At 34.6% G+C, this 63,617-nt stretch overlaps 4 protein-coding genes across 16 annotated transcripts; 1 reads left to right on the top strand and 3 right to left on the bottom strand.

Annotated features, from left to right (window-relative positions):
- Window positions 1-3,302: 3,302 nt before the first annotated feature.
- On the bottom strand, window positions 3,303-12,532 carry LOC111365390. Of its 7 annotated transcripts, none has more exons than XM_022985896.1 (9): window positions 12,407-12,530; window positions 10,026-10,355; window positions 9,719-9,883; window positions 9,062-9,114; window positions 8,218-8,305; window positions 7,357-8,117; window positions 5,685-6,317; window positions 5,261-5,317; window positions 3,303-3,671 (listed from the first exon to the last, which is right to left on the bottom strand). In XM_022985896.1, exons 3-9 carry the CDS (start codon window positions 9,876-9,878, stop codon window positions 3,477-3,479), a joined length of 1,947 nt encoding a protein of 648 aa, XP_022841664.1. In that variant the 5' UTR covers window positions 9,879-9,883; window positions 10,026-10,355; window positions 12,407-12,530; the 3' UTR covers window positions 3,303-3,476. The 7 variants fall into 7 exon arrangements, with proteins under 7 accessions (XP_022841664.1, XP_022841682.1, XP_022841707.1 ...); XM_022985914.1 differs by having other exon boundaries at window positions 10,026-10,114; XM_022985939.1 differs by having other exon boundaries at window positions 10,055-10,114.
- Window positions 12,533-13,743: 1,211 nt separating this feature from the next.
- LOC111365373 (translin) lies at window positions 13,744-18,520 on the bottom strand. Of its 3 annotated transcripts, none has more exons than XM_022985884.1 (8): window positions 18,186-18,520; window positions 17,169-17,470; window positions 16,507-16,603; window positions 16,281-16,396; window positions 15,284-15,328; window positions 14,795-14,820; window positions 14,307-14,442; window positions 13,744-14,128 (listed from the first exon to the last, which is right to left on the bottom strand). In XM_022985884.1, exons 2-8 carry the CDS (start codon window positions 17,371-17,373, stop codon window positions 14,016-14,018), a joined length of 738 nt encoding a protein of 245 aa, XP_022841652.1. In that variant the 5' UTR covers window positions 17,374-17,470; window positions 18,186-18,520; the 3' UTR covers window positions 13,744-14,015. The 3 variants fall into 3 exon arrangements, with proteins under 3 accessions (XP_022841652.1, XP_022841644.1, XP_022841636.1); XM_022985876.1 differs by having other exon boundaries at window positions 17,169-17,408; window positions 18,186-18,518; XM_022985868.1 differs by having other exon boundaries at window positions 17,169-17,420; window positions 18,186-18,517.
- Window positions 18,521-35,013: 16,493 nt separating this feature from the next.
- On the bottom strand, window positions 35,014-44,880 carry LOC111365354 (putative white-brown complex homolog protein 30). 3 transcript variants are annotated; one of them, XM_022985844.1, is made up of 14 exons: window positions 44,291-44,879; window positions 44,120-44,196; window positions 43,234-43,506; window positions 41,843-41,906; window positions 41,603-41,749; window positions 41,427-41,461; window positions 40,719-40,792; window positions 39,586-40,463; window positions 38,744-39,040; window positions 37,157-37,600; window positions 36,578-36,726; window positions 35,805-36,094; window positions 35,562-35,695; window positions 35,014-35,332 (listed from the first exon to the last, which is right to left on the bottom strand). In XM_022985844.1, the coding sequence occupies exons 1-14, from the start codon at window positions 44,533-44,535 to the stop codon at window positions 35,176-35,178; spliced, it is 3,264 nt and encodes a 1,087-aa protein (XP_022841612.1). In that variant the 5' UTR covers window positions 44,536-44,879; the 3' UTR covers window positions 35,014-35,175. The 3 variants fall into 3 exon arrangements, with proteins under 3 accessions (XP_022841612.1, XP_022841619.1, XP_022841624.1); XM_022985851.1 differs by having other exon boundaries at window positions 44,301-44,878; XM_022985856.1 differs by lacking the exon at window positions 37,157-37,600 and having other exon boundaries at window positions 44,291-44,880.
- A 4,322-nt stretch (window positions 44,881-49,202) lies between these two features.
- Window positions 49,203-56,991, top strand: LOC111365340 (probable serine/threonine-protein kinase PBL19). 3 transcript variants are annotated; one of them, XM_022985821.1, is made up of 5 exons: window positions 49,211-49,426; window positions 50,581-51,013; window positions 53,318-53,578; window positions 54,488-54,610; window positions 56,274-56,991. In XM_022985821.1, the coding sequence occupies exons 2-5, from the start codon at window positions 50,642-50,644 to the stop codon at window positions 56,787-56,789; spliced, it is 1,272 nt and encodes a 423-aa protein (XP_022841589.1). In that variant the 5' UTR covers window positions 49,211-49,426; window positions 50,581-50,641; the 3' UTR covers window positions 56,790-56,991. The 3 variants fall into 3 exon arrangements, with proteins under 3 accessions (XP_022841599.1, XP_022841589.1, XP_022841581.1); XM_022985813.1 differs by having other exon boundaries at window positions 49,213-49,426; window positions 50,616-51,013; XM_022985831.1 differs by lacking the exon at window positions 54,488-54,610 and having other exon boundaries at window positions 49,203-49,426; window positions 50,616-51,013.
- Window positions 56,992-63,617: the final 6,626 nt, after the last annotated feature.

The raw sequence follows: 63,617 nt of genomic DNA, 5'->3' as shown, positions 1-63,617 counted from the left end.
TTTTTTCTTTTTATCAAATTTCACAAGACTTGTGAACTTTTAGCAACTTCGAGCTACTATATTTATAACATGATGAATAGGCACCTATTAGATATATACTACTCAAATTTTAATTAACTTTAATAACAATACATGTGACAAACTACCTATTTGCAGCTTTAGGAAGAAGTTACCTTAATATTTTTTTTGGAAACTAATTTTTAAAGCACATTTTTATTTCTAAAGTGCTTTTAGAGGAAATCACATTAAATCGATTTCTTCTAACATAAACACTTTCATATGATTAGTTAAAAGGGTCCAAAAGTAACTTTTGAATCTAGAAAGTTGTCTTTTCAAAAATCATGTCAAACGGGCTTCTATCTTCATGTCAATAAGTTAAAACAAAATGTGAGTTCGGGACCACCGCATGAAGATGTCTGTCTACAAAGCTTAACGTGGATGGAGCTGGCGGGGGGCAGAAATGGCGATAAGAGCATCATCAATGTCAAGTCCAATATGAAGCAAGCCAATCCGATATATGTTCAAACACATGCACCTCTCGACTACTACTCTCAGGCACACCATCAAAACTTTGATTAAGTCTGTAATGTTTGATGAATGCGAAGAATGACTCAAACAGCTTTCCATTGCAGCTGAATAATGAATTCATATTACATGACACCGTGCAGCACAAGTTAACTATGTAGTTACTATTTTTCTAAGTTATGGGTCATACGATAGTGGACAACAGTAAAAGTTAAAATCTTGTACATTCTATCCAATCGTATCTATTACTACATATCACATACGTTGAATACTGCATGTATGGACGAAGGGTCATAGGCACTGAAGTATGGATCGATGTGGAGGGCGTGTGGAGCACTGGACAAGGTTGATGAAGATATTCTCGTCGCACGGGAGCCTGGTTTCGAATCAGTGATGAAATCATACACTTCTTGGGCTTGATCTAGCAATGCCTTGAAGAGTGGATGATCAAGTAAGGTCATTTTGATTAATACCTCTTGTGACATTCTCCTACATAGACTACTAAATGTCCCTTTGGAACATCATTTGGAATTATTTTCTCTTCATGAAACGAAGGCCATAAAAACCACTGGAAACACTTGTTACAGGCTCCAGAATCAGGAATCTGAGACCCATTTTTCACCACTTTTTGATGCATATTTTGAAACACTTCCCTTTCAAAATCTTCATCTTTTGTGCTTATATTTTTCTATGCAACATTAAAGGAACAACAAACCCGCAAAAACACATGCTATTTTTCATTCCTGCTACAAGAACACGTTCGACGGTAGAATTAAAAATAGGAGAATGCGTGCTATTTTTTCATTTGACAGTTAGGAAAAAATAACTAGACAAATGCTGCCACATATCACCTGTCAGTCTGTCACCAAACCCTTTTTTCCCTGTTTGAGTAGCTTTATCAATATTAATCTTTTGAAGTCAAAATTCGATCGGCCCCACAAATGGATATTTAAGCAGACGTTTAATTTTGATGAGCTTAATTCTTCTTTATACTCTGTTATGCTCAAGTAGATTGAAGAACATAATGGAAAGGGGTTTTGGACTTGCTAAAATTGGTGTTGAGTGTTAGATGCATGGGTGATTATGCAATTATCGTGGTTTTGTTGGTAAATTTGAATGGGTGGGCAGGCATGTATATTTCATTTTGGAATCCTGGCTGGCTTGTTGGCACTATTTATTTACATAACTAAGCCCCTGTTTTAGGTTTAATTTTGATGAGCTTAATTCTTCTTTATACTCTGTTATGCTCAAGTAGATTGAAGAACATAATGGAAAGGGGTTTTGGACTTGCTAAAATTGGTGTTGAGTGTTAGATGCATGGGTGATTATGCAATTATCGTGGTTTTGTTGGTAAATTTGAATGGGTGGGCAGGCATGTATATTTCATTTTGGAATCCTGGCTGGCTTGTTGGCACTATTTATTTACATAACTAAGCCCCTGTTTTAGAATCCATTACACCAGTTTTTGGAGATAATGTATTTTGAAATAGCGATTTCTTAAAAAAATGTTTGGTTAAAAAAGAAAGAAAAGTATTAAATTTTCGTATAATATTATTTTATTGAATAATGTGAGATCAAAATGGAGAGAGAGAGAGAGAGAATTTGTACAGTGCTACGGAATACAGTGCAAAAGAGAGTAGGGCCAGGCACGTTGGTGACACCTCAACGCCATAAAGGATTGGAATTCCCCTTTGAAATGAATAATTTTCTCGTATCATTACCAACACAATCTACAAATTTAATGTTGCAAGGATATGACAGATTTTGGAATCCTGGCTGGCTTGTTGGCACTATTTATTTACATAACTAAGCCCCTGTTTTAGAATCCATTACACCAGTTTTTGGAGATAATGTATTTTAAAATAACGATTTTTTTTGAAAATGTTTGGTTAAAAAAGAAAGAAAAGTATTAAATTTTCGTATAATATTATTTTATTGAATAATGTGATATCAAAATGGAGAGAGAGAGAGAAAGAGAGAATTTGTACAGTGCTACGGAATACAGTGCAAATGAGAGTAGGGCCAGGCACGTTGGTGACACCTCAACGCCATAAAGGATTGGAAGTCCCCTTTGAAATGAATAATTTTCTCGTATCATTGCCAACACAATCTACAAATTTAATGTTGCAAGGTTATGACATAATTGATATTTAACATGTATAAGTGTACCCATATTTATTTTCTCACCTGCAAATGGCCCCACGCACAAAATTTGTCGACTCGGACATACATTTTAAAAATTAGATTAGAATCAACATAGGGATCTCAATATATACATTCTTATCAAAGACTATGTTTGAAGTCTCATTTTTTAAGACCGTTTCCACTAGTGATTTGATAATTTATCGACTTGTATTCAAGTTGTAAAAACGAAGTCTTTCCAATGACCTGAGTTCGATTTTCGTTCGGATGAAATTCAAAGGAGAGAATAAAAATAAAATTAAACAGATAAAGCGCAACGAGTATGAGCCAAACCGAGCACAAACCACAAACCGACCTACTTTTACACCAAGATGGGGGCTATCCAGCCTATACTCGAACCATCATCGTCACTTCTGAGACCTGCTTGCCTCCCTCCAGTCCACTTCAACTGATGCCCAACTGCCTCTCCAAATTATATATCTCCTTGTGTAGCCCCCAATGGCCCAACTCAATTTATTCATAATCATATCAAATGCAAATAAAAATAAAAATCAATAAACTTGGTTTCACAAAAATTAGAGTGATGATCAAGATTTGCCAAGCTTTGGGACAAAGTGAAAGAGGTATCGAAGCCGTTAAAAGAACAGAAAAAAATTGAAAGATTAAATGCACACTCATATGTCAAGTGACAATCAGTACAAAAAATTTTAAAAACCCACACTCCTGTGCACTGTTTTTACAAAGGATAGATGCAAATATGGAACACCACAAATATGTGCTAAAGATCGCACGTCGTTCTAGCAAAAGTATCAGTTGCCATTTATGCTTCTGAGAATTCTTTTATAGTCGCTCAATGTTATATCTGTACTTCTGTCAGGGGGAACACGGTGAATAATCTTGGGTTTACGACCATTTGGATATGGATAAATGGTGGCCAATTCACAAACACGGCGTAGTATAGGTTTTGGCAAAGGGCGCCAAGCCATATTCCGTTTCTTCTCCCCCTGAATGTGGACATGCCAAAGGTCACAACTTTGGTACACAGATACTTCTCCAATATTCAAGAGTACAATATAAGATTATAGCTATGATATTCACACAGAAAATTAGACCCTTGAGGTTTCTCACAAATATAGAAACACCCACTCACATTTGATAAATTAAAATCACATCCCCTGTTTCTAGTTCTGAGTATCATACACCCTTTCATCACTCTTCAGTCAAATGTAACCTAAAAAGAGGACGTGATATCTAAAATGCCCTTATGAATAAAAGATGAAAATTTTATACTCAGTTGTGGTTAATTTATCCAAAATAAACTATAAGAATATAAATTGACGCATTACACACAAAACTTGTTTGACATAGTTTAAAAATTAAATCGTACAATTTTTTATTTTTTATTTTTTTTGCAAGTGGTATTATTTGTTTGAATATATATGTTAATAGACATAGTATTTTCTTTAACACGAGTTATTTATAAGTACAATTATCATATATATAACATTTAGTATGTTGATTTAACTTGTAATGATCATCATTTAGTAACAATTTTTAATTGTATAATATTTTAATAAACTCATACATACAATATTTTAACTAAATTTAACTTGAATTGTGAAAAAAACAAGTGTTCATATTTAACATCTTCTGTAAACTCATGAATTTATAAATACAAAATTTTATTGATAATTTTGTGTTTGTTAATATTTAGCTCATGTTTGGTACCATTAAAAAATCTTATTAAAATCTAAGTCAAAGTCAACAATTGATTTTAACCATATTTCATATGACCCATAACTTTCCAACCACACATTCCATTAACTTTTAACAAAATCTGCTAAAAATTTGATTTTAATGACCAAACAAGGGCTTGAATTATGCATAATATTATCAATTAAAGAACTTCAAATCATATATTACCAAATTCTTCAACAAATTTTAAGTTGAGATTTTACGTAGTAAGTTATGCAATCATCCAAATAACAATGCAAGTACAAAGTCTTCAAGTATTAGCTTATTATTGTCTGTGTTTGGAAAATATTATAAGTTACTTATAATTTTTAATCAAAATAAAAAATTTAATTCCAACCACACATTTACAACTACCACCACTTACTATTCACACATTTCGGGTATCCATAGATTATGATGAAACCTAAACACACTTGTTATACTAAACAAATTAAATTGCACTTAATTGTAGAAATTTCATCGTTTGTCCATAACATCATTTTAGATATCTCAGGCCCCGTTTGTTTCTCACTTTTGGAAGAATAAGAATGAAAAATATAGTTGCTACGGACCCTATACAAGAGATAAAAATTCAAATTTGATGGTTTTGTGTAATGAATAACGGTCATATTTTTCATTTTAATGAGGAAAGAATGAGAAACAAACAGAGGCTCAATATCATTTTAGATGACAAGTGAATCAAAAAATGATGAATATAGATCTCAAAATAACGGGGAGGTTGTAATTTTTCTAACGTGAGGAGTGTTCCTAATTTGTCAGAAACTTGAGGGGTGTTTCTAATATTTACTCTAATAAAAAATATTCCACATAGAAATGGAAATTATCATGTATGACAAACCTGTCTAGTTCCTTGTTCGTGAATGCCACTTGCTTTCAAAAGATTTCGCCATTTGTCCTGCATAATTTTGCTATCAACCATCAATAAGCTATAACAGGATCACCAAACACATTAAGATCTGTTCAACAATAAAATTAAATAAATAAACTAGTCACTTCTCTAACAAGTAATAGCTTATGTTTTTAGACGAAGTGATTCAACATAGTATCAAAGCACACAAACATCCTCGGTCCAAATTTCACTGCCACATTCATGAAAATTGTGCGCAATCAAAGGTGCGTGTTAAAGACTAAATTTTAATAAATAAATGTGACCCTTCTCTAACATCTTAAGCTATTAAATGAAGTCGTTCAACTAGATAACCCGAGCATCAACAAGCTCACCTCAAGATTCATTTGTGTTTAATGGAGAGAGAAATGCTTACCTTAAGATCAACAGAAGTACGATGGGGGGAAGTTGAGAACAAAAGCTTCTTTATACGACTCCATCTTCCAACCCCATATTGGGAAACCCCATCAATCAATTTCTTAACCTCCGAAATAGTCCACAATATATGATGCTTCCTCCGACTGCTAACTTCAGGTCGTCTGACTGCTGTAACACGCTCGTCCCTTTTCTTTTGACTCGTTGCTGAGTCACAGTCATCCCTCTTCTTTTCACTCACTGCTGTGTCACGGCCATCCCTTTTCTTTTGATTCACTGCTGAAACATGGCCGTCCCTTTTCCTCGAACTCACTGCTGTGACACGGTCATCCCGTTTCTTTTGACACACTGGCGTTACATGATCTTCCCTTTTCCTATGACTCAATGCTGTGACACAGTCATCCCGTTTCTTTTGACTCACTGCTGTAACATGATCATCCCTTTTCTTCTGACTCACTGCAGTGACCGAGTCATCTCCTTTCTTTTGATTCACTGCTATGACAAAGCCATCACGGCCATCACGTTTCTTTTCACAAGCTGCATTTACATAGCCACACCTTTTCTTTTGACTCACTGCAGCAACGCAGATATCTTCCAACTTGTCCACTGAATTCTCATTATCAGAACTAAGTACCTGTTCACATAAATACAGGAATATTTCATTTGACTTTTGCAATAGATAAAGCGAGAATATTTTGAACAAAGAAAACATTTAAATTTCCATTTCCCTGCCCTCCTGTCTGTGATTTTGTTCCTTTTTCCTCTTCTTCTATTTGGAGCAAATGAAGGAGAATTATGCAATTGTTCCCTTTCATTCATAGCCAAAAATCAGTAAGAAATAGGAAAGGATAACAATATAAAGTAGATGTGGCATTTCAAAAACCAGTTCGAATTGACTCCTTTCTACTTCTTAGGCAATGAACATTTGGTAAAATCAGTGAAACATCTTAAATTTTATTGTATTTATTCATGTTCCTAAATACACGTAAATCATAATAGGTTCAACCTAGAAAATCATGGTGTCCAAAAATGAGTGATTTTTTAGATATTTGAATTATTTACTAACAAAATACTTGGAATCTAACGCCATAGCATAAGAGGGGTTTGGACAAAATGCAAAAGTGCTACAAAAGAAAATTGAAAAGAAAAAGATTCTATCAAGTTAAAAAAATAAATTCTACAAATGGTTACTAGACTGGCAATGGTTTATGATATTGGACATTATGATTAAAGGCATGTCCATAGATAAATGAAATAGAAATGAAGATATTTAGACATATCGTCATACTAAAATGGAGAAAATAAATGAGAATGCACGCCAGCCAACAGGTGACACCAATTGGAGATAAATTAAGGAAATATGATTTAGTTGGTTGGGCAACGTCTTGGGTTGACGTGAAGATATTCCTATTCGAAACAGAGATAGGAAGATCAAAATTAAAATGGTCTGAAAATGTTTGATTGGATCTTTCGATAGATCAAGCAATAATTGAAAATAATTAAGCTCGTAATGAACTCATAAAACTCAAAAAAAATCACATTTTAAAGGTATTCTAGTCCTCTGATGTGTCAGACATTGAAATTGAGAAGAAAGCAGCAAAACAATAAAGTTTGCAGAAAAAATAATCATTCATGGTAAGTAACAAGGTGATCATGTTTTGCTTCAAACTTACCATATCTGATGGACGACTCTTTTGACATTCTTTATGCACTAAAGAACCAAATGGCACTTGAATAGCAATGACAGAAGACTCCTCAGGGGAAATTCTCGTTTTCGATTCGATGTAACACTTCTCGCGATTTTTAACTACCAGAGACTTAGCAATAGGGATTGAAATAGAAACTTCTTGTTTTTTCTTAGAATGTCTAGAGATAGGCTCTGCTAATTCATCAATGTACCTCCGTGTAGGCTTACGAGATCTCTTTTGCTTAGTAAGGGAATCGGTGTTGGCCAGGTTTGAGATCTTTGCCAATTCATCCTGGCCATCAGAACCGTTACTCTCAGCATTTTGACCCATCAGCCCAAATTCCTTGTTTTCCTGAATCTTTGAACTGCAGAACAACTCCCCAGATGTAAAATCAGAAGGGAAAAGGCTTCCACCATCCTCATCAGATGATATACCTCGAGGAGAATCGCTCGGTATGTTTTGCAACTCACTAATATTTTGTATAGTAGATGGCGTAGGAAATTTCAATGGCTTCTCCTCAATTGATGTTTCACACTCTTGGCGGATACAAGTATCACTTAATTCAGAATTGCGAAAGTTATCCCGGTCATCCTGGCATTCTGTCACATCGGTTATAGCTAAATCTGATTTCCAAGGTGTATTAGCATCAGAACTTGACCCCCGTATTGGACTTTCTGACAATGACATGTGCAAGCCTTCACTCAAACCATAATCCAAATTGGTAATACTTTGAGCAAATTCAATACCTGTACCCAATTGAACAAATATTTTTGGCGGGTTATCTCACTTGATAATTATAAATATTTATCAGAAAAACAGTTGATTATCAAGGAAAAGGATGTCCACCTGAAAAGTAATCTTCACCCATGCTACAGAAATCATTTGGCAATTGAAAATATCCAGCTTCAACTTCACCTGGCATTACATCAAGTACCTACATGTGAACCATCCCACTGAGAAGATGATGCCATTTAGCAACAGATGTGCACAAAATTCAACAACAACTTGTCAAAGCTATCATTAAGTCTTCTAACTACTACCCTTGAAAGTAACATGTCTTTCGACATCAACAATATTCCAATGTAAACACAGCACCTTATTGCAACACAAGGAAAATAACGGTGTTTAAGTTCCAAAAATGACATTCCGAAAGTCACCTGGCATTACATCAAGTACCTACATGTGAACCATCCCACTGAGAAGATGATGCCATTTAGCAACAGATGTGCACAAAATTTAACAACAACTTGTCAAAGCTATCATTAAGTCTTCTAACTACTACCCTTGAAAGTAACACGTCTTTCGACATCAACAATATTCCAATGTAAACACAGCACGTTATTGCAACACAAGGAAAATAACGGCGTTTAAGTTCCAAAAATGACATTCCGAAAGCAAGAATAATCGGAACGTACAACATTGATTTTGGGTATAACATTAAATAGAGCATTTGGGTACAATCTTGTCCGTAGCCATTTTTATGTATGTGTGTCTCTGTGTGTGGAGAAAGATAAGTGTTTCAGCAAGATTTCCGACAACGGACAACAAGTATTAACAAAAGACACTTACAGACTATCCATCAATGAAAAACACAATTTGCAGTATAACATAAAATTAAACTCGATGATCACATTTCATCGGGACCATACTCAACCATTTATAGGGAAAGATTAAAATAATCATAACCTACTTCTTGCTTCAGAACAACTCCCCCTTCCTGAGCAACACCATAATTTGGTCCAACTGCACAAAGTTCAATGAGGAGTCAGATGGCAGCCAGCAAATACTCAAAACATTTAGGATATTCAAATACCATAGTAAATGAACAACATCCAAGACTGAAAAAATAAAAATAATAAAAAAAAAAAAAAATTTGAGTTGGAAGTGTATCAATAATTATATCTTAACCCAAAAAAGGAAGAAGCGGAGCTACTATTCCATGAGCTAAGCCAGACGGGGCTAAGACCTATCGCGAATTCAAAGCCGGGAACAGAACAAAGAAAATGAACTTTACATCAATTAAGTCCTTCACATTACTAACAAGACAAAGTTGTTCATTACTAAAATTGTAAGACAGAATTCAGAGTCACTATGAATGCTTCCACAGTGGTGCATAACGAACAGTCACACTCAGGTACACAGACTACTTTATTCCCATAGATGTTCCTAACAAAAGCAAGACTCTTTTGATGAGGACAACTAGGGGCTAATAAATGTAAAAATACCTTTCAGATTACTAAGTAATAAATTTTTACATCCCTTCAACCAGTAATTACCAATAAGGAGAAAAATGTATTCACTTAATTATTTGGTTTGAAGAAGAGGGGAGGAGTAATTTAGGCTATACCAAAACTACGGGAAACCTCTTCCATTTTCATGGCATTCTCTGGGATCTTTTCGTTAAAACATAAGACATTATCCATTGAAACGTGCTCATCTTGGGGTTCTACAAGCAAATGTTGAACGTCAGTTGTTCCGTCATCCAATGTCAGAGGTCCATCTTCCATGACACCTGAAAAATAGTATTGATAGAACCAAATATGTCCTATATAAGTTCCCTTCATAAGAAAATAGAATACCCTATTTATGATCAATTAACTGGATCATACATGTGACCGAAGAAAAGTGAGCAAAATAAACAGCAAAAGAATTACAAATATGGATAATAGAGGAGAAAAATCACTCTCTTCTGCATATATGCCCTGAGATACAGCTGAATTTTCAGTTTATCAAGTCCATTCAGCTTCATGTTGAAAAGAAAAACAAATGGGTTAGACAGTGACATGTTTCACTCTCGAAGACAAATTTTCAGAGAGAAAGCAACTAATTTTACTCAACTATTTCCACTCACCTTTGTGGCTGAAAGAAGGAAAATAGTAAATAATTCCTAGCAAAAATTTCTTCTACATTAAGAAACCAAAATATTTTATATTTATCCTAAAAGCTCACACTACTTCAGTGCCGGAAAATCCAACAGCTTATGTCTGCATAGACTCCATAAAGAAAAAATTGAATTTAGATTAAAACAATCTCAGTTGTTATAGCAGATGTAAATAAGATAAGTATTAAGACTTTGTAGTTCAAGTTCTAGCCAATTTCATCAAACATCTGATGCAGGCATAATCTGAGCTCATAGTTGTCATCTATCACTAAATTCACACTCTCTCCCTTAATCTAACAGACACACTTAAACCATGAACTGTTATTGCTATCTCCCTCCGTGTATTTCTCCAAGTCTCAATCTTTACATACTCAAACCTAAACACTAAATGTGGAGCATGCTCAATTTAGACAGCCAGCAAACAATTCAATTGATAGCCAATGAAAATTGAACTTTGGGTCATCACTTATAAAATGCGCTTCGGAGGAACAGACTGGTTTTGGACAATCCATTAATAGTTGCAGAATCATGATTTTAATGATAACTTCCGATGTTTATATACAGTATTCTAAACTGAAGAATCTATTCTAGATTCAAAATTGTCTTTGCATTTCCACAATCGATAAGTTGATTCCTTCCACTTTCGAGCAAGGAAGTTCTTTACAGATTCCAGTTTTAGAAACTAAATTTTAAGTACTTGTTTGGTAGGGATTTTGATAATTGATTTTTTGACCGTTAGAGATAAAGTGGGTCCTACCTGTGAGAGAAGAATTCAAAAATGACGGTCGGAATAGTGAAATAACGGTCCAAAAATTGATTTTAATCGGCTTTTAAGCTGCACCAAACAAGCTCTAAAATAAGTTTTTAAGGCAAGCAGCTGTCTCAATTGCAAATGTGTGTCAATACAGTCAAACTCATTTTAAGGGTTTCTCTAATGAACAACTATTAAATTCAAACAATGGCATTTAATGCCACCGTGATTAACCCTTAACTATATAAGAGCAAGCTTCAATACTCGGATTCCTAAGTAATTTTCGGACATTTGTAAATTTAGACAAGGTCTTTAGAGGAAAAAATTTAAAAGAGTTTTTAAAAAATTTCCCTTGTGTATCCTTTGCACCACCACTTACAGTCACATTATTGATTTTTTAAGAGAGCACATTAATTTAGATGTACAGATTCATTTGATGTTTTCAAATCAATGCATCAATAAACTTGGCTGATAAACAAATTGACATCCTTCAGGCTATAATTTTTTTTCTATGCTCCAGCAATGATCTTTATATAGTTTCCAACAAACGTACTTTTAAAAGGCCAGAATAATATCTCCAGTTTGGAGTCAGTTTTGTATGAATATTGATTGAACTTATCTACCAAACATAAAAAAGTAGAATATACAAGTCAGAAAAAGTACTCTTCTTTTGCAGGATGAATTTATGAGTGAGCCTATTTTCAATTGTCATTCAACAAGAAGAAAAGACAAGTGATATCATAAACCCATAATAATGCATGACATGATATGATATTTGATCACTTAAAATTAAAACTAGAATCCTTACACATAAAAACCAGTTTGCATATTAACCATCGAGTATCAGATTCTCCATTAGCAGCACCCTCACGACTCAAGTGTGGAAATGTGCTTCGCTTCAAGTATTAATTCCAAAATAAAATTTTGTAAATTCATTAATATTTAAACTATCACGTCTCATTAAATTTTAGCACCAGAAATTATTTCAACCCTAAAATCATATATTCTTCACACGTTTCTGTCGAGTTTCTTTTTTCATTTTTTCCTAAAATGTATTTAAATTCAACCATAAAATTCCAATATCTCTTTGTGAAATAATAATACTCAGACAATGCGTAATTTGTAAAGGTCCCTGATCTCACATTGATTATCTTAAATATCCGACATTATCATGGAAACATAAACATCGAATAGCTTAACATCCTTAAACACCCCAAGCCCCCAAAATAAAAACACTAAACAGAAAACACAGTAAACAAGCGATAAACAATTAACAATAAACAACAATAAAAAAAATAATAATTAGCGACAGTACGAGCAAAAAAAATAAATATAATGTCCAGAATAAAAACTTAACAAATTTAAGAATACACGATTACTTCGAATTGATAGAAAGAATTGACCTTAAAGCTTCAATTTTTTCGGCAATTTTAGAGAGAGATGAATCGACCAAAGAGTACAGGGAAAGTGAGGAATAAGAAAAACAAGTTTCATCCAGTGACCACTGACCAGTGACCAGTGTGGAAAAGTAGGTACGGTACTACATTTATTGAACGGAATCGAAAGGGATATAATTTGTTGTAATGGAATCTGAGTTTGGCGTCCGCCGTGGAGATTCGTAGTTAGTTTGTGATTACGACGCTTTAACCACTTGCTTTCGTTGTTGCCTAGGTCGATTTAGTTCATGCTAATCAGCTATGTCCTGTCTTAATCAGGTCAACGCAGATTGACCCTCCCGATTAGATTTATATTAATCTTACGAGTATATATTAGGATAATACTACTTAACGGAGTTCGCTTTTTAGATAGGTGCTACGTCAACAATATCACCTATATGAATTTGTTTTTTCTAACCATCCAACAAAATATTATCACGTGTCCTCTGTTATTAAATTTTGTCAATAATTTTGTCACTGTAACAAAATTGTATATATTATTGTTTACACTTTATTTGTCACTAACTTTTTGCGCATTTATAACATAGAATAATGATATCAATCTTGTAATATTTAGCACCTATCTAGATAACAATAAAATTATTGTGTCTAATGCAAAACCTATTAAAATAGTATCGCGATTCAAATTCAATCTTTGACACTTAAATCTTATAACTTTTTTAGACGCATATTCAAGTCAAATGCTCGGATAAACCATGAAAGAGGAATTCAAATTTTTATAAAGATGTTTGTGCAAGGGAAAATTGTATGTCGCCAATTTTAATTGGCTGTTTTAAATCTATATTTTTTGTGATCTCTCTTCAAATTTATTGGTAGTACGAGCATGGTTTTAGTACTTTAGGAATATGCACACAGTATTAAGTATTAACAATGTTGAGCAAGCAATAAAGGATTTATTTTTTTATTTTTATTTTTTTTTTGGGAAATGAATCATACTTTTCATGTGACGTGATTGATGTAATTCTGTATAAAAGATTAATATTTTTGAAAGAAAAATTCATGGACCAGTACCGTTAGATATGGATCACGTTTAGACGGCAGTCTGAGAGAGAAGTTTCATATGTATGAATTATGTTGACTTATTTCGAGAAGGTTAGCCAACATTAATAACAAGCATATCCGAACAGCATATAAATAGTTTAAATAGTGGATTCTTTGAAATGTGATAATAAACATGAACCAAACCTAATGTCATACATTTATTGCTTAAGATAAGGCACTACAAACGTACTCTAAATATAATAGAACTAAGCGATGTTAAAGTACAGCAATTGAATGGGAGATTGGTGTTAGTGAAAATGGTAAACGGCAAGTAAATGCAGATATTTACAAGGCTAAAATTGTTCAGAGGAAAAGAGAAATTTGCATCATTCTCAATAAATTTTAAAACATGCATTTTCAGTCTAACATTTTAAGTCACTGGTGCATAGCAAAATCGATCCAATCCAAGATTTGTGTTAATTTTGATGAACCCATCCTTTTTTCCAATACAAACGTGATGAACACAGAACACAAAGGAAAATGAGACCAAGAGGAGTTGAAAGCCAACCCTGATTCATGATTGTCCTTGATCTCCTTCCTTGCCTGCCGACTCTCCATTGGTCGCCAAGCCACGAATTTTCACATCGTAGAACACTTCTTCAACTCTTCTAAGATCATACTTCATTCCTGTCACAAGAAAATTTATCGCTTTGAGAAGTTAAATGAGACAGAATAAATAGCCATCCCAAGAATCAGACAAATAGAACAAGAATGCCGAGAAGAATAAAGCCATCCTTCTTCACATCCTCAAGGACCTTAACCATCATCATAGATTGCACAAGCAACACCAGAATGATTAACTTACCATCAAATTTCTTGCGCAAAAAATCATTCCTAAGATTAAGCATGCGAAATGCAGCATGTAGATCTTTCAAGAACTTCAAAACTTTTCTTGGACATTCATAATCCCCAGCAGTCACTTGGTTCACCACATACCTCGGCTGCAAAAGCATGTACCAGTTACTCATTTTCCGCCCGTTACAGAGTGCAAATATCTTACTAACTGAAAATAGTAAAATCAGTTATGTTCAGCAAAAACTGTTTTCTTTTCTTAATTATTTTGGTTATATAAAGTCTAAAACAACGAGCATTATAGTCGAATTGTGTTTGTGAGTGTTTAAAAGGCATCAGAGTTGTTTAGAGCATTCATTTTAGTGGGGAAGGTAAAGGAAGAAAATAATTAGTGACGATAGTGGTGCGCAAACATGATTATCAAAGAATCTCAAGTGTTCTTTAGTGACCCTCCTCCATGAAACTTGGGAAATAAAAAGGATATTTTGATGGTGTACTTACCAATTCATTGGACATAAAACAAATTCCTGTATAAGAAAAAACTCTGGATCAATACAATGTGAAAAATATCTGAGTTGAAGAAAAATGATAACAAAGCGAGATAAGTATAATAATCTTGGACAACAATCAATAGAAGAAAACAAGAAGAAGACCAATCGGATTACAAATATTCAAGGAAGTCGATTGGTCTTTCAGTTGCAAACAAAATGAGATTATAAAGCAAGTTCACAGTTTTCGCCAAAGAAAAGTTCACAAAGTGCCGGTGCTTCCTAAAATAACCAATTATTTTATCATAATTTTAGGCAATTTTAAGCAGCATAAATAAAGGGGTCATTCAATCAAAAAAGATGACAGCTCAGGAGTTGCACATATTGAAAATTTGGAACAAAAAGTTGTATAGCAAAGCATCTAGAGCAGAGAAACCAATCAACACCATGAACTCATGGTCGAAACTTGAAACCAACATGGCCAAAGCTTGGACACACTTACCGATAAGATAGTCTTCGACATCAAGTCCAAACTCAGTCGGATTCACTGTGTCATAGACCAAGAAAGAATACTAAGATGATATCACATTCTCAGCAAACTTAAACTAAAGTAAATCAGTTGGGATTAAAGAAAAAAAGGGAAAAGAAAAAAGGGAACTATTATAAGGTCACCGAAAGGCCTCAAACTTGGAGTACCGCCAATGATACTCGTTCAAAAATGTTCGTTATTTTTGGTTTTTCTAAGAAAAAAAGGAAGGTAAAAGCGAAATTCTTATCTTGCTAGCACCGGATAGTAGAGATAGATAATAAACCAACACTGCAGCTCCTTAGAAGTTAGGTAAGTCCTTTTGCTAATAAAAGTACAGACGAATCATGGGGGTTGATAATTAAAATGAAACTGTTGCTTTGCAAGGCAATTTAGCAACTAGATCCAAATAAGATATGATAGTGGAGTGCAGAAATGAAACATGTTATCGGCAAAGCAAGTTAACATCAAAATCCACATCTTAACATCTTGTAGCAGGTAATTTCACAATATATATTCTGATGACTAGAAACTTCACAGAATACGTATAATCCGAAACTTTTCCAAGAAATCTCTTATTTTTAAGTGGTTAATAAGATGATCAAATGAAGAGAGATGATACTATTTACAATACAAGCCCAACATTTCCTATGTCAAATGAGAAAGGGCAATCATCACAAGTCAACGCGGAGCTTTTATTTCATAGTTGATCTTGAGCTCTCATATTGTCAAAGTGCTTTATCCATTCAGCTGGATTTCATGCTTCACAATCGTGAAAAGAACCATAAAACTACGAGATAACATGCAACTCCTACTCAAAAGAACATATTCCCGGCAGATTGCATCTTTCAACTGAATTTGTAACATTGAGAAACAAAATTATGTAATCCATGAAAACTGTAGTTGTTTGTTGAGCAAGCTAGAAAAATTTTAACCATATGTAAATTGTATTTTGAGTGGAATTTGAACATACATCCAAGTTTCGCCTCAGCTTCAGTGTGCAGTAGAAGAGTCCCAGTTTCTAACCAATGTATGAAGGAGAGCAATGACACTACAGTCTGAGTCTCAGTCCGCCAATCACCATGATACCTAATGATAATAAAAAAAAAAAAAAAAAAAATTCTTCAACTATAACAAAGATTTGATACCACTTAAAAAGTCTGAAAACAAAAAATTGAACAAATTTTTTTCCCTAAAACCTGTAATACTGGTCAGGACATTCACGAATAATTTCTGCAAGCTTGTTATATAATTCCCTTAGACCACCAATTTGTTGCTTTGCCTTCTCTATAACATCTAATCAAAATTATAACAATGACAATGAAATCAACACCAACAACAATGGCAATTATAATAATGATGATAAAATAATATTTTTCTATTACATTTAACCGATGCACTAGCACAATCTAAATTGAACACATTTTATAGTAATCAATAAATTAGAGTTCATCCATTGATTACAAAGCCCAAGTGAGGGAGAAGGAACCAATATACTATTATAATAATAAAAAAGTGATGGCAGTTTATCACAAAGACATACCTGAAAACCCACTATCCATTCAGCAAAACTACACCTAATCGTAAAAAATGTTGAAATTATTTAAGCTTGACACCAATATTGTCTTCTTTTCTCTGTTTCTTTAAAGTTACTTATCATACACTAATGTTTCTTGGAAGAGAATATAAATTAATGATAAATTCAGCAGAAAAGAAAAGGTACAGGTTGAATATAAATTAATGATAAATTCAGCAGAAAAGAAAAAAAAACAGCAATCAGATTGAAATAAAATAAAACTTGAACTTTAATATTCATATTGGAAAACTGAAAGTTGAAATTATGTAGATGACAGGAATGCACCGGAGATAGAGATGGAGTGGTGGATGAGGAGAACGCTAGAGTGCATGAGCCATGTGGTGGACTCAATTTCCATAGCAACAGCCCGAATGCGTTCGCGTAACTTGCCAGAATCTTCCAGCTGGCTCCGCAACTCCTCAAACTGCATCTCCAGTTTTTCAACTGTTGGTGAATGTTGCATGTGCATTTCACCCTCCCCGTCCGCCATTGATTTGAAAGAAGTATAGGGAGAGTGATAACAAACTGGCAAAATGGCTACGTATTTCAGAAGAAAAGTGAGGGGTTATGTTGACAGCTACAGTAACCTTAATAAAGAGAAACAACAATCAATATTTAGAAGGATCTATAGGAGTTTTACATCCTATTATGTCGAATCTTTACTAGTAGTATGTAATATTCTTTTCGTATTCAAATATGTTGAGTGAAATGTTCTACCCAATGGAAAGTTTGTACCTAAATCCTTGGAAGTAACAATAACATGACATCGCAGTTCTCAAAAACAGACAATATCGAGAATTGCATAATCATCAGTAATGGCAAAAGAAAATTTCCAAGTAGAAGTACAGGGAACAACTAATTCTTCTATATCAGTGTCTTTAAGCAGAAATCAATTCAAACTAGATGGAGCGAATATCACACTTCCAATTTCATAGAACTAGAAAACGCCGGAACATATATCATGTAATCTTCACATATACTACTCTTACAAAAAACTGCATTTTTTTCCCTCTCTCTTTTCAAGTGTTTAATCAAACATCAAAAATCCAATTGCTCGTCTGCGGGGGGGAAAAAATAATAATAAATAAATAAAAACTCCCCCCAAAACGGAAAAAGGCATTAAACAAGTGATAAACAATTAACTATAAACGAGAAGAGAAACACAGTTAGCAAATAGCAACATAAAATGACAAAAACAAAACCAAAAAAAATGAAAAATCTATGTACAGATATACACGACAATAATAAAACCAACCCTCCATAAAAATAAACCATTTACTTCAAGTTCGAGTGAGAATTGACCTAAAAACTGAAATTTTGTCAACCGACTTTTAGCAAAGTGAGAGAGAAGAGGGAATCGCCGAGTAGAGAGAGGGATGGACCGTATAATGTGTGGAACCAAAATGGATATTATTGTCATGGAATCCGAGTTTGGCGTCCGGCGGGACGTAATTAAGGATGTGACGACGACGTTTAAAAGAGGTCACAGTTCAGTTTTATTTGTTGCCTAGCGTCACGGATCATAAGGAGTGTCTTCAGCCTTGGCGTACTACGAGAATGTCATGGTATTAAGTGGGAATAGGAGATAGGCAGATAGCAAATTAGGCCCCAGCTTTGACAGTACATGGCGATGACGGCGCCGCCAAATTTGGTGGGAGAGAATGGTCACAGTCGATATGTCCAGGTTGCAATTGGGAAAATCGAGTAACCCAGGCAGTGCGCTATAACTAGATGGAAGCACCTGTGGTAAGAGGACGCAAGTAGGAAAAACATAAGTATTGGGGCAAGGGACGTAGGCCAAACCTGGAGTTAAGGGATGCAAGCAGAACCAATGCAGGCACTACGACAAGGGACGCAGGCAAAACCAAGATAGGCACTGCAGCAGGAGGACATAAGTAGAACCAAGACTCAGGCAAACTGCAGACATTGTGGCAGGGGACGCAATAGCAAAATAGACAGACTGTGTAGGCAGAAGTAGGCTAGGGACGTAGACGTCGACAGGGGACACAAAGACGGAAGTCAAGTTTTCTAGGTTGAAAACCACTATCTTGAGGGGAAGCAAAAATCCTGGACTGCCAACTTGACAACTTGTTTGAGGAAACTTAGATCAACTTGGCCACCACGATAGAGGCATGTCCACTTGCACATAAATTGTAGAAATTGTCAACTTGCATGAAAAGTGACATACCAACTAGAATAGAGTTGGAAAGGGAAAGATACATTGCAACATGACAACTTGCAAGTGTAGAGACACATAACCTGCAAGATAGCAAATTCCAACTTGGCTACCTTGTAGTCTAGGGAGGTGGAAGGTAACTTGTAACCAATGAGGACCCTTGGATCAAGATTAACTCTAACCATAGATGCCAACTTGCATACCATGAGTCTACCTATAAATAGAGGTGCTTGGTACTTGTAAATGATACGAACTTGTATGAGTGACAGAGAGTTGAGAGAAAATTCCCATTGATAGAATGAGAGTGAAGGAGATAGAGAAATATCTTTGTAGAGAGAAAATATTATAGAGTTTGTAAATAATTCTCTTACAATTATATAATGAAGTTTTCCCCAAATATATGAGTATGCTCTTTTTCTCATAATTACCTATCTACTATCTCTACCAAAGTAAACATATAATTCAGCCTCATTCGTTAAATTATCATCGGGGTTTAAGGCTAAATTAATGTTATCTCATGGGACGAAAGTGTAGAGCATTAAGGCCGCACGGTTCTAGCGTAGTTAGGGAGTAATGAAACTAGGCCCATGACAGATGGTATCAGAGCAAAGTTCACGCGTGGTTGAACCAATTTTTCATCTCATAGGTAAGGTGACGTCCATGCATGGTTCAATTGGTGTGGACAACAGAGTCGGTATCAAAGCAAAGGTTTAGTTGTGGTAACCAAGTTCGGCTGTGGTAGCCAAGTTTGTTGGAGTTTTTGGAGCTAGATTTGTGAGAGATGCTCAAATGGCGGAATCTCATGATGCTGTCAAAATTGAAGTAGACGAGAGGGGACTTAGTGTTTCCCCAGTAGAATGAATGAAGACACGTGGGAAAAGTAAAATACAGGAAGCTTCGATGATGGAAAGGAAACTCAACCCGATCATCATCAATATGGGTGATAGGGTCGAATCCTTTGAGCATTCCTTTAAGGCGTTGGAGGAGCACGCTATTGGAAAGTTAGAAACTTTCTAAATAAATGTCCAAAAGATGATGGATGATCAAGCATCGTTGGGGGATGATGTCCAGGCGGTAAAGCATAATGTTCAAGCTGTGGGAGTTGGACAAGCCACCATAGGTGAAAATTTCACCTTTCTCCAAGCCAAAGCCGCTGATGTTGTTGGTGCAATACAAAGGCAGGTAAACAAGTTAGCCATGACATTGGATAAATGAGCCAGGAGTTCACGCAAATCAAGCAATCAACTATTGGTACTAGCGAAGGTACCGCTATAAGTGTTGTTCTCCCAAAGATGGATTACCCGACGCCTAAGGACTATGATGGCTGAACAGATACCGTGGATGTGGAAAACTTTCTATGGCAAATGGAAGTGTACTTTGATGGCGTGAATATTGTTGAGGAGGCAATGGAGGTGCGGATTGTGTCAATGTATCTCTTGAATATTGTGATGTTGTGGTGACGTCTTAAGCATGGTAAAATTACAAAAGGAATGTGCAAATTGACACTTAGGACGAGTTCAAACAAAAGCTAAAGAGGCAATTTTACCCGGAGAATGTCGTCTATGAGACCCGTAAGAAATTGAGGAAATTGAAACATACGGGGACAATTTGTGACTATGTCAAAGAGTTTACAACCCTTACGCTTCAAATCCTAAGCATGCTGGAGGATGATTTGCTATTTTATTTCCTAGATGGCCATGCAAGGTAGATGCAACAAGAATTACAATACGCGGAGTCAAACCATAGACGAGGCAATTACGGTAACTGAATTCTTGATAGAGTTTGAGGAAAGTATTGAGACGGAAGCTAAAACTATCAAACCGCAAAAGAAATTTTGGTGATCATAGGGAAGGAGCAAGGAAGGCCATGCAGTGGGGTAAGTCGGATTGGAGGCAAAATTCTAAGGTTGATTATAGACCCCCAGCAACACACAAGTTTCTTGGAGGACGGAGTATAATGAGAAGAAGAGGGATAATTTTACACTTCATGGTTGCTTTATTTGCAAAGGACCATATATCATGAAGAATTGTCCTAAGTTAGGATTATCAGGGGCCATTTCAATAGCAAACTGGAGGCCGTAGATAGCTAAGATGAGGATAAAGTTCAGATGAATTCATTCCTGTTGTTTAATGCTATGAGTGTTGAATCCGTTTTCATTGAGACAAAAACGTGACAGCTTTCGGGGATGCAATTGGCTAAAGCCCTTGAAGATGATAAGGACATGATGCACGTAGAGTTGTCGAGGGAACTACTATGAAAGAGGAAAATTGATGAAGCATTGTCAAATAAGTCAAAAATTGGGTGCAAGAATGTTCAAAGCTTCGACATGCATGGGAACCCTATGACCAGAGGAGTCGTCCATCCAAGGAACCAATCCAAAGGTTTAGAGAGTGATTGTTGGTGTCGAAGGTGGCACATGTAAGAGGTTGCAAAGGGAAGAGGTGCAAGGGACATTGTAGTCGCCTGTCCATCAAGGAGATGGTGTTGCAAGTAGGAAGAACTTTGATGCCCATTGACTTTGAGGATATTGCAATGCTTAAGTTGTATGAGGACGCAAGGAACACGTCCGCTATAAGAATGTTAGCAAATTGATTGGGGGAAAATGTCCCGGATCACCAAAGAGCGATTTGAGGTTTGGCATGAGATGAGAATGTCATGGCACTAAGTGAGAACATGAGATAGACATATGGCAAATTAGGTCCAAACTTCGATGGTACATGGCGATGAAGGCGTCGCCACATTTGGTGGGAGAGTGACTTACATCCAGGTTTGGCTGAGAAAATCATGTAGCATAGGTAGTGCGCCATGGCTGACGAAAGTACCTACAGTAGGGGATGCAGGAAGGGAAAACACTGATATTGCGATAAGGGGAACCCAGGCAAACTGTAGGCATTGCAACAGGGGACTCAACAGCAACACAGGCAGACAATGACATGGGACGCAATAGACGCAGGCAGATGCCTGTAGGGAACGCAAGGGTGGAAGTCAGGTTTTTTAGGTTGAAAACCACTATCGTGAGGGAAATCAATATCGTGGACTGGGTCAGTGGTTTTGGATGTAAGTGAGTGCCAACTCATGCTAATTGAGCAACATGCATGAGGAAGCCAAATGCAACTTGACAACTTGCTTGTGAAAGCAAAGTCCAACTTGGCCACCATGATGGAGACATGTCTACTTGTTTAGAAAGTGACATGCCAACTAGCATGGAGTTGGAAACGGATAAATACATTGTGACATGACAACTTGTAAGTGTAGAGAAATGCAACATTTAAAGTAACAAATACTAAATTGGCTACACTGTGGTTTAAAGAGGTGGAAGACAACTTGCAACCAATAAGGACCCTTGGATCAAGATCAATCTTATTCATTGATGCCAACTTTCATGCCATGAATTTGCCTATAAATAGAGGTGCTTGGTCATTTGTAAATCATATGAATAAGTAGTAAGAGTAATAGAGAGTAGAGAAAAAATTATCATAGATGCAATGGGAGTAAAGTGAGTTAGGGTGATATCTTTGTAGAGAAAAAATATTAGAGAGTTGGTAAATAGTTTTCTTTTACATTTGTATAAAAAAAATTTCCCCAAATATATGTGTGTGCTACTTTCCTCAGAATTTCTTATCTACCATCTCTACCAAAGTTAACATATAATTGCCCTCATTGGTTAAATTATTGTGGGAGTTTAAGGCTGATTTAATACTATCTCGTGGGAACGGGAGTTAAAGAGCGTTAAAGCCACACTATTCTGATGTAGTTCGAGAGTTACAAAACTAGGCCCGTGACACTAAGCTGGTTTAGCTGCTATTTGATAATTATTACTTGAAAACTTTATTTTTTAATATTCATTTTAACTACACATTCGTGTAATAAAATATGGTAATTGGCACAAAACGTCCCTACCTTTCAAGGTTATCGTGGAAAACGTCCATACCTTTCATTTTTTGGCATTTTTGCCCCTATTTCCACCTTTATTTGCGCTGAACATCCTTTTCATTGTTTTTTGACAATTTTACCCTCCATTCAAATCAAACAAAAAGAAAAGAAAGAAAAAAAAATAACTAATTGCAACCACAGTCCCAAAATTTCAGAAAACTACAAATCAGTCACAATATATAGGAGGCCAAATATGAAGCCCCATTCCGACACCTTCTGGCCACCAAAACCACGGAACCAATACACCACCTTGAAGCCCTCGTTGCCCTCTATACAGTCTATCCTAGAATCGTCCCTACCTCCATCGGATTTGACCAAAATTTCGTCCCAAAACCAGCCGTTCGCGTCACACAAAACTGTCAGCAACTCCATCTTTGGCGACTCCCAGCCCAATCCTATCATACTGGTAGACTTCCCTCATCATGGCGCACTTAACCATGGTTACCAAACACCTATTGAACTACCCAATCAATAATTGCAGCCACTATTTTCGCACGCAGACTTCAGAAGCTATTTTCGACGACGGCGGTCGATATCTTAATAGCGGACCACCCCATCCAGATGGCGAAGCTATTCCACCTATGGGTCTTTCACAGTTTGGTACAAATCTTGCAATCCACTCCGGTATAGTTCATACGCAAGCGGGTTTAGATTTCCCTTCAACTGAGGTTTTGAAACTGCTTCAACCTTCGAATCGACTTGGGGAAACGATTACTCAATGCCAAACGTCGATGGTTATACCGTCAATTCATCCAATTCATCATCCAAGCTCGAAAGCCTATTTCGACTGCATACAAAAACACGGCTCAATTAATTGAAGGAGCTACAATGCCTAATTCCATCAATTTGTCCAGGGATATTGCAATTCATGCATAAAAAATAGTGGATGCACAATTAATTCCAGAAATTATAGCACCAATTGATCCAATTTTGCAGCCAAACATCACCTTTGACTGACGAAAAATTGGATGGGACCTCCCTCCTATATTTGTGACTAATTTGTAGTTTTTTGAAATTTTGGGACTATAGTTGCAGTTAGTTTTTTTTCTATCTTTTCTTTTTGTTTGATTTGAATGGAGGGTAAAATCGTCAAAAAATAGTGAAAAGGACGTTCAGCGCAAAAAAAGGTGGAAATAGGAGTCAAAATGCCAAAAAATGAAAGGTAGGGACGTTTTGCACAATAACCTTGAAAGGTAGGGACGTTTTGCGCCAATTACCCTAATAAAATATTCTAGACGTATACTCAAAAATATTTTCTATTTTTTAACCACACATTCTTCTAAAAATCATTATTCAAAACATAGTTTTTTCAATTTAATGATTGTCAAACAAGAGCTTAGTTCCATTCATTTTCAATTCTTTAAAATATTTATATTAATTATATTACAACATAAAATTATTATGCCCTTGTTTGGTTTCTATTATTTTCAAAATATTTTTTTTGCTTTCATTTTCAATCCCATATTTTTTAATAAAATAATATTACATATAGATCCAATTTTTTTTTATTGTTTTTTAATTAGATAGTTTCCATCAAAATATATTTTCAACAAGAAAAGGCTCAAAGAGGCTCTATAATTATTAACATTTTTAACCTTTTGTAACAGTTTTGCTACACTAACATATTTATTGGCTTCTTGATTGACGTCATGGCAATTTGGCATTTATTTGAATAATACTTATTCAAATCAATGGTCAGATTTTTTTTCATGTCATGGGATATCAATCAAATTGTCAAAGTAACTTTATTCTTGTAATAATATTTCAATCTACCTATGTGTAATAATATTTCAATCTACCTATGTGTATATCCTGATCTGCACCCCGACCAATTGAATTTACACTTCACACAATCTCATATCATCTTTCACATTTCACACACTTAATCCAACTATCACAATCTTGCCACATCACGTGGAGTATTTATGTAATTCCAAAAAACGTAACAGAAAAAAGGACAGAAATTCAATCACAAAAGTTGTATAAACATGAGCACTTGTTTGAGCCCCCATTATTTGGCCAAAAATATATTTTGAAAAAGTAGATTAATAGAAAATGTGTGATTAAAAATAAGAAAAAGTTTTAAGTTTACGTGCAATATAATTTTATAAAAGAATGTGTGATTAAAAAGAAGAGAAAAAATGCATTTTGAAAATAATGAAGATCAAACAATAAAACATGTGAATGATACTATTCTTTGATCTATACTTGCTTAAATACTATATTTGTTCACGAACCAGAAACAAAATGTGATATGATAACTTTGTATTTCTTTTATACATTAGATTGAAACTTCTGCAAAACCATATTAAGCCAATGTTTGGCTGGTTAAAATTTTTACGTCTAGCAGATTCTGCTAACCGATGAACAGTGCTAAACTGTTTAAATAATTTATTCAGACTGATTCTGTCTTTGCATCAAATGCTTGCAGAAAATTTCTCCTCGAAAATTTTATGGATGGATATTTTGGGATAGGAAAAATGTCTACAAATCTTGAGTGATGGACCGAATAAAATTCCATTTTATGCATCCGACAAAAAGTTACCTCACAGAGTTTGAATGAAAAAAATAAGAGTTTAATACAAATCGAACTCAAACTCACACTAAAATAAATGATAAGTACATTTAGACTGTCATCAACAAATTAATAGCTTATTAAGGTATGTGCTCAAATAAACATCGGAAATCCTAATCATATTTCCTGTACCACCCATACCAAGAGTAAAGATTCTTCCATGTATCTCATTTTTTTGCCCTCTGTTTCTAATATAAGTGTCCAAATGGAGCACATGATCACTTGTATCCAAACAAAATTCTCCCCATGAAATCGATAGATTGCGTAATCTCTTGAGAATAAAGAATTTTTGTACCATTTTCTTCCACCGAAGCAGAACAGTGACAAAAATATGTTGTTTGAGCTGTGCCCTTCTTAAACTTTTTTCTGCTCCATATCCCACTTGACATACTCTAACTGTTTTATCCTAAGTCCACTCAACTTTTGACATAAACACTTTCAATATGTAATTCATGCAATTTTATAGAGTTCTATTATTTAATATTCAATTAAATTAAATAATGGAGTCCATAAATTCAAATTCTAATAATTGTTAATCACAAAGAATTATGATTATGAGATACAAATTACATATGACTGAATTTTAAATAATCCATTGTCTTAAGTAATAATGAGATATGCACTCGTTATTACGAAGAGACCATCATGTGAGACATCTTTTTTTTGCTAACTCAGGTGTCCAAATTTCGTCCGATTAATTCTGAGGAACGACGACCTTTTCCCTTGGTGCCACTCGAGTAAATTCAAATGCAGTCATAATTTATACACACTTGACCAGACATTTGGGATGTGATTTTCCTCCCTGTCAACCTTCATTTACGATGTGCAGATAAGACCCCCCAAGGGGCGACAAAACGCACAACAATTTTGCCTCCACAAGACATCTACTTTTTAACATAAATGTTGCCTTCTAGCTGTCGAAGGGATTTGAACTTTCAATACTCCGTATAGAAACCTCCTACTTTACCACTACACCATGCTCATGGGGGCTCACGTGTGACATTTCTTAATTTTGAAGTAATTAATCTCACAAGCAAAAGTACGATGACACTTAAATAACTACATGGATATTTTATTATAAAATAAAACATTGGAGACCTGCTAGAAGATTTCACATTGATAACTATCTGAGTGTCAGTAGTTAATTTTTAACATACAATAGTGGAATGGGTCCTTCAAATTGAAGACGGTCATACTCTGGTGATATTAGATGTTGCTCTACTAAGAGTCGCTAATACAACATTGTTCGAGTATGTCAAAAATCATATGAAGGTTGCGAATGATCAATAGAGAATTCGTCACTCCTAACTAGTAAGAGAGTATGATCTACATTTCATTTAATTAAATTTGATGATGAAATCATTGACTAAGGTGTACTCATAAATCGAGACGGAGTTTTCGAATTACGTTGACGTAATAGTGAAACAAAAGATAATATCAATAATTGAGATTGACACATATCCATATCTCGTAATTGATCGAATCATATTGACGAAAATATTATAGTTTCAGAGTAAAACGAACAGTTTGATTTTGTCCGCCGCATGACATTTCATGTCATATGTATTGTCCTGACAGATTGCTAAATGTCAATCTCAGACGACGAACATGAATTAGTAATAAATTAAAAAGATGTATTTTAATTAATCAATTTTAATTAAATCAAAATAAAAATTCACGACATCGTGATTGGGAACCTAATGAGTCATACCAAAAGGTGAATTAGAAGAATGAAATTTATCAATTAATTAATAGACAAGTGTTGGACAATTAATTAATTGAGTTGCTTGTTAATATGCCTGAATTAATTAATTTGTGGACCAAATTTAATTAATTAAATATTGGACCAAGTTAAGTTTAATAGACGAGCCAAGTTCACTTGGACTTATATTCGTAGGTTGCTAGGGTTTGAAAAATCAGTAGAGAATATAATAATCCTTGCTAGCACAAGAAAAGAAAATTCTAGTTCTCTCAATTTTTTTCTATGTAAATTTTCATTGGAGGTTGGACAACTGAACAGTTGTGGATTGCAGATTGTGATTGTTCATACTCAAGATCAGCAAAAGGGTTTGCAAAATTTATGAAAGGTACTGTTGCGGAAGCTCTATTGAAAGATCTTCAAATTAGTGATTTTCGGGTTAAGTCCAACGCACCTTTCTCAACCAACAACCAGTCCAATCGGCCCCAAACCACAACCAATCAATTCACCTCTATTGCTATTCAATCTAACCCACGTAGAATAAGAAAAGATGATGATTTGTGGCCACAAAGGCTAGGAGAAGACACCACAAAGGTATACTATGAAGGAACAACTAATTGCACACGTTAAACAAGCGTTTTGGACACTTCTAGAGGCCATTTTTCACACATAAAGGGGGGCAGCCGGGATTCCTCTATTTTTCTCTCAAAATCACACAAAATATCACAAAAAAGTGGCTAGGGTTATAGCCATATATATACTCTAGGGTTAGACTTTAAGTTGGACCTTTAAAGAGGTAAACGGGCCAAGATTCAAATCATCCGAGAAGGAATACAATTGGGTCGGGTGTAACTCATAGACTTGGTTGTTGGACTTATTTCATTCATCGGCCTATGTCTATAAAATAATATTAATCCACGTTAACATCATAACCCGGAATTTATTGGGTATCAAAAACCCAACAAATCTCCACCTTGATACCTAATAAATATGCAAATAATCAAAACACACAATTAGCACTTGCATAATCAAGGTTGCCAATAAAATTGGATCACAGACCTTACCTCTTGTTTTCAACTTGAAACACATACTATACCTGCTCCATGTACTCACTGGGGCTAAGGTCAAAAAACACCCAAGTAGAAACAAATATTTAACAGTAAATAATCAAGAGCAAATACACATGTGATGACGATATACTATATGATAACACACACAGATCTTTTCAGAAACACGTTCACATAGAATTATAGATTAATACCAAGTTAATCAAACCACGGTCAACCACATATGCAACACATGCATAGATGACCCTAAGAAAGGATCTCACCACACTTATCTTATTCTATTTCGTATTGCTCACACCTCAAGAACACATATCTCCTCTCATCATCCAACATGCTCACTAAACTGATCACCCAACTCATGTCTGACTGGCAAGTCACAATAGGTCCTAATTCCACGGGATAATCCTTTATCTTCACATCACTTCTCCCAACCTATGTGGATAATGGGTCTTTACCTAACAGAAGTGATAGAAGTGTCTCTCTTACACTCCACCTGATCAGGGTCTCTTTACAGATAAAGAATTTTAGACATTTGATCACATCTCCACTCGTGATCCAAATGTCACACTCCATATCCCCGGTACAAACCACAATATACCCCTAGATATCTACACTCCACCTAATCAAAAGACATCTAACACACTGCTAACGCATCCTAACCCACTATGCATGCAAACAATTATACCAAGTAATCCTATTGTCTCAAATTCATGCAAATGCACATATCAAACACATTGAAATGTAGTAGATAATCATGCAACAAAATTTAAACAATCATACACGTGTAGAAAAGATCACACACAGATGCATATGCAGTGACTAGGTTTACTCTCTCAATAAACATCACTGGGGTCATAGCTCGACCCCTCAACCACATTCGTCTCACCTCTCATCTTATCCTTCTTCTTGGGACGGTCCCTAATAAAGTGCCTAGATTTACTACAACTGTAACACCATCTACCACTAGACTTGTATCGTCCCTTGCCCTTTTTCTTACTACCCTCATCACTCGAGTCACTACTCAAATCACTACCATCTTGAGTTCTACCCAAATTCATCTGCTTAAACTTTATCATACTCCTCATCATATGTAACTCATCACATGTAACTCATCACTCCTCTTTTCCTCTTTTTCAGCATTAAGCTCCATCTCCTTACTCCTAAGCGAGTCTATGACAATCTCAAGTGTTAAGGTATCCCTACCGTACTTAATTGCATTCTTAACTTCCCTATATGAATCAGCTATGGAATTAAGTAGAATAATAACCTTATACGTTTCAGATACATTTTCATCACAATTAACGATGTCTTGAACTAACTTGTTAAAGATATCCAGATTATCATCAAGATCCTTTGAATGATCTATTTTAAAGCTGAAAAATCGTTCAAACAAGTACAATTTATTAAGAGTAGAATTAAGCAAATATAGGTCCTCCAACTCTTCCCAAAGTTATTTTTTGTAGAATCAAATTTTCCTACTTTTCTCAAAACAGTGTCAGACGGGTGTAAAATAATAGAAGTGCATGCAAGTTCATCATACTCTTCTTTTGTGCTTCTGTTAAATTTGCAGGAAATTTGCCATCTATCCTTTAAAACTTTTTGTTTGATCAAAATACTCTTCATCTTTTATTGCCAAATTGAAAAATCCCATTTCCCATTAAAAATTCCAACTTCAAAGTGAGAAGACATTTTTAAAGATAAAATAGAAAACAGGACAACCAAGTCACAAATAGGTCACACAAAGTAATCCTAAAGTTGCAATATACACTGTTTTAGATTCTCATGGTTTCGTAAAATTTACGATCTTAGATCCAGGGAATATTCGAACGGGTCAAGTTCAGGTGTTCTAATGGGATAATTAATGCAAACACGAAGGTATATAAACAAAAATTTCAAATTTTCACGCAACAAGTCTCACACAGTGACTATATGATATATAAAGCACAAAATCAACTACCAACTTGCAATCAAAGTTCAACACTTCAAAATAGAGCAAATAATTCCTAAATTTTCTAACACAAGCAATGGTTGCCAAGCAATGATAACCTCCAATCTTAACAATCACCCCACACGATGATCTGCTAATGTTGAAATCTAAACTGAGTTAAGCCAATATACCAGGACGGACCTATTTGAGTCCGTAAATTATGAGAGTTGCGAATTTATCACTTTAGGACCACCACTATTCGTCCTAAAGTCTCTGAAAATTGCAGTAACCAGAAAATCACGATTGAGTCCCGAACGCCCAAAGAACAACGCTGTCCAGATTCTTCTGCAGGCCCTGAAACAAAAAACTTTCAACACAAAAAATGTCAGAAATAATGTGAGGAAAAAATTGCCTGAAGAAACCTCCTCGAAATTCTCCCTCACGCGCGGCCTCTTCATTCTTCGCGTGGTCCTCACGCGCTGTCACACACTCCATCGACGACAGACACGCGCCAGTCTACAGGGTCCGCCTCCACTTGCATGTCATGCTAATGGTCTCCGTTTCCCAAAACTCCTTCTGGATTGATCAGAAAATGCGAAAAACAGAGGCTAATTTTGACAGTTTTTGAACAGCTTCTTCAATCTGATTTCTGGTTCGTTTTTGCCAGTTTCTGGATGGTTTTTGCTATATTTCAAGAGTCAAAACCACCACCTTGAAGCTCTGATACCAAATGTTGCGGAAACTCTCTTAAAAGATCTTCAAATCGGTAATTTTCAGGTTCAGTCCAACGCACATTTCTCAACCAACAATCAGTTCAATCGGCTTCAAACCACAACCAATTAATTCGCCTCGATTGCTATTCAATCTTACCCACGTAGGATAAGAAAAGATGATGATTTGTGGCCACAAAAGTTAGGAGAAGACACCACAAAGGTATACTATGAAGGAACCACCAATTGCACACGTTGAACAAGTGTTTTGGACACTTTTTGAGGCTATTTTTCACACACAAACGAGGGCAGCCGGGATTCCTCTATTTTTCTCTCAAAACCATACAAAACATCACAAGAAAGTGGTTAGAATTATAGCCATATATATACTGTAGTGTTAAACTTTAAGTTGGACCTTTAAAGAGGTAAACGTGCTAAGATTCAAGTCATCCAAGAGGGAATACAATTGGGCCGGGTGTAACTCATGGACTTGATTGTTGGACTTATTTCATTCATCAGTTTATGTCTGTGAAATAATATTAACCCGCGTTAACATCATAATTCGGGATTTATTGGGTATCAAAAACCCAACAGATACTATTCTATCACAGTTTTCACCGAAGCAGATAGAAGATTATTTGTGAGAATTGAAATCTTTGTTTCAATTTCACTGTGAATAATTAAGTAAATTCATAACATATACTCGATGAGCGGATTGAAGGGACTATAGTGTAGCCGTGATGTCTCTAGTGGTTTTTGAAGTCTACCTCAAAGGGCTTCCCCACAATTTGGATATATGGCTGTCTCACGAATTGACTTTAGTGAAAAAGCACCTGGCTTTCTTTTCTTTTCTTTCTTTTTTTTTTTAAGTATTTTTTTTGCTCGTAATTAAGGGGTAGCTCTAAAGAGTAGGCTATAAAGGACGTGCATCAAAAGCAACAGGGTAAAACACTGAGTGCATGAAGATGCAGCTTTATCATTTCAAGCACGAAATATCTCTAACATTCACCCACGTTTTTTAATTTTATCTTTATTGTTTTATTTCGACATTTGGAAATTTAGATCAGATTTTCATTGCGTAAAACATTTTTTTATGTTTGATTTCGTCTATTTATCTCGTCAAATGGACCTGCATATTTCTTGACCTAATAATCAGCGTCTACCATTTTCTATAATGATAAAATAGTCTCCTCATATTCAATTAATTAAAATATTCAAAAAAAGAAAATAAAAATAATTAAAAGATGTCTTCTACCCCATCTTCGCCCCTCACACCAACCAAAGTTACAAACCCAACATGCGGATAAAACAATAAGAATATTTGAAAGTAAAATAAGATTTAATATTATTGACAAGTGTCATTATCTGAATGAGTGTTTTGGCAAAAAAAAATAATAATAATGATATTCATTAACATTAAAATATGACCGTAATATCCCATTTAATGTCACATATTATTCGAAAAAATAAAATAAAATAAAATAAAAAGTGGAAGTTGAGTAGATATTAACCATGATAAAAAGTGTCCACAAGTCATTAATTGTAGGCAAAAAAATAAATAAATAAATAAATAATAAATAAATCTAAAAATCGATCAAACCGACATGAGTAATTGGTTTGGTTTGATTTTCTCTTAAATAAAACCATAGTGGGTCGTTCAGTCATGATTTGAAGTTTTAATCCGTTGCTAACTCAACCCACTTACATGTTTACCTTTTTTTTTTAAATAAAAATATAAAAATCAAAAGATAAGTCTTAATCTCATAACTATATCTCGATTCTTCCAATTTATAATGTTGTCGGTAAGTAATAGCACTGGAAATTTTCTTTTGCAAGCTCATTAAGTTATACTTAACATTTTTTCATTACTCAGATAGTCAGACTACATAATACATTAAAAAATAACAAGACTTTTAAGTTTTCTCTTGATCCGTCTCTATTAACCCAATCTTCTTTTTCAGTCAATAGTTCTTGTAATATAAACAATTTTTTAAAAAAAATCACTTTGGACTAAAAGTCGAAACCGACTAATCGAATCGAACCTAACTGAATCGATTCGATTTAAGAGCTACAGTGGGTAAGTTTGGATCGAAATTTGTCCAAACCGAACCGAATCGATTTGGTTTGTTTTGATTCGATTTAAGAGCTAGTGTGGGTTAGTTTGGATTGAAATTTGTCCAAATCGACTAATTTGGTTTTGATTTTGGGTTGAGTCAAAATCAACCCAAACAAAACCACGCCCAGACCTAATTAATTGAGTGAACAATTATACTATGTAAACGTACAAAATCATCCCATCGAAGCTTTCTCATGAGTTGGAGAGCCAAATTCACCATGTGTTCTTACTTTAGAATAATTAAATTTAATAAATTATAGATTTCAATATTCTACCTCTCAAATTATTCAATAGATTTGAATTGATTGATCATCAACATTTAAAAAAGAAAAAAGATAATAGATAAAAGATAAAAGATGAGGAAAAAATAATAAATGATTGATGCAAATGCAAAAAAGAACAAAAAATAAAAAATAAAGGTCAAAATAGTGAATATTGTCAAAGTGTATAACAATTTTTACTCTATAAATTTAAAAACTTGTTACACATGATATAATCTTTATATAATGGAGATTCTTTGAAAACTATAAATACTCTTTATTTCAAATAGTCAATACATAAAAATGAGATCCAAGAGTGTGATTTGACCTCATATTTGGAGAGTCAAACGTACTATCTATTTATATTTTAAAATGAATACATTAATAAATTGTAAGTTTTAATGCTTTACTTCTTGAATTTTTCAAATTATATTTGAATATTCGAGAAGTCGGAGAAAATAATAAATGACTGTTGAAAAAGAATGATAAAGAGACAAAAATAAAGATTTTTAGGAGCATGTAAAAAATTTTACTCTTCAAATTTAGCCCTTTTTTAATATCCGTTGTTTCGAAACTTTTTTTTTTGCTATATGTTTATTTTCAACCACACATTCATACAATAAAATATCATACATATAAACTCAAAATATTTTTCTACTTTTTAAAAACATATTTTTTAAAAATTCACTATTCAAAACATTTAAAATCCCAACTAATGGCCATCAAACACGATGTTCATTATTGTGCATAAAATGTTCATTAAATTTAAAGAATCTCTTGAAGATATTTGTAATGGATTAAATCAAATAATGACAACTCAACTTTATACTTAGTGTTACCACTCATTATGACCACGCAATTTAATTTTATTTCACCATGATCATCCAATTTCATATAACATTTCAACATAATCACCCAACCTTATTCGCACTTTTTGCTAATTTTAAAAGAGGTAAAACTGGTAACATTGCATTATATATAAAATAAATTTTAAAAAATATACCTTTTAACTTTAAAAATATTTTTTAAATAAGTTAAGTTTTTATTTTATTTTGCTTTTTTTTTTAAACAAGTTCTTATTTTATTTTTTTAAATTTATTATATATATATATATATAATGCAAAGTTATTATTTTACCACTTTTAAAATTAGTGAGGTTGAAAAGAAATTGAGTGATCATGGAGAAACGTTATATAAAATTTGGTGGTCATGTTGAAATAAAATCAAATAAGATAACTATAGTGACACTAAGTATAAAGTTGGATGATCATAGTAAAACAAAATCAAATTTGGTGACCATGACAACACTAAGTTTAAGTTGGGTAGCCATGGTCAACTCAACCCTATTTGTGAGTCTGTGACATATCACATATGTAGCAAAGTAAATGATTTGTGTGACGAAAAGCAATATCAAATGTCTATCAAGATAAAAAGATTGTGGTTCAAAACAGTAAAAAAAAAAAAACAAAAAACAAAAAAAACAAATCCCTGTTAATATAGATGCACAAGCAGAAATCAAATCTCAAGAATTGAAATGACTCGATCAAGGAAGGGAAACCGGCACCCAAGGCAGAATAAAGTCCGCCCTTTTTTATCTTTCTTTCTTTTTCCGTCAGTGGAAGGGGAAAAATATGGGGGGAAATCCACAAGATTTTAAAAATAAAGCATCCCTATGAATATGCAAGGAATTAAAATAACCATGGGCTATGAACAAGAAGATTTCTGTACCAATACAAATGGAATCCTAAATGATAATCTAGGATACAAGGCTGCCAAAACTATGTTGTCCATTTTTTGTATGTATAATCAACATAGAATGATGCTTAAATTCACTTCTTTCCGAACGTCAACAAACAAAAGAAAGCTAACAACCTATAGCCTATACCAGTTATTATGAGTAAAACTAGACAGTACGTCCAATTTTGAACACTGTATCCCAGTTCGTTTAATGTATCGCAGCGAGTTATCAGCCACACTCCGGAGTATCTGAGGAGAAAACGAAGACAAATTTGGACAAAGATGTATGACTATACATATATGAAATAAACATATGAACAAGATTCGAGTCAGAATAACAAATATTGGCAATGCAAAGGTAGGCAATTCACATTAATTCCTGTGTGTATTCTAGTAAGCACGCGTTTACACAGATATCATGCAGTTTTCAAGCCACTAGCCAACTGATATATCAAGATGAAGACAATTTAATGCTGACCTTTGAGCATTTGCAATGAGAAAAGCTTCCAGAGCCCACTTTGGATAACTGTAACTACCTAGATACTTCCCGATTTTATCATCTTTACCTTGATTCGCAATGAGAGTAAGAACAACAGGAAGAAGCACACACCACTGCATCCGAGAGAATTTGTAGCATAAGAAAATTATACAAATAGAAGAATATACAAATTTATATAATATTAAACTATCATTTTATGATGAATATGAACTTGCAGTGTACCAGTTGGGCTTGACTAGGTGGAAAGAAGATGGCAAACACGTAGGCTATGCCAGTTACACAGTATACAAGGCAGAGCAGAACGACGTAATTATCTGTGAAAGTTGATCTTGGATTGTTGAAAAAAAAGAACATAGAAAGGAAAACCAAAGGCTTAATAAGTGTATTGAAATGATCAACTGTATCCTTGGCCATAAAATATGCTAGACTGCTTGTGCCACTATCATTCTCTCGCCGGTAGTGTAATTTGTCCAGTGAAAATGACCTTAAAGCGGAAATCTTGCACAGGAGTGCTGCAAATGGGAAATTAAGAAATAAACACAGAGAAGTAAAGAAATCATTCATATCACGTAAATCATAAATACCAAAAATTTGAATATAAGAACTATGACAGTAGGTCGATTTCACCAGGGAGGTCATGAGTTTTTTTAGCGACGCATCTCACAAGTTTTCGAAGTAGTAATTTATCCAAAAAAAGGGTAATATGCCCCTGTTTGATAGAAATTAAAATCTATGTTGTTATTAAAGTCAAAGTCAACAATTAATTTTAATCATATACTTTATGGGATAATTTTATCAAAATCTGCTAAAAATTTAATTTTAAACTTCAACAAGTCAGGGCTATATCAATTTTCAAAGGCATTGATGCAAAATAAAAAAAATCAATGACACTGCACAGTGCACATGCAAGGTCCAACGAGTAAACCCTCCATTTATGTTAAAGAAATTCAGTAAAAACATGGTTGGGCCACATTATCAGAGAAAAGGCTACTTACACACAGCAATGATCGTATACATATAACCATGATACCCAAAGGTGTCCCCTTTCACTTGAGAAAGAGTTCCTAAACATGCTCCAGCGAGCAAAAGGATCAAAAAATCTGCTGCTTGCAACTGAGCTTCTCGAAGTCTCTGCTTGATACTCCTGAAAAAGTTCATGACATACCAACACACTCAGACAAACTCATGTAAAAGGGCATAGTAAATCAGCGGCAGTTAATAACCAGATAACAAACAATGTGTTAGTTTAGTATCCGTCACTTCAACTCTGACAATTACTCACAGAGAAATTATCAATACTTACTAAAAAAAAAACAATTGAGTTACCATGAAAGTGAAAGACATTAATGAAGTTAAGAAATGGCAGAGTGGTGAAGATATTAACCACCCCTGCTATGTATAGGGCTTCCAATTTAGATAGTCACACAAATACGACCTATGCAAAATTTGAAGACTTAAAGTTTCATGTGCGTGTAAGTAATTTTTAACAGTAACATGTCAACTTGAGAAACAGAAGAGCAAGTAGATCTACAGATGACACTAAAAGAAAAAAATTAAGATTAAGTTATAAGTACCTTCCAAGAAAATATCTATATTGCCTAAGTACACCAGGTGTAACTCGATTAGATAAGTCATGGGGTTTTAAGAAATGAAGAGGTTTATGATCTCGACTATCCTGCCATGCATCTCCTGGAAGAGATTTTTCTGAAGCTCCATGAGCACTTCCACCATTAGAGGAAGAACCAATTTGATCACACAATTGCAACATATCTGGAGGTACAGGGTATCCGTTATGAAGCATCCATCTGACCGGTAGCTGTTCAGCAGTTAAACCTGCACAGGGTTTTGTTATACCCTCAAGAATGTCAATGAAGTGGTCTGGAGGAGTGACACGTTCCGGTACAGTGATTCCTATGCCCGCAAAATATTCTTCTACTTTTTTCACAGGTCCATGATACACGATAAGACCACCCTTGGCTAAAAGTATTAAGTCATCAAACATCTTGTACAATGTATAGCTGAGGCAGAAAAAGACAAATGATGACATCTACCGTAGCATTACAGTGCAGATAAATGGTTTATAAAGAAATAAATGAGGCAACTTCAGATCATTACAGAGATGGTAGGGTGAACACCACCCCAGTCTGATGGAATTCCTTTTGTATTTTATATATTTCCTTGATGGATTGAATTACCATTTAAGTACTTTCATTCCCAATATCCCTCCCCCATTCCACCCTATCCCTCGCCCTAAAAAATGTTGCTATATTCTAATATCCCCAAATATAGTGAACCCTCAAGCTCAGAATCCAGCATCTACCACTGGCAATGGGGATTGTCCTCCCAAATTCTCTTCAGTTTATTGGCTTAGAAACAACTTTTGTGGATAGGATTCTAGGACTGAGGTATAATCTCTGCCATCATTTCTTGGTACATATTTTTTGCAAAAATTACCAAGGGTAAAAAACACTGTTAGTCACTTGACATAAACAAATTTTCATGTTAGTCGTCAAACTTTATTGTGCCAAAGTGGTCACTAAATTTTGTTTTTCGTTTCAGTTTGGTCACTCATATAAAACTCGTTAGTCACTTAACATACAATGAAGTTTCATGCTAGTCGCCAAACTTTATTTTGTGCCAAAGTCCTCACTAAAGTTTATTTTCATTTCAATTTGGTCCCTCGTAAATCTTGTTAGTAACAAATGTCTGACGTGGAAGACCTTCACATTGACTTCACGTTAGATTCCATCAACCACATCACACATTCCATTAGAAAAGCTATAAAATTTTAATTGAGTGTAGAGATCAGTTACCACTTTGGAACAAAATAAAATTCTGCGACTAACATGAAGCTTCATTATAACTTGGGTGACTAACAGTGTTTTTAACCTAATATCAAACTTAACAGTCAAATGCTATTTGATTCCAGTCAACAATATGAATAGATTTTGGTGAACCTACAATGAACTTTCCACATTGTGTTGTTAGGATTTATGGTGCATTTATTGATTTCTCTCACTACAGGAGGCAATCTGCACTTTTCAACATCTTCCAATTTGTTATAGATTCACTGGATAGCTGCATAAATTTTTCCCTTCAAATATAAAGCAATTCTATAGCATACTATGGTTCCCAAGAGAAATAAGACCTAACAGACCTACCTTGGCTGGTGAAGAACCATGCATATGTTAACTCCTTCAAGAGCTTCACGTCGAAGAGCTCTAAGAAGTAAATTGGAGGATGCACTATCTAAGCCAGATGTGGGCTCATCCAAGATCAGCAGTGAAGGTTCCATGACCATTTCCAACCCCACATTTACTCTTTTCCTCTGGCCTCCAGAGATACCTCGCTTCTCGACTGTCCCAACCAGCGAATCTCTCACCAACTGAAGTCCCAGAGACTCAATAACTCTTTCGACAACAAGAACTTTGTCGGGTTTTGGCATGTCTGCAGAAAGCCTTCATAGTGTTGAAGCCAATGAATAGGAGACAGTTCAATCACAAGGTAAAAAGTTAAATGAACAAGATGCTAAATTAATAAAAGAAAAAAAATATGGAAAATAATTTGAAGCTGAGTGACACAGCGAGGCTAAGAAAGAAAAAATAAAATCATTTCTTTATACAACTACGGCATGAATGAATAACATATTCTGGGATATACCAAGAATGAGAGCAAATGTTTTTTCACAAAATTCATTTTATGTAATTTCTTACAGCATCGTCGAAATAAAAACATGATCAATGACATAAAGACTTAATGAAAGAGGATAACTTTATTCATAATACAAAATATCTGCTAACCCAATTTTATTGAAAATTAAGAGAGTATAGAACTTGAGAGGAAAAAACCAGAAATAATTATTGAAAATTTGAGTTAATACTACACAATGTTAAGTCTTCAGAATGAAACCCAACCTTATTATCTACTTGAATTTTAAGTAATCAAATATTTCATTCTGGTGACAATTGAACTAGGCATGCGATATGATCTAAAGCTAACATACCTGCACCGAGCACTGAAGCGGAGGTTCTCTTCTACAGTCAAGTTTCCATGAACAATATCATCTTGTGGCACAAAACCTGTGATCTTCTTGTAACAATGAATGGAATCAGGCTTCCCATTTACAAGAATAGAACCTGACATGGTGCATCCAGTGCTCTTTCCTGCCACAGCAGAGAGAAATGTTGTCTTCCCTGCCCCTGATGGACCCATGACTGCAGATATTCGACCTGGCAAAATTTTCCCGGTCACACTCCTCATCAGATGTTTGTGTTTCTTTTTCAGAGTTATGGTAAGATCCTTGAAAGAAACCTCAATTGTGGGCCTAGTCCTGATATCTGTATCTGTGGCCATTGAGATTACTCCCGAGAAGGTCAAGTTTTTATTTTTTTGCTCCATAGCTTTCTCTTTCTCAAGTTGACCGTATGCATACTTAAATATTTGGCTCTTAGTATGCAACTGTTTTGCCTTTGGCATTTGCTTCTTGATATTCTTGTCCCCAATCTGCAGATGAAAACCCTCATGACTGTCTGAATCATTTTCAATTGATTGCAACATTTTTGTGAGGTTGCCTGATTTCTTTTCTTTCCCAGCAGGTGTAGGTTTACTTGAATTACTTGGAAACTTAGGTGGAAGCGATGATTCATTAGTGCTAGCTTCTACACCAGTTTTACGTGAAAATGTGCGTGACAACTGTTGTTGTAAGCCCACAGTTCGCTTCTTTGCAACATCTTTTGCAATTTTCCACCTTTTTCTTGCTTCTGCAGTTTCTCGAGCACTTCTCGCAGCCCTTTCTCTAGACTTGGCCAGTCTCGCATGTCGAGTTGAGAGGACTTGATCAGAGCAATTGTAGAACACCATAAGTATCAAGCTCAATGCACCCTGTGTATACAAGTAAAAATCAGTTTTAAATGAAAGCAGCTACAACTCAAAAATTGGTTTCTTTTATCTTGAGGACTTCCATTTATTTGGATCATGTGATGTTCCAATATTAGGCCATTTGCTACCATCTTGTACTTCCTTAGAGAACTACTCAGAAACCGTTTGTCAGACAAAGGCAAGCCGTTTGTCAGACAAAGGCAAGCACATCATTATGTATTAAGCAATGGCTACATAACTAAATAAATTCTCACTTACAATGAGTATGAACCCATAGGCATGCATGTTCTGTTTGTATGTATTTGGATTACAACTACTCAACTTGAAGCAAGCTGCAAAAATTCAGCAAAATATAAAAATAACATGGTGAAACAAACTTATTGTTGATTACAAAATCAAAGGAAGAATACTTCTAAATATTGGCACACATTGAAACAAAAAGGTCTAGAAGATTCCGCACAATTTTCAAATTAGAACAGAACTAATCAATTTCATTCCTCTAAACAAATACAATGGCAACTCCATTCGAATACAAATGCTGTCCTCGCATTGATCTCATTATTGTTTAAATGTCAACACGGTAAACCACAGCAATTCGCTTAAAGAAAGGCATACACATTAAAAAATTTTAAGAAATGCCTTTTCCATTGTGGAGGTTATTTATAAATAACATAATACTATCATCTCTTCGATGTTTCGGGGCAGCTGTAATTTAAGTGAAACAACAGTCTATATTCAGAAGGATATAACATTTCTCTAGGAGAATCAAAAGGCTTGTAGCTCTCTTTTATGGCCTATTATGTTGAACTAATTACTATAAGTATCAAGTTTCTTTTTGAATTCAACATGTTGAGCGAAATGCTCAGCCTGCCATATGGAAAAACTCATTGCTAAATCCTTGATAAGTACAAAATTTTGAAATTGAGGTTCCCATTGTTCTCGTAAACAAATAATTATATAAGATACCTTTTTCGCCTGTAGAGCCCATCCTGCAATAATGACTGGAATTGCATAAAAGTTGAACATCAGTAAATGTGGATGTCAAATTCCCAGTAGAAGTGTAGGGAACAACTAATTCTTATATGTTAGTGCTTATTGCTGAAATGCTTTAGTGCAACGAGTGTTGTGCTCAAGATAAATACCCCTTGGTGCATGTAATCTTTTTGGTGGTAGTTGGACAGTAAAATCCTGCTGAACAAAATATCTCCTCACTACTTGCTACACCTGCCCATGTATCTGCTGCACCACAAGTGTGATTTCCCTTACCAGGTGGGAGTTGATATGCATATCTGAAAATTTTCTTTACCAACACATGTATCAATGGATCATATAAACGCCCCAATAATATGGAAAAGCAAATCACTGCAAGGAAATAAACTTACGGATCACATACGCCAGTGGTTTCATTGATATTTGCACGTGGGCAATAAGAACCTAGAGGGCAAGCTGCAATAACAAGACAACAACACACATACGAGTTAGTTGCAAGAATTTGATCACTAATTATCTTCAAATGATTCAATAACAAAAACTAGAGCATCTAGTTTCATATCTAGTAATGTTCTGGAATATCTTTTAGAACCAGAAATGTCTTTCCATATGGTCATCAATGTACGGAGAGATCAAAACTTGTCTCCAGATACAACATCATCTATGTTAACCCTTAAAGACTAACTTGCATGTAAAGAAATCAAGAGCCAGTTGTCTGTAAATTTTAGAGATGAAACTTTGCTCATCTTTTGTTCTAGCTATAAGGAAAACCTCAAAGGAAAGAGATGACACTCCTAAAAGCTCGAATAAAAGCACTAGCTCCATGGACTAATTAAGTCTTAATTACGAGCTTCACTGGCTAATTAGATGCATGTTCACAAAGATGTACTGAGGAGCATTGAGCAAGGAACTCAAGCCAATGGTACACATAAGCCCCAGGGAATGGCATCCCTTTTCCAATAGATGCAATTTGCAATGCAACAATATCCTTGCCCAAAACACACTGACTGGCTGTCAACCTGCTGCTCATCCTCTGTTGAGAAATATAAAACACAAAGTGGCATAACTCATCTTTCTCAATATGGACTCCCAATATTAAAGAGATGCATAGATCACTTTTTCTCTAAGTCAAGTCATGTAAGCAGCTGCTACCCCAACATATTATTCACGCCCACCATCTTTTCTATGCTACTCTCACGTGTTGATCTACTCTTACTGCAGGACCTATAAACTCGATCCAAATTACATCATGTAAGCAGTTAATGCAGTATTAGTTCAAGCAATATAATTAAGCACATAATGGAACTTAGTAGCAAAGAAGTTGCTTTCTATCCATGTTTTGAACAGGATATTACTGAATTTTCTTAAAAATAAATGAGTCTGTGCTAGAATCAGGATTGCTATTATATAGATATCCAATTCTCAAGAAGCTACTTCAAAATTCGTGACGTTGCTCATTAAAAATCAGAAGCACTAAAAACATGACATTTGACCCCTATTTGACCACCATTCTTTCAAAACTCTTTTTTCTCACATATTTTCTATCGCACATTCTCACAATAAAATATCTTTCACGTAAATTAAATACTCTTTTCTATTCTTTAACCACACAATCTCCCAAAAAAAATTACTATTCAAAAATTCATTCCCTTCAAAAAAAAAAATAATAATAATAATAAATAAATAAATAAATAAAAATAAAAGGGCTTTCAAACAGGGGCTTACTATACGTAGAAAACAATAATGGGCCAATGAAAGCATAGAAGGATTCAAATATACTTACGGATCATGCAAGTGAGACCTCGAGGGCAGAAAAAACCTTCACAACAAGGTTGACTGTCACGAGTTCGAAGGGGTATGTCATTAGAATTTTTCAGGTTAACCTTCTGATCTGGAGCAACACTACAAGCCCACCCTGGCTCACATCCGGGAACCCATGAGGTTAAATTACAGTTCCTGTTGGGTTTTAAAAATCGAGCATCAGCTGACTTTGTGTCCATAACACTAGTAAAATAGAACTTCATCTCTGCTGCTGTACACATTCTCTGGGTCACATCTGTTGATTTGAGCAATAGACCATCAGAAACTAAAGTGACAGACAATTCTAGCAGGGCTGCCTATAGTAGATTAATGTACATTTTCTCAATACAGAACGACTGATTTCTATTTTTCTTAGCTTCCTGTTTTACCCATCAAAATCTACTTTCATTTCATTTATAAAACGTGGGGAAGAGTGCTTCAGGTATTGTCCCTTGGGTTATGCTTCACGTGCAGAAATGGGTTTACAGAACTCCTACCGAACACTCACAACACTGGGCGGGTGGGGTTTTGTAGTTTTTTATACAAGTGGAACTCATTACTGTGGTTGGGGTCTGGGAAAACAGATCCCTGTACACCCAACATTATCCTTGTCCCTTTGTAGAGGTGAAGTCAGCCAAAAAATGAAAAAAAAAAAGAACATGATTATCATCTACCAGGAGTGTTTAGACACATTCAACCTACCTAGTGCAATACATAGGCACCTCTCACAGGTTTGCAAACAAAATCGAGTTATTGAAAAATCTCATCGCATTTTCGATCATATGATACCAAAAACAAATGTATTTAGACCCTTTATCAGCGAAGACTGTGCGTAAAGAAGTACAATTTCAGTATTCAAGATTAATCACCTTTGGTTTCCATAACGCATTTATTCAAAAAATCCAAGTTGCCGGCAAAATTAAATGCCTCATTCAAATCAGCATCCCTGGAAAGAGAAGATAAAATCAGGAAAATGGGATAATATAACCAAATGGTTTAGTTACAAACATATAAAATTCAGGAAGTTCAATTAAACTCACACATCCTTACTGCAATATCCCAATCTCTTGGTGATATCCTTGTTGAATATCTTAGTAAGATTCGAAATCTGGCTATAGATGAGAGCTGTAACAAGTGGTACCACTTTTGGGTTCTTGGTCCGACTGTATTCATCCCCTTCCACACACCAAACCCGCCGGGAACAGCCGCCCAGAACAGTGAGCAAAATCAGAAACAAATATTGTAGTCGAGAGGCATTAATCCTCGTTCCACTCATTTCAATCATTCAAATAAACCCAATGCTCATACATAGGGAAAATCATCCAACAAATATCAGTGTGCATGTATATATTATCACTTTAGATGCGTGAAAAATGCCAATATAAAAAGAAAAAAATGGATAAGTGATAGGTGCCCAGCATTTTGAATTGGATTGTTTGAGTGTAAACTATGAGGATTTAGGAGATGAAACGGAAAGAGAAGCCTTTTTGGGCCAAATTTGGGAGGTGGAATATGGGAGTTGGGACTGGGATGGAGCTCCATGGTTTTTGGAGGAAGAATTGGCAGCGAGAAAATAATGGCTCTATTTGTGGACAAGAAATTGTGCTTACGTTTTAATGACTGGTGTGTGACTTTGCCATTAATGTTTGGCTGCCAATTTATAATCAATATCTATAATATATTAACAGAAGTGTATTCAATTAAAACTTTCACAAGTTTTGATCGATTTTTTTTAGTGATGACTTTTATAAATTTTGTTAATTTTTTGTATATTTATATGAAATTAGTGGAAGTCTTTAGTAAATTTTTATAAATTTTTATTTTAAAACTTTTATAGATTTTCGTAGAATTCATTTTTTTTTAAACTTTCGTTTGAAATAAAATTCACATAAATTTAGTGTAATAATGTGACATTCTTATATACGAAGGGATGGTTCCCACAATTTTCCTTCTCCAACGCCGTCCCTTATTCCCTCTAGTTATGGTAATCGGACTCGTCGGCTTTGACCGTCTGTAGTTCGGCTCGAAAAAAGCTCGAGCCAAACTCCATTTTGGGGTGTCGACAAAGTCCGAGTCGACCCATGTGGCTCGCTGACTCAGGACGACGAGCCTATATTTTATATAAAAAAAATAGAAAAATTTTTAAAAGGCAATAGCAAAAATAGGCAGCGGAGTGTCACGGGCCTAGTTTTGTTACACCCGAACAACTAAAACCGTGCAGCCTTAACGCTTGACAATTCCCGCACCTCACGAGAAAACGTTAAGTCAGCCTTTTCACGCTCACAAATAATTTAACCAAGAAGGCTAAATTATACCCACGTTGAGAGGAGAATTTTGAAGTAAAGGATATATGAAAAACAAGTAAGGTCGGGAAACTTTCTTTGTATATATGAAAGGGAAAACTTTACAATCTCTCTAAGGAATAAATTCACTCAACTCTACATGATTTACAAATGAGATTTCTACCTCTATTTATAGGCAAAACTTAAACCTCCTTAAGATCAAGTGGCCTTACTTTACAACCTATGCTTAGTTGTTTACAACTCGTTCTTAGTTGTCATCAAGTGGATTTGTTTACGACTTTCCTTGCAAGTTGTCGCCAACTCGATCTTAGCTTGCATAGAAGATATTATTCTTGCCAACTCGTGCTTAGCTTGCACCTTTGATAATATCTTCGCCAACTCGCGCTTAGCTCGTATCTTTGATAATATCTTGCAAGTGGCACAAGTGGACAAGTTGTGCAAGTTGCCTACTTGCACCCCAAAATATCCCGCTGCAGGTTCATGTATTTTTCCTCCAAAATGGCGGGGTCGGGATCTAGAAAAACCTCATGAAAGTCCCGAAAAGTTGCACCATTTTAGGCAGCCTGCATTCTGCCCATTCCATCCTATTGCAGCGTGCGGTTCACGCTATTTTGCGGCCACCACCGGGATGGATCGAACGCGACCGCGTGGGGCGTAAGTGGAGGCTGCCTTAAAAAAAAGCGGCACTTGATTGCCTTCATTTAACATAATAAATATAAAAAAAAACCAAATCGAGCTTGTCCAGTTCGACTCGGGAAGGTCCGAGTCAAATCTAATTTTTTTGGTCGACCTTTTCGAGCCAGAATAAAAGCTCACTCATTTTACCCAAGCCGAGTCCAAACCTTAAGTTTTGGTTCGGACTCGAGAGTCGACTCGACTCGTTGACATCTCTAATCATCTTCTCTCTCTCCCACACACACATCTGAGATAAAAAATAATAATAATAAATTTAATATTCAATATTATTAATATAACAAATCTTTTAAAAATAAATAAAAAATCAATATATTTAAATTTAATTATAAATTTGCCATATCAATTTTTGTAATTTAATAAAAAAATAGATATTTAAAAAAAAAACAAATGAAAAAAAAAAACAAATGAGTTATAAGAATCAAATTTGATTTTTTTCTTTTAAATAGAAAATAGAAATAAACAATAAGAGAGACAAAAAGAATATAAACAAATATAATGAGTAGAAAAAATAGATTTTGATCATAACTCTAATATTCGTAGAAGTAAAAAAAAAAAAAAAAAAAGAGAAATATTTAAAAAAAATGCATTTTTTTATGAAAGTCCCCAAAATCTTGTAATTAAGGAGAAACAAATTTTGAGATTTTATGTGAGTGGTTTTTACTTAAAAGTTAGTATCCCAAAAACTTTTATAAAAGTTTCTAGAGATCATTAAAATTTGAATACCTCAAAACTTATAAAAATTTGTAAAAAAACTAATTGAATACACCATGACTTCTGGAAATTTTTTAAAAGTTTATAAAAGTCTCAATTGAATATATCAATATTTTTAGAGAGTTTTAAAAAATTTACATTGAATACATCTAAACTTTTTAAATCTCGAAAAATCATTAAAAGTTTCAATTGAATACACCCTCTAAATATCACATTGTGTGAGAATTATTTTTTGAACGATTCTAACTTTCCTACTATTTAATTATTCCAATAATACATTATTTTTCTTTTCTCAATATGTATTTAATTTATTTAACCATTTAGTTACTATCATTGCACATGTAAATTTGACGGATTCGTTTCAGCTATATTCATTCATTAACTAATGAATTTGTATAATTAATTCTAAATTAATTAATATTCACATTTTATTTAATTAAATATTCATCTTCATTTATACATTTCAGTATTATTAATTCTAAATATAAGTTAATTAGAATGTCAAATTCAATAATGCATTTCATTAAATACGTTCATGTATGCTAATTAACATTCAATTTTACTTAATTGAAAATTAAATAAATGATTCATCAATTATTGTCCAGTATATATTTCCTTGCATTAATTTTAAATTAATTAACATTCACGCATATTCAAATATTATTTTTACAGTACCTATAAAGCATTTCAAAATAACATTCAACGTTGACTACATGTTATTTATTAATAGTTTTAGCACTAAGTTGTTTAAAAATTCGTGGCATTATAAGAGAAATAGACACGTCATCTTTTCAAAGGTATATTTGCCTCGTATTTACCAGCGCTATATAAGAATTGGCGATATAAATGATAATTTTACGACGAGCACCTAAGATTCTCAATCTCATGGAAATGCAAAAAGCTATGAGTACGAGCAAATTAGCACGATACACATTAGAGAATCACAACATCATATTCAACATTAGATAGTACTCTCAACTTCGATACATAAAATTAATTTCTGTAAAATAGATAAAGTGGAATGAGTTCCAATTACCGACTTTCCTACTTAACTCAGTTACTCAACCAACAGCTACAAGGATGCTGTCAATATTATTTTTGTTATACATAGAGATAGATAAATTGACGTGGAAAGTAATTATATTACACACATCTCAAAGAAAAGAGTACTGCCCTCTAGAATCTAGATGATCATCAAATTATGTGATAGTGAAGTCACTGCCCACATTATTCAATAAATTTTGAATGCATTTTTAGATACTTACATAACGTTATTTATCTAGATTGGTAATTGTTAAAGTATAAATAACAACACTATTGGACTTGTGAAATTGACACTTGCCCTTATATTTGAGATGTTCAAGTTCGTATCATTTAATTGACATCTATATTATTGATCATCACCAATTTAGATAAATAACATTATTCTCTATGAACAATGTCATAGTAACACGCTAACGCTACTTAAACCTATAACTATCATGATTTTAGAGTAATATAATTACTTCAAAGAAAAGGAGTAATGACTTATGATCATAAAATAAATGAACATCATCAGTAGTTATCATCACAATTCTGGACTAAATGAATTCGTTATCCAATGCATTGACCTTAAAATGCATTGACCTTAAAAGTTAACTCTATTCAACAATTGACAATGATGATCCACCAAGACCGCAAAGTCAACTTGGTCCCCCCCCAAGACCGCAAAGTCAACTTGTTCCCCCCCTCACCCCCACCCAACCCCAATATTGGCAAAAAGTTATCTTCCAATTTCAAAAGGCCAAGCAATCTTCTGCATAATATAACTATGCAATGACACACTTGACTTGATGTTAGTTTAACTGTATACACCTTCAAACTTTATATGTTTTCCAGCTTAAAATCAGTTTTCCATTTTCAAAGCAGAAATTAATGCAGAATATGAATGTAAATATTACTAGTATAAAATATTCATAAGCATAAGCTTGTTAAACAGTTCCATACATTCTACCTTTGACCCGAGGGACCAATTCTTGATGGATTTCTTAACACTAGAATTTTCTCGATCGATGGGAATTTCTTTAAGGCCGCATTCATACCTGGCTTCCAGTTTTATGTCAGACTTTTTCACTAATTTATTCATGTACAATTGTACATTTGTATATGAACATTTTCTTTATTTATCCCTCCTGTGTTTTGTATCCAAAAGTAATAAATATTTATTCCTTTAATCCAAGATGCGTAGATAAGAAGATGGGCTATATTTAATAATTGTTGGTAGACTTTTCAAAGGCACTGGTGCCGTATGCGGAAGATTTACTCACAAGTCGTTTGGCTGTCTGTCCACTAGTCTTAACTGGAAGCCTTTCTTGACTCTGTTCGACACAATTACAATTTTTTTTTTTTTTTTTTTTGGATCATTAACGGAAGCAAGAAAGAACATCAATCTGTGCCTCTGGCGGCCTACCATAAAAAAACTTAAAGGTAAAGTCTTGTTGGAGAAGATTTTTGCGCTGGCAATGAAATGTGGGTTATTAGATTTTGTGTAATATATGTGGAATAAATTTGCAAATTATTGGTCTTCTAAAAAGCTGAGAAAGATGGAGTTTTTTATTTTTTTTCTTTTTCCCCTGGAGAAGCCTGAAAGTAAAATCAATTTTAATTTCATTTTATTTTTATGAAGATGATCCAGAATTTAATACGGGTAGAGAATTATTTGTGTATATCTTGCGTCTGCGACTGAAATTTGTGCTTTAACAGTTATATTGAGAGGTTTATGAAAGAAAAAATGACTGTTAGGAGATGTGGATTTCATGTAGCATTTATTTTCTTTGATTTGATTTTTTTTTTTTTTTGAATAGTACAATCATGGCAGTAATTTAATCTGAGAACTGGGTTGTGGGCTTTGCTGGAATTCTAGGAGGTTGATTATATTTCTGAGAGAAGGATAGACTGTTTATCAAATTAACTGTTGATTTTATTCAGGGAAGCTTGTGCAAACATTTCTGATTTTTTTTTTCCTACTTTTTTTTTTTTTCCTTATATTTATTTCCTCCTTTTCTTGTTATAGTTTTGAAAGTATCTCTGTCTCAACGATTCATTTTTATGAATTCGATTACAACGAGAACCTTATTGAAATTTGGCTTGTTAAAGATTTTTTTTTTTTATTTATTTTTATTATTTTTTTATTTTTAGGGATATCTTCCATCCCAACATGTGCAGAAAATAATGTAGCAAAAATGGTTTGCGTATCCAACTCAAATAATTGGGGAACAAGGCTCAGTCTCTTGTTGTTGTAAAGGTTTATGTTTTAGGTTAAGAAGAGATTAAGCAAATAAAAGGGAAGGTTTATATTTTAGGCATGTTTAGAGTCTTTAGTTGGAGCCAAAAATTCTAGTTTCCAGATATATTCTCATGGCACTCCCTTTGAACATGGACCTAGTTGGTTAGTTTAGTTTCTTCTTGCACATTATGGTGGTTTTTCTGGTATATGTTGAGCAAACAGTTGAGAGTTCTTTTTGAAAATCAATAGCTGTTACTTTTGATTTAACGTCAAATGTTTCTATTCCCAAAGTTCAAGACAATGTAAGTGAATGGTTCGTAACTATCCATGATCATTGCCTATTTTCACTTACAAGATTATGAAGTTTTACTTCCACACATGGATTCGCAGTGAAGGTTTTGAATAGTATTAGGGCCATGAGGTGTTTCCAATTCCATAATGGAGACAAAAAGGAGGAACCAAAGACCACAAAATCAAATTCTGCCAAATCCTCATTTACTGATCGAGAAATGAGGCAATCTGGATCCGATTGTAATTCCCAGGATGTATCAGACACTAGCACTGGGTCCAGAGGAAGAAGCCAATTTCCAGTTTTGTCTGACAGGCCCAGTAATCTCAGGGCTTTTACTTTTTCTGAGCTGAAAGAGGCGACAAAAAATTTCAACCGGTCTACCAAGCTTGGAGAGGGTGGGTTTGGATGTGTTTTTAAGGGCACGGTTAATATTTCTGAAGATCCAGCTAACAAAGTTGATGTGGCAATAAAACAACTAGGTCGAAGAGGACTACAGGTAGATATCCTCTCACGTTTTTTCTTGTTCTCTAAGTTCTGATTTCATTTTCTTCTTTCTGGTATTCTCTTGTTCTAGTTTCATTATAAAAGATTGGAGGTAATGATGATTACTCTTGTAGATTTATGCAGCATAATAATATCTATTTAAATTACAAGTTTTCTCGTTTACGTCGTTGGTTGACAGCATTAAGCTATTTGAATAGAGAGTCAGACCTCTATATTTTGTAAGTCTAGATTAAGATTACTAATGTAACTATAGGAGATTCAACATGGGTTTATTTAGAATTATTTTGCTCTTCACGAAAGATGAAGACAATTTAACTATATGTTAGAGATGCTGTGTAGTATTAATTTCTTCAAATTCTTCTCCCTCCCTACCTATATGTGTGTACATGCTCCCCATACTCTTGCATATGCCCATGCGGGGCCTGCTAGAGCAAGATTTAAAAGAGGTGTCACAAGATTTCTCCTCCCTCTATCCATTTTTTTTTTTTTGGGTTAATGGCATAAAGCCAATTGAAAGCTAAGGCAATGGAATTTTAGGCCTTCTGTGTTCCATCCTGTTGTTAAGGCTAGACATTTCTTTTTCAGATGTCCAAAAGATTTGCATTCTTTTAAAAGTCAGCCTATGTTTATATTGCAATCTCATTTTTTCAATACAAAAATAGAAGATTCGAAAAGAAACAAATCATTATTTCATCGCATGTTTGAAATTTTGAATTCAAAAATAGGCCAATAAGTGAAATAACATTCTAGATCAACTTCATAACACTGCTGCATAAAAATTGGATTTTTGAAACCAAGCTAATTTTTGTTGGTTGGATGGTGTTAAATGTAAAAATTACATGGCTGCCTAAGTGGTTCAGTATTCAGAATAACTAAGGTTGGAGTAGGAAAAAGTAAATGATGACATTGCCTGAGCAAAAGATGATAAATGTGAACTTTTTTCAGGTGAAAAGAGGGAGAGCCTCACAAATAAATAGATGATTGTGCCAAAATTCAGGGTTTCTCTTTACATTCGTAAATTATTTTTTCACAACGCAATATGACTATGCAAAAATGCTATACTCACGTTTTTTCTTGTTCTCTAAGTTCTGATTTCATTTTCTTCTTTCTGGTATTCTCTTGTTCTAGTTTCATTATAAAAGATTGGAGGTAATGATGATTACTCTTGTAGATTTATGCAGCATAATAATATCTATTTAAATTACAAGTTTTCTCGTTTACGTCGTTGGTTGACAGCATTAAGCTATTTGAATAGAGAGTCAGACCTCTATATTTTGTAAGTCTAGATTAAGATTACTAATGTAACTATAGGAGATTCAACATGGGTTTATTTAGAATTATTTTGCTCTTCACGAAAGATGAAGACAATTTAACTATATGTTAGAGATGCTGTGTAGTATTAATTTCTTCAAATTCTTCTCCCTCCCTACCTATATGTGTGTACATGCTCCCCATACTCTTGCATATGCCCATGCGGGGCCTGCTAGAGCAAGATTTAAAAGAGGTGTCACAAGATTTCTCCTCCCTCTATCCATTTTTTTTTTTTTGGGTTAATGGCATAAAGCCAATTGAAAGCTAAGGCAATGGAATTTTAGGCCTTCTGTGTTCCATCCTGTTGTTAAGGCTAGACATTTCTTTTTCAGATGTCCAAAAGATTTGCATTCTTTTAAAAGTCAGCCTATGTTTATATTGCAATCTCATTTTTTCAATACAAAAATAGAAGATTCGAAAAGAAACAAATCATTATTTCATCGCATGTTTGAAATTTTGAATTCAAAAATAGGCCAATAAGTGAAATAACATTCTAGATCAACTTCATAACACTGCTGCATAAAAATTGGATTTTTGAAACCAAGCTAATTTTTGTTGGTTGGATGGTGTTAAATGTAAAAATTACATGGCTGCCTAAGTGGTTCAGTATTCAGAATAACTAAGGTTGGAGTAGGAAAAAGTAAATGATGACATTGCCTGAGCAAAAGATGATAAATGTGAACTTTTTTCAGGTGAAAAGAGGGAGAGCCTCACAAATAAATAGATGATTGTGCCAAAATTCAGGGTTTCTCTTTACATTCGTAAATTATTTTTTCACAACGCAATATGACTATGCAAAAATGCTATATTTGTAATCATGGAAAATTTTAAAAAATGGCATTCTTGCACAAGTGCCTTCAAGTTTGTGGTTAATTAGAGTTTCTTTTAGTTGATTAGACTGTATTGGAGAATGACTTCTTGCAATTAGATATTGGAGCACATTTTGCTTCTTTGGTAGAGAACTACAATCTGATTTACATGATAGGGTCATAAAGAATGGGTGACAGAAGTAAATGTCCTTGGTGTGGTTGAACATCCAAATCTTGTGAAACTCATTGGCTATTGTGCTGAGGACAATGAGAGAGGAATTGAAAGGCTTTTGGTATATGACTACATGCCTAATGGAAGCGTGGAAGATCATTTATCAGCTAGGTCAGAGACATCCCTCCCTTTGGCTATGAGGCTGAAGATAGCCCAAGATGCTGCTCGTGGCTTAGTATACCTGCATGAAGAAATGGATTTTCAGGTTATTTATCTACCTATTGAATGTTGATTGGTTTTACATGGATATATAACGGAATATGAACTTTAAGTTTTGAATAGAGATGGCAACAGTTTGGTTCGGCCAAAACCATTACCGAACCGTCAAATTTTTTATCATACCATAACTGCATCATAACCATGGAAATCGGTTTGGTTCAGTTTGTATCTCGGTTCAACTTGGTTCAGTTCGATTAATAACCACGAAAATAAATTAATTTTTATAACAATTTATGAGAAGAGAGTCAATGAAAACAAAAACACAATATTACAAACGAAAATGCAAACATTATTCCAAATTTCAATTGCAAAATACAAATTTAACAAATAATATTATGAATATAACAATAATAAGCTTTTCCTTCATTCTTGATTCTTGTGCATTGTAGTTACTTGATTCATGCTCAATAATTCAAAAACTTCAACTTTAACTTATATTCAATCTTCATTTTTTCCCACAACTCTTATTAGCATAGGTCTGCACTCAAAATTTGATTCCTATATAATAAATAAGAAATATAAGTAGAAAATACATCGATACTATCTAATCCAGAATGGTTTTAACTAAGATTTAAATAAAAAAATGTACCTCTTTCTCAACTTCCTACTCACTAAACCTTGCCATCTCTAATAAAAGAATGAATTTTTTAAGCGGCTAATCGGTTCGGTTTCAGGTCGACGGCATAAATACCATACTCGCACCGTCACGAACTGGTTCATTAAAATTAAATGCCATATCCGCTCCATTGCACCTTCGATTCGATTTTTTCACCTCATTCGGTTCGGTTAACCGCGGTTTTCGATTTTAACGGTTCAAATTGTCATCCCTAGTTTTGAAGTAAAATTTGCAACCCTGCTGTCATGATTTTGTCTGACTTGTATCTTTTTTATACAGATCATCTTCAGAGATTTCAAGTCTTCTAATATTCTTCTAGATCAGCAATGGAATGCTAAGCTATCAGACTTTGGATTGGCTCGGTTGGGCCCTCCAGAAGGACTAACACATGTATCAACAGCGGTATGGTCAACTACATAATGTCATTATTCTCACTCTTATTAGCTGTTGGAGAAATAAAACCTTTCTGCTTGATTTAAAACTTCCAACCTTTTAGACTGGTATAAAACTGTGGAATTAAGAATTTTTTTTACCGAACTATGAACTACTGTTGCATTCGTTTCTAATGAAATTCTTTTATTTGAAAACAATGTTATGTAAAGGCAGCTCTTTTTTGTTCTGTGATGTATTGTTGACACCGTAAAACTATCCATTAATCTTTGACGAATTTGAAGACCAAAGTTTTGAATAGAATGATAATATCACACTCAGTTTTGTATAAGCATTTTAGATACCACGATGACTTAGAAATCATGCATCTTCATACCTAGGTAGATTTGCGAGTACTTTCAGGGAATATATCCTTAGTCAGGTCTAATGGTGGAGAAGCATATAGAACGTCAAAGAATTACAGTGCACTACAATGGCACTGGACCACTTGTTAATGTAGCCTAGTCCATTGTTGTAGTCCATTGTTGGGGTAAGTATTCGTTTGTTGTATTGTCATTATACAACCTAGTCCTTGTTTTGAGTATAATATAAAAAGAGATATTATTTGTCTAGAGCTTGAATTTGATTACGAAACCAAAGACACTGATATCTTGGCAGCGGTCGGAGTAAATCCTCCACCTGGAGTTTGTCAGAGGAAGCAGGGGCTACGGTACATAAATAAAATATAAAAAATGAGATTAAAGAAAATACATCGATTCCATAACATATATAAATATGTTATTTGATCATTTGTTAATGAGGCTCTATCTAAGACCTATTAATTGAGATTTGAATCTATACTAGGTTGTACAAAAAAAATAATTTTCGCATCAATCCAAAGCTACAAAAATGTTTATAAGATAACTTCCAACCATTGGGTCTTCCCGCCTCTGAATAAAATCTAATGGGATCCATAGAGACCATACCTTCATCCATAGGAAACCAAGTACCGGGTTCAATCGAAAGTTCGATTCTATCTGAATTAAGGGAGAAAAGAATTTACAAAAAAGGGATTCCTAAAAAATGTATTAATTATTTATTCGCAGAGGGGAGTTGAACTCGAGATATGTATTTAAATGGTTTGGCATCATTATAACTTAGCAATTTAGTTTGTCTATCTCTGGTAAAATCGTGAATTGCAACAAATTGCTTACCACATATAGTTCTTGTTTGAGCCCCATTTTTGTGCTAAAATGTATTCTAGAACAATGTTTTGTTGGCAAATATGTGGTTAAAAACTAAGGAAAAATTTTGAGTTTACGTGTAAAATTATTTTATAGGAGAATGTGTTGTTGAAAATTTGTGTTGAAAAATGAGTTTTTGAAAAAATGGGAGCCAAACATAGGCATAATATGTTGCACTATCGCTTGTGTATAAGGCTTCATGCATGATCTGAACTTGTACATTTCTTTCAATTGCATTTTTATGATTCTATAGAAATGCAGAGCACAATTCCTACACGTTCTATAAATATAAATAGATTCCCATCAAACGGCATGTGCTTACACAGCTTTTCTTTTGCACTCTTCTTTAGGCTTTCCGCGTGCCTGTGCAATGAATTGAAAATTTTTACTATCTAATTAGTTTTTGAATGCTTCTGTAGTCTAGTTCGTATTAACAAATACCTCGTTATCAGGTTGTGGGAACCTTGGGGTACGCAGCTCCTGAATACATTCAAACTGGTCGTCTAACATCCAAGAGTGATGTGTGGAGCTATGGGGTCTTTCTCTACGAACTAATTACAGGTAGACGACCACTGGATCGAAATCGTCCCAGAAGTGAGCAGAAGCTCTTAGAATGGGTAAAACCGCATTTATCCGATGCTAAGAAGTTTCAGTTGATATTGGATCCAAAGCTTGAAGGTAAGAATGCGCTAAAATCTGCACACAAGCTCTCACTTGTAGCCAATCGTTGCTTGGCCAGACTCCCAAAAACACGCCCAAAAATGAGCGAGGTTTTGGAAATGGTGAATAAAGTTGTGGAGGCATCAACAGGGACAGGCAATCCTCAACCAACTCTAAGGAGTACAGAGTCAATGTCAACTTTCGAGGAAACTGAAGCTAAAAGCAAAAGGAGGTTTACGGATGTGAAAATAGGAGATGCTGGCTGGTTGGTTCGTATGTGGTCAATAAAGCTCGTGAAGACGTGCTGATTGTGAAATAATTGCTATTTTCTTTGGTTTTCAGATATACACAAGAATGTTAGATAGTAGAGAGATTGTAATGGATGTTACAGAGACGAGAAAAGCTTGTCGTCTTACTATCTGTAAACTTTACAAAATCTGGATGGATGGAAATGACAATTATGTTATATGAATTGAGATTCAAGGCATTTGTTGTTGTGTTTGAGAAGCCTAGATATTGTGCAATGGAATTGATGAAAATACGCGAAGTTCAACTCCAAATTATGAGAGACAGTGGGTGGCTTCGTTCTTCCAATAAACCTGTTCTTTTTGTCATTGGCATTGTGTTGATGTTCTCAACATGTTTATAAGTGGCGCACATCTTGGTCGCCGCCACAGTGTAATCTTCTGGAAATGACAAACATCACTTTCATGTAGATTTATTTTATGGTGTTCTGAATATGCAGTTTCAAGAATTGAATCGTTTCTAGGAGGTAAATATAAGGTTAAGCTTATTTGTGTTCCTCTGCTTTTGACAAGGAAATATTGAATCAACTTGTTGATTTTCATTCATTCAGAAGATTTTTCAACTGTTAATCAAACGATTACCTTGAAACTTATATTCTCGAAATGCGGTCTAACAATGAGTCTGAATGAATAAAGAGCTTTAGTAATCTGGAATAGAAGTAGCGAGAGGAAAGAAAAGTGAGAAATGTCCATTGAATACAAGCTTTTGAAAGAGAATTTCAGTAACGAACATAGTGAAGAAATAGACTATGCAATCAAAGTGGATATTACTGATGAATAATAACCCGATTCTTTGAGAAAGATTAATATGCGTTTGGCACAACATGCACGAAAAGACGGATAAGATTCTAATTTTTTTATTTTTTATTTTTTATTTTTTTCTCCCCTTCATGGAGATATTTTGGACCGATGTGTGGAAAGAAGTAGGAACTTTTAGTAGCCAACTTGCTCATTATTTTGCATATATCAACTTCAGAAAGCCACTTTAATTGTCCATGTTTCGTGTATTCTTGATCCTAAATATGCCCATAGTTGTAGTTCAACATCGAATTTCCAGTATAACACTCCATCCATGGGTGGTCACGCCTTGACTGTGCATTTTTTGGGAAGTATGTGCTGTGATTGGTTGAGGGAGAGAAGAAAGAATAATAGTTTGGCATTTCTTTTGACAAGTTTAATATAAAGTCGAAACTCTGACGCCTTTCAAACAAATCGCTTTCCTACTTACTTTCGAAGAGAAATAAAAAACTTTCACCGGTAACTTTCAAGTATATGTATTGAGAATATGCAAGGAATAGTTGAATCCGACCAAATAATTTTAAAACTGTGTAAGATGAGATTTTTCTCAAGTAAATGAACTCTTCATCTTTAAAATAGACCATTAGCCATATCGTTTGACATTCCTTTGAAGTACTATTGTGTTTTTTATTTTACGTAGAGTAAAAATATATCATTTTTTTCATGACTTTATTCATCACGTAGCTTATCCTTTTTTTCATTCATGCATACATTATACATATTTTAACTTAACAAGAAAATTCGACAGCCTACATGTTTGACAGGTTTAAAAGTATCTTCTTAGTTAGAAACACACATCTATTTTATAATCTATCATAGTTTGGAAGTTGAATAAAGATCAAAACGTGACCATTTTTTTCCTCGTGAAGATGGGACCATTTGCTGACTGAAACTGCACCTAGATCCAGTGGAATAATTAAAATTCCTTAATGAATTAATTAAAATCACTTATACTTCCATTTGTGTCACATTGTGGGTCAGGTCAGTAGGAAGGGCCAAATTCAGGCAGCAAGGATCATGATTAGTGTGTGTACATTGGACACCAACCAACATTTTTACGCGTTAATAGTGCATCACACCCGAAAAAAATAATAATAAAAAAAATGAAAAGACAAGAAAAAGGAAAGGAATGGAAAACTAGAAGAATTAGCACGATCTATTATGATTTATATGTCATGCTAACATTATTGTGTCTGCGATTACACAAGATTGGGGGCAAAGGAGTAAAGGGTTCACTAGAAGTAAGCATGATCCCTATTTCTTACTTTCATAGTCGAGGGGATTAAAATGAAATGTGAGTAAGAGCGAAGATATCAAGAGAATCATTAGTACATATTTTTCAAAAAATGCGTATTTCAAATTATTAAGAAGGAACATCTAGAACAAATACACCTTTTTTACCTAGTTGGAACCAAAAGAATAAAAGAATAACGTAGGATGGACAATTTGATCAAAACCATTTGGCATTTGCCATACATCAATCACTCGTACCATTGTTTAGTTATTCTAGTCCGAAGAACAAGCGTAAGTAGAGATCGACGGAACTAACCCCTAGGAGCACCGAATCACATCCTTGTCTGACTATTACCTACGAGTTAAGATCAATTAGTATTGATAAAATCTTTGATGCTACGACCAAGTACAAAGAGTGAAAAATCAAAAAAGTTAGCACCGATCTCATTCGATACATATGTCATTACGTTACAATTATTGTACCGCTGGTAAAAAAAATTCTATCTACCACAATTTAACTTCTATTTTTTATTTTCAATCATACATTCAATGGATTCACAAGTACCATTCAAAACTAATTTTTATTTATTTTTTAAAGGGAAAATTGTAGCCACGATCCTTAACCTTTGCATTTTTTGCAGGCTTTACCCCGATCTTTAGTTTGTGCCACCACAAGTTCCAAATCTTTGAGAAATTCGAAGAAGCAGTCCAAAATGACAGAAAACATTAGTTCCATTGTCACTTAAACCTCAAAAATGGAAAAAAAAAAAAAAACAAATTTGGACCAATATGAACATGGGCATTTTCATCCAATTCCATTTTTCCCTTTTAAAAATTCATAAGTCGGTTATATCACTCCTACATTCTCTTTTACGGTGCAAACCCAAACATTCATCTTCTACAAGTCGATCGGAAATACCCAAGAATCAATGAAATTCCAAGAGATATTGCATGTTACATATGAGGCAGTCTTCCAAAATCTATATACGGTACGATAAGTTTTTACATTTTTTTCAAAATTCCTTGTTGTAGACATGTTTTCCTCACAGTGGGTTGCGTAGTGTTATCATGCAGTGCATATTTTCATCATTCTAAGCATGTTATTGATTGGAATGGCATAAAATTTACAATGCTTATTTGCACTTCTTTTGCATTCATTTCATTGAACTATGGTTTGGTGTTGATGGCTTTTTGATATGATTTTTTTTTTTTTTTTGTCTAGAGGAAAATTTAGGTTATTTCACCATAAAGTGACATTACAACGATGTATTACTGACAAAGATGCGAAATTTTGTCTACGGGCATGGGAAGATAGCCTATCTAGACTACGTGCACCTTGATTGATTTAATAGATTTCTTCTTGACAATGCTATGAAGATGCTAAGCTATTTTGAGAAATGACGTATATGTATAAGATTGAAAAGAAGAGATTGAGTGAGGCATCGTTCTAGTTGGTGAAAGTAGTAGACTTTATTAATGTAATAAGGTTGCTTAGTTTAGAATAGGATTGCTAAGATGTGATGTGTGCCTGTTGTTGAAGTGTTGGAATTGCTACTGGGCGACAAAGTAGGGTATGATATTTCAGTTATTGATGTTGACACTAGTGAGGTGTTGGAGGTGGTGGAAGAAAAAGGAAAAGTAGATGTTCAAAAACAATTTGAACATAATATATGCTATGCAATGGAGGTTATGATGATTTTCTAGAGGGTGATGACTTGTATATTGTAGATGACACTAAGAGTAATATTGCAATTGATGAAAGAAAAGTGGACGTAGTTGATGCTCCTACAAGTGAAGTGAGTGATTTACATGCATATAAAGATCATGTACCCGCAGGTAGTGAACTTCATATGGATGACCTTGAATGGAGTGAAGTTCATGTAAAAGTAGACACAAACGCAAATCAACTGGTAGGCCTATAGGTGAAGAACCAGTGGAGGACCTGCATAATGTAATTAGGCACCTGTTGCAAATCACAATGAAAAAGCATTTGATGCAGATTAAAATTACTTTCCTATTGATGAAGCACCTTCTGCTTCACCTCATGTTGATACATCCTCTGTCGATGTACCCCCTGCAGACGCACCCCTTGTTGATGAAAATGTGCCACACTAACACTAGAGAAGGAAATAGAAAATTTGAATTTGAGTAAAGCCTAATGGACGAGTTCAGCGATCTATATTATGAGCAGGAGGAAGATATGCATGTAGATGATTATGATGAAGATACATTTTTTATGTTGTTTGAGGGTTTTGATATTGCTGATGGAAATCTGAGTGTATAACATGAGAGTGCAGTAGGGCATGTAGATGGTGATGGAACAGACTATAATGAGTAAGATAATCTTAGAATCATTCCAAGTGATATTGAAGAAGTTAGTAGCTCTTTAAGAGCCATGAATGAGCATTAGTTTAATCCTACTTCAAATATGCAAAATCAAAAATTTTCAATAGATACGATAATGATATTTTTTGGTGGTTGTATTTTCATATCATTTAAAACTAAATTGTATGAATCTAAATAGGACTCGGCCTTGGTTTAATCTTATAGGCATGAAGTTTGACAACATAAAGACATCAAGGGATGCAGTTGTACAATATTCGGTGTAAAATGTAAGGCAATTCATAAATGTAAAAAATGAAGGAACAAGACTAAGAGTCAAACGTCAAGATAACTATCTATGAGAGTTGTGTGCTTACCAATAGCCAAACAAAAGTTCCAAGATTAAATATTTAGAGATGAACATACATGCACAATGGTTTGGTAGAATAGAAGAGTGCATTCTGGTTAATTGGCAAAAAAGTATATAAGGAAGTTCAGATCTAATCTAAAAATGTCCATGAATAGTTTTATAGAAATAGTGAAGGAGTACTGCATGTATGAGATCTCTAAGCATCAATTCTATAGGACAAAAGCGAAATGTGTAGAGGTTATTAATGAAATTTTGGCTGAACAGTATAAGATCTTGTGGGACTATGGTAAGGAGTTAAAAAAAACTAATCTCGGTAGTACAGTGAAAATTGAACGACAGGGTCATACATTCAAAAAACTATACATATGTTTGGGGACTTGCAAAAAAGTTTTTAGAGCTGGATGTAGAAATATGATTGGTTTTGATGGATGTTTCCTGAAAAGTGCACAAGGTGGGTAGTTGTTGGTTGCAGTTGGTAGTGATGATTCCTCTAGCTCGAGTTGTGGTAGATGCTGAGAACAAAACAAATTTGTTAGGTCTTATATTGTAATTGGCAATTCTGTGAACAAAAGTGACTAAATTGAATATGTTGTAAAAGTCAGGGATGTGGGTTGCAATTTGTATAGATGGTTTAGGTTAGAGTTGAGTTTGGAACAAGGTAGAAGACTAGATGGATTTTCGCTAGCTGCTCACTAAGGTGTTGTTCGAGTGGAGGAAGCAGAACTATTGTCACCCGCTTTTTGCCCAGGAGTCGCTCGAGCGAAGAAGATATCGCTCGCTTCTCGCTGGAGTGTCGCTCGAGCGACAATGTTATATGGCCAAACCTTAGGCCGCGTTTTGGAGAATTTCATACGACCCAGGACACTTATTTACCCCCAAGTATAAAAAATAAAGTTTAGGACGTGAGAGAAGAGGGATTGCTCGTTTTCACATCTATAACACTTTCATATCATTGTTTAAGATATCCAATGCGCAATTCATTGGTGAATCCATCATATTCATTCTTGTGATTCGACAACCAAGTTTTGAAAAAAAATCACATCTTTGTAATCCAAAACACCTGGCTTCCTTAATTCATTAAGGAAGGCACTCTCTTATTGGAGGATTGAGAGAGGTGGATTGAAGCGTAGTTACAAGTACAAGAACAAGTGGTTCTTGATGTTCTACTTGGAGAGAAATTTAGTCTAAGACCAAGAGGCTATAGGAGATAGCAGATTGGGCTGTAGGAGGTAGATCAAGAAGTTCAGCGGGAGACTAGAGGCATTTACGGTAGCATGAGGCTACAAAAGATAGATCAGAAGGTCTAGCAGGTTAGAGGTATATACGATAGTAGATCGTGAAACTGTTATAGCAGTCTTAATAGATACAAGAGTTGGTATTGCTGTGTATTTCCTGAATTGTCTAGAGTGGATGTAACTGGCTTGGTCCTGGAGTTTCCTACATTGGATTTCTTTGTCATCAATTTTTGTGTTCTTTACTTGCAAGCAATTTATTACAAACTGCGGTATTCAAACATAGTGTTAATTGAATTGTAAGCTTAATTATCTAGAAACTAATTAAAAGTAACTTGTTTGCTTTAATTAGTCAATTTCGCATATAAGGTCGAACTAATTGGTAATCCAGAACTTAAACTTAGTAACACCAAAATTTGAATTGGTAATCACAACGTCCCGCAAACTTTCAAGCAATATCATAGCGTTGTAGGCGAGACTTTTCAAGTGATATCAGAGCCTAAACACGTGTTTTGACCTTGCATTGTCTAGATGAATAACCCGTTGAGTGTGCCACCCTATTTTAATGGTAGTAATTATGCCTATTGGAAAGTTAGGACGAGGGCGTTCTTGAAATCTATGGATGAAAGGATTTGGTTGAGCGTAATTAACGGTTAGTCTATCCCTAGTACAACGGTTGACAATGTCGTTACTCCCACCCCTATAGAAAATTGGTCTAAGGTTGAACTTGATAGATGCAACTGGAATAGCGAATCCCTTCATGCCCTCTTTATTGCTATTTTCCTCGAGGAATTTAGGAGAGTGTCTATTATGAGGTGTCGAAAGAAGTTTGAGGTATTTTAGAAACCACAAATGAGGGAACACAGGCTGTTAAGA

This window comes from Olea europaea, chromosome 2, assembly GCF_002742605.1.
Source record: "Olea europaea var. sylvestris chromosome 2, O_europaea_v1, whole genome shotgun sequence".
NCBI lineage: Eukaryota > Viridiplantae > Streptophyta > Magnoliopsida > Lamiales > Oleaceae > Olea > Olea europaea.
The sequence above is the reverse complement of the archived record's forward strand: the minus strand, read 5'-3'. Positions and strand labels throughout refer to the sequence as shown.

Excerpts from the sequence above, each read along its gene's own strand:
- LOC111365354 (XM_022985844.1), bottom strand. The coding sequence starts at position 44,535 with ATGATTGAAATGAGTGGAACGAGGATTAATGCCTCTCGACTACAATAT. Across the intron at positions 37,601-38,743 it reads ATGGTTCTTCACCAGCCAAG|CTATACATTGTACAAGATGT; the intron begins GTAGGTCTGTTA and ends TTTCTGCCTCAG. Across the intron at positions 36,095-36,577 it reads GTATACGATCATTGCTGTGT|CACTCCTGTGCAAGATTTCC; the intron begins GTAAGTAGCCTT and ends TCCCATTTGCAG.
- LOC111365390 (XM_022985932.1), bottom strand. The coding sequence starts at position 9,878 with ATGGAAGATGGACCTCTGACATTGGATGACGGAACAACTGACGTTCAA. Across the intron at positions 9,115-9,718 it reads AGAGGTTTCCCGTAGTTTTG|TTGGACCAAATTATGGTGTT; the intron begins GTATAGCCTAAA and ends AACTTTGTGCAG. Across the intron at positions 5,318-5,684 it reads GTACTTCTGTTGATCTTAAG|GACAAATGGCGAAATCTTTT; the intron begins GTAAGCATTTCT and ends AAAATTATGCAG.
- LOC111365340 (XM_022985821.1), top strand. The coding sequence starts at position 50,642 with ATGAGGTGTTTCCAATTCCATAATGGAGACAAAAAGGAGGAACCAAAG. Across the intron at positions 53,579-54,487 it reads ATGAAGAAATGGATTTTCAG|ATCATCTTCAGAGATTTCAA; the intron begins GTTATTTATCTA and ends TTTTTTATACAG. Across the intron at positions 54,611-56,273 it reads TAACACATGTATCAACAGCG|GTTGTGGGAACCTTGGGGTA; the intron begins GTATGGTCAACT and ends CCTCGTTATCAG.
- LOC111365373 (XM_022985868.1), bottom strand. The coding sequence starts at position 18,303 with ATGACAATAATATCCATTTTGGTTCCACACATTATACGGTCCATCCCT. Across the intron at positions 17,421-18,185 it reads GACAAAATTTCAGTTTTTAG|CCATTTTGCCAGTTTGTTAT; the intron begins GTCAATTCTCAC and ends TGAAATACGTAG. Across the intron at positions 15,329-16,280 it reads AGCTGAGGCGAAACTTGGAT|TGAATCCGACTGAGTTTGGA; the intron begins GTATGTTCAAAT and ends TCTATGACACAG.